The sequence below is a fragment of the Archocentrus centrarchus genome, chromosome 2 (assembly GCF_007364275.1).
Source record: "Archocentrus centrarchus isolate MPI-CPG fArcCen1 chromosome 2, fArcCen1, whole genome shotgun sequence".
NCBI classification, from domain to species: domain Eukaryota; kingdom Metazoa; phylum Chordata; class Actinopteri; order Cichliformes; family Cichlidae; genus Archocentrus; species Archocentrus centrarchus.
The window spans coordinates 24,761,579-24,833,667 of NC_044347.1; the positions used below are offsets into that span (position 1 = coordinate 24,761,579).

The 72,089-nt window shown below is 41.2% G+C and overlaps 1 protein-coding gene across 1 annotated transcript; it reads left to right on the top strand.

The window, feature by feature from the left end:
- Positions 1-48,199: 48,199 nt before the first annotated feature.
- Positions 48,200-54,350, top strand: spry2 (sprouty RTK signaling antagonist 2). Its single transcript, XM_030744859.1, is given in 3 exon segments — positions 48,200-48,674; positions 51,872-52,885; positions 52,887-54,350. Coding segments are annotated over 2 exon segments (1,017 nt in total). The 5' UTR covers positions 48,200-48,674; positions 51,872-51,919; the 3' UTR covers positions 52,938-54,350.
- Positions 54,351-72,089: the final 17,739 nt, after the last annotated feature.

Sequence of the window (72,089 nt, forward strand, 5' to 3'; positions counted from 1 at the left end):
ATCACGATGCAACCCTCGGAGTATGAATGTGTGTGAATGTTAGATAGAAAGCACTCTGAAATAGAAAACAGAGCTTGTATGGATGTGTGTGTGAATGGGTAAATGTAAAAAATGTGTTGTATAAAGCGCTTTGAGTGCTCACCTAGAGTAGAACAGCACTATATAAGAACTAGTCTATTTACCATGTTGTACCACATCCCTTCATGTGCTTCAGCACCGATCCTTCTGTTTTCACGTGTGTGTTTTAACGTGTGAAAACAGGTTGAAAAAATTACCAAGTAGTTAAAAAAGGAATCAGCAAGTCAAATTTTATGACTTAATAACCTATTCAGTTGATATCTGTTAGATAATGGAGCCTTTGAGCTTTCTCTTTACATTAACCATCTTTACACACACACACACACACACACATATATATATATATATATATATATATATATATATATATATATATATATATATACAAACATACATAAAAAAGCCCCAAAAAGGCAAATGTGAGAACTTAATACCAAATTAATATCCAGCATTAGCTAGCTGATATCACTTAGCTAACGTATTGTATTAGCCTGCTCTTCTCATTTTTCATTTTTACACATATAAAAACCATATAAAAACAATTTAAAGAAGTTGAAATAATGATTTAATTGTGACTTAATAAGGACTTAAAGATAGATGAGCATGCAGTTCAGCTTATAGTCATTAGTTAATGTGCTTTCACATATTACTGCCTGTACGTGCTGGTGTGAAATAAACCCCAGTGTCTCTCTGTGTGTCTCTGCTCTCTTCTTTTGTGTGCAGAGCATTGTTCTGTTACCGATCAGCATCACAGCGAGTGGAGGCATGTAGCTCGTCCTGTATGTGTGTATCCCAGCTTCAGGTAAAGCATTTGAGGCTCTGTGTGTATATGTTTATGCTAGTGATCCAGAGAGGCACACTCTACCGTCCTCATCTTCATCTGTCCCTGCGGTACAGCTGACAAACACACAGGTACAAATGCCCGCCCAAAGGTTAACAAGCGCGGCACGCCATGCGTGTTATGCTTCGACTGGCAGCACTGTGTGATGTATATATCGTTCCGATCGTATTTTTCTTTGTACTTGAAGTGGTAAACGAGTGAATTGCTGTTATCCGAGACACATGGGAATTTGTCATTCCTTGCACAGACTGGAATAACTTTATTTGCCCAGAAGAAATAAATGGCCCCGCGTTTGTCTCGAGGACACTGATGCAGCAACATTTTGACAAATAAGATTACAGTGACAGTTTGGGCTGTTACACATGGTGGCAAGCTAGCGCACACATGGTCCTGAGTACACTTCTTTTTTGACAGCATAGATGTATTTGTTTGGTCTCCAGCCCCTTTGGAACTTTTCCTCTCTCTCTAGAGCTTTTGTTGGTTTCTATCCGTGTGGTCCATATTTATTTGTGTCTTTTTGTTAATTATATGTAACAGCTCTTAAATCTGGGCATGGATTTGTGGAAATCGAAGTGAAATCTAAGCACACTAGTGCTTACTGCCCCTATGGGGAAGGCTAACTGTTCCCCCACTTAGTCTTTCTGCTACATTAGCTAACTGTATAACCAAAAGAATATCAAGTGGAAGTCATAATGGGGTTTTCCTATTCTGTCTAATTTATAAATATGGATATTACTGCTACAAGAACCTTCCTGGTCAGAGAAATCTTGTTTTTAAGGAAAAAAAAAGAAGAAACTCTTCAAACCAAAAGGCATGACAGCATTTATAAACTTGTCTGTAGAAATTGTGGCACATAAGGTCAGATACATTATACAGTACAAACCTCATTGACAGATGAGCATACAGTTCAATTAGAGAAAGGTTATAGCCTAGCCAAACATTCTGTAACAGTATAATTATTAGAGAAGAGGACAAATGTCAAAGACCTCATTAAGCTCCTTTGGTGCCGGTGTGTCCAGTGTATAAATCCAAATAGCCTCCATTCTGAGCAGCGAGGCAGTGATGTCACCCCCTCTGTAGCAGAACTTAACCTATTCATTGCCATAAAATCTGACTGAGGTCAACAAGTGTGAAGTACTTTTCCGAAGGCTCGGGGAAGGGAGATTGGGTATTACATAAAGTGCAAGAAAGCTGCAGTTGTACATCTTTCGTTGAAGTGAGCTCAGCAGTTTGCTTCCAAACCTTTGATCTTCAGCCCAAACATCAGTCATGGTTCTGATTCAGGGGCTAAATCTGCCCAAGTCTTCTTTCACCCAAAATTCTTTGAAAACTTGGCCATCCGACCCACAGACAGAAGCAATCAGTGATTGATTTTTCCAACTGGCAACTCAGACCCTTACTACATGCCAGGACACCTCCAACTCTTACACTGATAGGTGAGGATTTCTTGAGTCATTATGACATTTTCTTTATGGAAAAAACACAAATAAGCACAAATAATGTGCTCTCTTATGGCTCCTGGGTGTGGTGATTCACCACACCCAGGAGCCAAGGAAGGAACATCCCTTGTTCAAGACCAGGAGGAGACACAAACCCAGCCTCAGGGGGTCACAAGCTAGTGTACTCCTGGTGCCAGTCCCAATCCTTGATAAGCGGGAGGGTTGCTTCAGGAAAATCTATGTCAAATCAAACATGCAGATCCATCCACTGTGACAGACCCCTTGGGAAATAGGGGAGAAGCAGAAATTACCTGTACTACAGATGATATTCTCTGAAAAGAAATCTTCAGTTTTTATTTTTATTTATCTTCTAGTTTCTGCAAATATGCCTGTGGCTAAAACACTGCCTAATCATAAGTGGGTCACCGGCAACCTGATGAATGCTATTTACACCTCGTCCATCCACGGAGTTCCTGTCTCAGCCTTTTGAAGGTTACTTTGAGTAATGTTACATCCATCTATAAACAGGCCCTCAGACTTTCTCCCCAGAATCACCTGTGAGAGATTGTTGTGACAATCTCTCACACAGTGATTTGCTCCTAAGCAAATCACTGTTGGAGTCTCTTTATAAGGTTTTCAGTATGTTAGAAAACTTGTAAATGGTTAAGTAATGGTTGGAAATTGCCATTTGTCAAGTTGACTGGCCGTGCTATAGTTCAAACAGAATCTGTTCTCTGTAAGAATTGTGCCAAGTTAAGTAGTATGTGCTAAAAGGTAGTTGCTAACAGTAAGTGCCGATCAGGTGAAGAAACTGCATGCTCAGTGGACAAGCAGGTATAATCTCCGGGTGAGCTACTGAGTGACACCAGTTTGTCAACCAGCTTGCTGCAGAATTACATTTTAACTGGTTTTCTAAGCTAAAGGACATGTTTAAAGAGGAATTATATTGTTGCAGTTTGGTTCCTGACTCTGAATTACACAGTCTCCAGTGTAGCATACCTCGCTGGCTGTGCTGCATTGTAGGAAAAATACCAGAAATTTCTTGCTGCAGATACAATATTTGTATGTCCTCTGCTTCTACAGAGGTGTCCTTAAGCATGGCAGTGAACAAAAGGAGCCTTTCTTAGCTCGCTCGCAAAAATATAAGCTAAAAATATACTGCTGTGTTTGTCTTTTCTGCATCTCACCAGCAAAGATGACTGGAAGCTGAACTCTGCTCGATGCTTAATGCTGTTTTCCGACATAAATTTTCACCGAGTTGTCACAACTAAGCCCCTCTCCTCCAACACTTGGAAGACTTTTGATTGTTTTAGTGTGTGTGTTGTTTCAGGTGGATGAGTTATGAATGAGGCATGTGGATAGAGATTTAAAATTCATGACTTTTTTATCTGTCCCAGCAAACATCACTGAGAAAGTGACACTGTGTCCCTGGCAAAAAAGGGTCATGGTCAGAAGGAGGAAGACTGTAATTGTTATGAGGTGGACAGTTTGAGTGGAGGTTGTTTCCATGTGCAATCTAAAGGTAAATCAGAAACAATCCATTCAATACTATTATTAACAAACCACTTTTTAAACATGCAAACCGCGTTAGTGCCATTTATCTTTATGTAAATGTAAATTGTATTGCTGTCTCAGTGTGTGTTACAAGGTGAGCTTACTTCTACAGGCCTTTGAGTATTCAGTACTGTCCAGGATGTTGGCTCAACCATTGGAAACTTTGGCTCTTAAGTGGACAGACTGTTGTCATTCAACATCAAAATGTTCACTGAGGTATCTACTAAAATGATCACCCTTAAATTTAGTACATACACTATATTGCCAAAAGTACCTTCTCATCTGCCTTCACAAATATATGACCTTGAGTAACACCCTATTCCTAATCCATAGAGTTTAATATGATGTCGGCCCACCCTTTGCAGCTATAACAGCTTCAACTCTTCTGGGAAGGCTTTCCAGAAGGTTTAGGAGTGTTTATGGGAATTTTTGACCATTCTTACAGAAGCACATCTGTGAGGTCAGACTCTGATTTTGGATGAGAAGGTCTGACTCGCAGTCTCCGCACTAATGCATCCCAAAGTTGTTCTGTCAGGTTGAGGTCAGGACTCTGTGCAGGCCAGTCAAGTTCTTCCACACCAAACTCGCTCATCCATGTCTTTATGGACCTGCTTTGTGCACTGGTGTGCAATCATGTTGGAACAAGAAGGGGCCATCCCCAAACTGTTCCCACAAAGTTGGGAGCATGAAATGTCTTGGTATGCTGAAGCATTAAGAGTTCCTTTCACTGGAGCTAAGGGGCCAAGCCCAAAAGACACCACACCATAATCCACCATCCAACAATCTTTACACTTGGCGCAATGCAGTCAGACAAGTACCGTTCACCTGGCAACCGCCAAACCCAGACTCATCCATCGGATTGCCAGATGGAGCAGTGTGATTCGTCACTCCAGAGAGAGTCCAGTGGCAGTGTGCTTTACACCACTGCGTCCAAGGCAACCAAGTGCAAGTGCATTGTGCTTGGTGATGTAAGGCTTGGACGCAGATGCTCGGCCATGGAAACCCATTCCATGAAGCTCTCTACGCACTGTTCTTTAGCTAATCTGAAGCCACATGAGGTTCGGAGGTCTGCAGTGACTGACTCTGTTGTTGGCGCACTATGTGCCTCGGTATCCGCTGACCCCGCTCTTTTATTGTACCTATTATTTTACATGGCCCACCACTTGTGGCTGAGTTGCTGTCATTCCCAATCACTTCCACGCTGTTATAATCCCACTAACAGTTGACTGTGGAATATTTAGTAATGAGGAAATTTCACGACTGGACTTGTTGCACTGGTGCACTTTTGCCACTACTCATGTTATGGATGCAGCATGCTAACCAAGCTTGCCAGTGTTAGCCGATAACTTAGCAATCCACACTCCTTGCCCAAATATATATGGTGCCAACCAAAACAGTAATGTTGAGACTTCAAAATGTTGAGTCCAGAAACCATCCATCTTTTATATACAGCCTATGTTTCATGACATCAAGTTTGGAAGGACATCCAATCTCGAATCATTGTTAGATAAGAAAGATGCTCCAGCGCTAGGTTCTGCTGGTGGATTTGAGACTCTCACAGGAATGGATTTGTAGACACTAAAGTACATTGAATTTATGGCCAAAAATGCAGCTCGGGAAAATCTGCTATTTGCATGGCAGTCAATACAGATAGGCCTTGCATTTCCAGTCAGAAGCACAAGAAAGAGAGAGGGTGGTATTAAAAAAAACTACTGAGTGAAGATCACTATGCCATTTCATGTGTGAGGCCATGCTTCTAATTTCACAATGTTTTGCTTGGTGAATTAAATATTCTATTATAAAAGAAAAGTTTTGGATTTTTTAGCTGACCCAATTGAATGCTCATGGACAAAAAAGAGAGAAAATGGGGAGATAGCGAGCAAGCCACTAGGAGGGAGGGAGGGTTTTAGTGAGGAGAAATATTTCAGAAAGATGAGAAAATTAATTCCTGGGGTTTATTCAACTCATATCGTTCCATCCTATCTGGGATTATACTTGGGCTTCAGAAAGAAGGTGGAAAGAGTGAGAGGAGCCAGACAAAGGACAAGGATAAAGATGGGATCAGATGGGGGTGAGGAAGGGGGAAGTGCAGCGGGTGGCTGAAGTGGAGGGAAGGCTTATCGGCGTGACGCACACCTGGGCCGCCGTCCTCCACCTCTCTTCCGTGTCTTTGAGATGAAAGCTCTTATAGGCCAACGGCTGTGCAGAGGTCAGCGTCTCGCCCACACTCGTCTGTCGTATTAACCAAAACCCTTCTCAGACACAATGCTCTTCAGGTCTGGAGACACTTTTTTTTTCTATTTCCTCTCTCCTGTATCCATCCGAGCAGAAAATCAGCTGCCTGTAAAGCAGATGTTACAATTTCATCGCTGTCTGGTTTTGAAAATAAAGGAGCAATAGTTTAAAGAAATCACACACTGACAACACAAACATCTTTTTTTTTTCTCATTACGCGCATGTAAGGTAATCTGTACGAAGTCTGACAGGTAAAATTTTAAAGTGATACAGTGATTACACCTGGATGGCAGATTCCAGCACCTTAAAACCTTTTCTTGAGGAACTTAAGAAAATTATTTTATTGTTGTGTGATTTATTTTTATTTGTTAATTTTTTTAGGTTGTGGATTTTGTTACTTTGTTGAAAGAGCAGTGGAAGAGCCACATACATTTTATAAAGGTAGCCAGGCCAAACAATTGCTTAATACTGGGGCCAAGAAACTGATGTCTCATTATTTTTCTATCCTAGGGAAATTCAGTTCTTCTGTAATTTGGCATACCTCAGCCCCCCCCTTCCCTTCCTTAAGAATGGCTTCTTGCCAGCCACCCTTCCGCTCAGACCATTTCTGATAAGGCTTCAGTGAACAGTAGATGGATCAACTGAAGGGCCGGATGCATCTGTCTGGTCCTGCATCAGGTCTTAGCTGGATTTTTTTTCAGATACTCTTCGTCTGCTGTAGTTAGTGATTTAGACCAGCCACTTTTGCCACTTCTTTTTGACCTCTACTTGTCCAGTTTCCACTATTTCTTTAAAGATATACTGCACACCATGACAAGTGTTCAGCTAATTGCACTTTGGGAATTACCTTGTTGCTACAAAAATACTATTTTATGTCTGTCAAACTGTGTAATCTTAAGTATTTTGGTAGATTCAACTAAAGAAATCGGAACTAATTATGTGTTGTTGCAACAGGCTTCTAGTAACAAAGTTCTTAACGACACAGTTTAAAGTGGGTTCTTTGCTGAGGTGTCCGTTATGTTTTGTTACATAAAACTGGTTCATCCTATGAGTTAGGTGCCTTTTTTGTGCTTAAATGATTCATGGGTCAATATTAAAAAACAAAAACATTACTCTGAAATTGGTCAGGTATAAGGACTGGATTGGAAATGAGTAAAAAAGCAGCCAAAAAACAAAAACTTTGAAATGCCTTCAGAAAGCCTGGAGAACTATTACTCAAGACCACTTTAACAAAATTATAAGTTTGGCTACTTAGAAACCAAATATAAAGAAATGATGGTGACTCGAGACTTTTGCACAGTACAGTTTGCATTTAATCATTAATTATTAATCTCTGACTCTCTTCCACAGCATGTCTTTTGTCTTGTCTCTCTCCCCTCAGCCCAACCAGATGGCTGCCCCTCCCTGAGCCTGGTTCTGCTGGAGGTTTCTTCCTGTTAAAAGGGAGTTTTTCCTTCCCACTGTCACCAAATGCTGCTAATAGGGCGTCGTTTTGACTGTTGGGTTTTCTCTGTATTATTGTAGGGTCTTTATCTTATAATATAAAGCACCTTAAGGTGACTGTTTCACCATATGTGCTATATAAACAAAATTGAATTGAACTGAAATGATAAATATATCACTGCCTGGTTAATGGCTCACATCATTCTAATTCTATGCCCCCAGTTTTTAAGTGCAGCTCACTGTTAGAGCACTCTACTCTTCAGAACAGAGCTATCTTATTAAAATCACCCAAATAAATAAATAAATAAGGCACTTCTTACTTCAGCTGTTGCATTGTTTGAGTTCCTTCCTGTACTAAATGAAATAGTGTAATCCAATTTGTTCTTGACAAAACACTGTTTTATAAAGAAGTGTTTCAGAAGTTGTCATTCTGATTATTAACGGTAACAGTTTTAGTATTGATGTTACGACAAGTGTTGGGGAATTCATCTGCTGTTTATGGTTTTGAAGAGGGCTACATTTTAGTCAAACTCACAAACATGGAAGTGTTTATAGGCACAACATCAAATCTGAAAGCAGAACACATGCTTCCCATGCCCCTAGGCTCATACTTTCTGCAGATTCCCATGATCAAAGACCACAGTGTGGATGGCAGGATGGAAAGAGGGAGGATGGGATGGAGAGAACTGACAGATGGAGAGGAGGGCATGGGCTTGAATTAAGCACACAATGTAGACAGTTTCTTTTTGAATTGTGACTATGTCAGTGAATATTTTAGTAGGAACTGAAGCGAGAATATTTAGAAATATTAGAAATATTCAGACAAATGTTCTGGCAAAATAAATTCCCAGGAAAGAGAGAGGTGGAACATGTAGTCACAGAGTTTCCCAACTGTTCATGTGCCATGCTTTTCCAATGGGCATTATAAGCCCTACCTATGCTAGCAGCACAGTTAATGTTGATATCCAATAACTGGACATTAACCTTTCTTGATATCCCAACCTGTTTCCTCTGGACAGCTCTTTGATTTAATGCAAAGATGCCAAATTTTAACAGTTTGATTCATTAACGTTTCACTGAATGCAATCGTCATTTTAAATACTTTTTAAATTTTGTGAAATTGTCCAGTACCTTTGAAACTGTTGTACTTTGGGTTTGGTGCTAAATAATAATTGGCAACATGCCTATACACTAAATAAAGATGATAAATGTGATAAATATACTCTACCTGCCTACTAAATATTACTGTGCTACATGTAAGTGGCAACCTCCAGGGCTAAAAAAAAAAAAAATGAGCCAATGACAAAAACTGTAGTTCCTCCAATGGCTACTTGACTCACTACAAAAGTGAGTTTCCCTGTAGCCTGGTACAATAAAACTCTTGGTCTCTGTCCTGTTCATTTTCTTAAGTTTGACATGATTAGGCATTTCCAGGTTCAAATGCTCCAACAAGTCCCAAACCAAACAGGCACAAAGGAACCACTGATGGATATTTTTCCCAGTGTTGCAACATTTAACATCCAAGCATCCCTGAAAAAGAGGATTTATTAGGTCGAGCACAGTTTTACCTACTTACCAACTTTGTCCAGTGATGCTGGCAACTTTTGGAGAGTTTTGGAGATAGGCCGGAAACCTGAACTCCTCCGCTGTCGCCATGTTTTGTGTACTTGTGTACATCTCTTAGTAAGCTTTGGCACCGAGTGCCTCGCTTCAGCACTGAGTTTTGCTCTCCTTTGCATTAACCTGTGTGTTTCCCTGTTTGCAATCTCCATTCACTTGGCTCAGAGGATTATCACTCACCTGTGCAACTTACCTGCTGACTCTGGTCTGGTCCTCCTCTTCTTTTATCCTCTGCAGTCAGACTTAAATGCCTAGCTTCCTCGCCTGGCCTCCTGGAAAACCTCTCTTCACGAACTAACAAACCAGCGACTCGGATGTACTCACTCTCTTGGCCAAGAAAGCAAGCTCAGTTCTAGGGGTGTAGGAAAAAATCGATTTGAGCTCGAATCGCGTTTCTATCATTGAACGATTCAGAATCGATTCTCATTTTCAAAAAATCGATTTTTTTTCGGGTGCGGGTGTGCCTTCTCAGCCACCATAGTGCTAGGCAAAACAAGGAAGCAGCGTGGCCTAGTAGGCTACAGGGTCGTAGTAGTGTCGTGTTACGGTGTTTGTTGTTGCGCCGCTAAATTATGGAGGATGAAGAAAAAGAAATCCAACCGCCTCCACGGTCTTTGAAAGCAACCATTTGGAAACACTTTGGGTTTTACCGTCAACCCGGGTAAGAAAGGGCATGACACGACTCACGCGATTTGCAGAGACTGTAACGGTAAAGTATTTCGGGAATACTTCAAATCCCCGTTCTCACCTGAAAAGACATCACCCAGAGCACGCTTCACCACTTTGAAAAACTGCCACTCAATTGTGAACGGGCAAAGAAGATAACAAAATCCATCGCTTGTTTCATCGCAAAAGACCTGCGACCATACAGCGCAGTGGAGAGAGACGGCTTCAAATTCATGATTAAACAATTCATTCATTCATGATAAAATCTTTATAATTATAAAATCTTTATAAATGTACTCTGCTTTCATGCCAGCAGACCGGAGTAGATCCTGAGAATCGTTTTGAATCAAGAATCGTTTTTGAATCGGAAAATAATCGTTTTTTAATCGAATCGTTTGGATTTGAAAGAATCTGAAAAAAATTAAATTGTGACCCCAAGAATCGATTCTGAATCGAATCGTGGGATTCCCAAAGATTCACAGCCCTACTCAGTTCCTAATTCAGATCTTCCAACCTCTCTTCTATCAATTCTCTTTCTTTGGACTAGTTGGACTAATGTGCCTTCCTTCTGCTGTGGAAACCTCCCACCCTGAGCGACCCATTCCCTGTGTCAGTCTCTCCAGTGATCCTTGTCTGCGGAAACTGCCTGTTGTAAGTAATAAAGACTTTGAAATTAGTAACTCTGTCTCCATTTTGTATTGGCTTTACTGGCTGCGGACACTGTTTGCAAAAGTGCTTCACTATTTTCGGAGATGTCCGTTCCCGCTGGTCTAACATCCAGGTCGCCTCACCAGTTGTCAGCTGACCAGATGGCCGAGGCTCACTATATCCAACGATAACACCTGACTCCCAGCACATCGTTTTCAAAACCCCCACTGGCTTTCGCCACTGAGTGGAAGTTAAGCATGTGATATAATTCATTCACATGACATCTAATGGCTGATGTTTGGTTTATTTCAGTGTTTCCTCTGTTGCTGAGCAAATTGGTTTGGCTTAGTTTTATTTAACTTTAATATTTTGCTGTAGAGCCGTCAGTATATTTGGAAATGAATCATTGGATTATCTTTATTCCATGATGTAGAAATGTGCTATACTTGTTCTGACAGCTTATTTTGAATTAAAACTAACATTAAAAAATATTCACCTGGAGCAGAAACACCCGAGAAGACTGTTTTTAATATTTATTCATCTGTACAGCTGCTTTCTAAACACCAGCTGTCTATTGTAATTGTTGGGATTCTTCTAGAATAAACATGAAATCATTTTAACATCTGACCTGTTTGTTTTTGTTCAGTCAGCAGCATGAGCTGTGTATACAGGTATAATGTGTTTATTAAAAGAGATGCAGTTTGTGCTCCAGTCATGTCGTGATCATCAAGTATGCTGGTGTTCCAACTGTAGAATGATTGTGCTGAGTCCTCCCATCATCGGGGAGTCCAGACTTCAAATACAAATTTGCGTACTTGAGTATTAAGGAATGGTCCAGCTCTACCCTTTCATACTTTCTACTTTTACTTTCATACTACTGCTCACATTGGGTTAAAAAAAAAAAAGACAACGTGCCAAAATACCAAACTATAGGCTTCAAAGCTGTAGTCCACAGACCAGGGTGTGTCATCACGGCAGCTACTGCCATCCTTTGTTTACAGTCTATGATTAGCATGTTGGCATTTTGTTTAAAAAAAAAAAATGAAATTACAAGATGAGCTGCTAGAATCATGCTTTAGTTGGACTGGTCATCTCACAGGAAATTTGCAGGAAGGTGAATATTTCTCCACATTACCATGCCATCTGTTAAGTCTTTATTCCTGGGGGAAAGCATTTGGCAGTAATGGATTTAATTCATGAATTCAACAAAGTAACAAACTTTATAAATTTTAACAGTCTTGCTCTAATGACTCCAAATATTCACATGTTGAATAATACATTCACTGCCTTCAGATGTTAACCTGCCACCACAATGAGTAGCCTTTTCTTTTCTCTTTTTTGTCAAGCTTAGCAGAATAACAAAATGTGCCTTATCACCGCTGCACTAAAATACCCGAGGGATGCGGGGCAATAGGAATGCATTGTGCGACTGCTCATTTTCTGCAATATAAATAGAAGTTATCCTCATAGGAAGGGGTGGGGAGGTGCACCCCATTGTCTTTTGCTAAGAAAGAAAGCTTTTCTGTCTCAGTGGACAGCCTGCTGTTTGATTCCACCGCATAAAACCAACTTAACGTGCGAGACAATTGCTAAAGTGTCAAGACAGCACGTACAGTGGCAGGCAGATGTGCCACTGAGTGACCCACATTTTGCCTTTAAAAAGCAATTATAGGAGTTCGATGTACCTTGGTGACTAACTTCTTCTCCATATAGACACTGAAAGACCTGTGGGGGATGGGGCCACCATCCTGCCACAGTACAATGAGACAGAAAACGAGAGCGAACTCATTGGAGATGGGGAGCGAGGAGGAGAAATGAGGCGCCTGGACATACTGAGCATTAATATTTTATGTCCTCAGCCTCCATTTGTCTCTCTTAGCCCGTTTTTCCTCAAATCTAATAAACGTCAGGGGTGTGCGAGCAAGACAGAAATAAGGGGTGCTGCACATGTGCACCATCATTTCAAAGGCTCTGTAATGACCTTCTTACGTAGCTGAACTATTGAAATTACTTTCTGAATAGGATGCACCTTATCTTCAATGTTGTTTCCTCTTCATGTGGGGAAAATTTCACTTCTGCACTCTAAATGGCACAGGTTATTAGGCAAGAAGGGAACCTCAGTAAAGTGAATGCAGTGTCCTAGGAATAACACATAGAAAACATGAATGCAGTGGCGTGAAGGATAGATGGTAAATGTGAAGAAAACATTTCAGTCATGCAATTCTGTTTTAAAACATTTCAAGAAATGGAGATATATGTTTTTTGTGCCACAAATGTACCTGCAAACTAATCTGATGAGGAGGTGTACAAGTGTGAGGCAAAGTGTTTTAATGCTTATATTATAAAGCAAAATGTATTGTAAAAAGACCGTTAATGGGAAACAAGTTATGGAGGTCAATGATTAGGCCCTGTGTAGGAGTGGTGACGAGTGGGAGCTGTGAATGTCACCACAAATGTATTGAGTAACCTTCATCCCAATAAAATCACAAAACAACTTTGTGCCTGTAATATGATGAAAAAATTAATGTATTGCACAGACAGGAGGGGACAGATGTCCCTAATATGGTCATCTCAGGTGCTGAGTTCTGGCTGCAAGCATAGAAGTCCCACCCACCTGCTGTTCAAACTTTCTTTTCATGAGGGCCAGCCAATCAGAATAAAGCTAGCTTAAAAGGAGAGAAGCTAAAATCATTCCTCTATACGGGCACCTGAGTGGCTTAGTGGTGAAGCCGGCGACCACATACATATGTTGCAGTGTGGGAGATGTGGGTTCGAGTCCTGGCCCGTTGCCAATTTGCCTGCGTGTCTTCTCCCGTATCTTTCCCCCATTTCCTGTCTCTCTCCACTGCCCATAAAAAAAAGCCACTGTGACCGAAAATGCACAAAAAAAAAACATTCATCTATCCATCCATTTTCTGACATTTACCTCAGACCAGGTCGTGTATCTATGCTTCACATGACAGATGCGTCTTTCAGTATGTAGCAGTATTTCCAACGTGTCCCACATACAAAAATAGTCTTTATCCCGCATTTGTTGGGCTCTGGTCACCCTAGAAAGAAGTGAAGATTGCATTGGTGCGGCACAAATGGTGCATTGAATGCTTTGTGAAGTGTGTTCTGTAGTTTATGTTGTATGTGCCAAACTTTGTCCTTCAGAAGCCTCAAACTGGTGCAGTAGGATGTGCAGTAACAGTCTGACCCTGAAGGATGAATTGGAGGTCAGCAAATGTGCGTCATATTGCAGGAATGGAGGAAGTGAGACATGGCTGCACAAAAAGACATCATTGAAGTGCAAAAACCTTTAAATTTAAATCAGGTGTGACTTGTTCTAGAACCTTATGATCACAGCTCATATGTTTCTAAGACTTATGACTATTTAGTTAGAATAACACACATCAAAGTTTTTTTTCCTTCATTGTTACACTGCTACACGGGTTTTGATTATAGTAAAATACCTTTGTAAGCACCAGGGACATCACAGCACCATGAGCTGCTATACAGCAGTCATCTTCAGCCACCACAACCAGCTGCTTCTTATACACAGATGAAAGTTTCTGTTGTGTTTTAACTGTTCTTCAGCAGACAGGTGCAGGACAAGTAAATCCTTAACCGACCAGCCAAGAATTGTAGAAACCATGACCAAAGAGAGAGAGAAATGCAGAATGTAGGCCAATAATCTCTACAAACTTCAACAAAAAATGCAATCCGGGCCCTTTGGGGGTTCCTGGATTGCATCCAAACAATTGGAGTAGCAGGAAGCGGAATGACTCTCCTAGATCAGCTCTGCATATGCTGACTATTTGAAACTTAGAGCATATTTAATTTGAGCATCCACCGCTGCAGCATTATCTATGTGACAGAAAAAAAGGAAAAGACAGATAGGCCCGCTTTCAGTGAAAGGGGGTGCTTTTTGTAGTGAATAATGTTTAAAAAAAGCAATTCATGCTTTTATTCCATTCCATCCTCACACTAATACCAGCCTAACCCCCGGTCAATACCCAACATGAGTTTGTGAATGGTTCTCACAGAGCTATGGTACTGCACTGAGCTTGATTCCCACAGAAAGACAAAATTAGCTCCATTAGCTTAGAAGGGAAAAAAATCAAAAAGTTGCCTCATTTACATGAAGATCAGGCCAGGTGAACAAATAAATTGATCCCATTAGATAGTAAAGATGTTAAGCCTTTGGCCTAATGGAAATCTTAATTATCACTAATTGCCCTGAAGGAAAGGCTGCACCGCTCATGGCAAGCAGCATTAAGAAGTAGCCGTAGAATCCAGGAGGAACACACACACACATACACACACATTTAAACACCGATACAGAGGTAGAGAGTTTGATACAGAGGCTTTTTGTTCTGACCTCCATGGGGTTAATTTGCCTCAGGCTGCAGAAGACAAGGTCACAGGTGTCCGTTGGTATCTCAGGTTCAAAGTGCGGAGCGCTGTGGAATAATTTAAAATCCCGCTGCGCTTCTTCAGTACTTCCTCGCCGTGGCATTTAGTCAGTACAGCTCCACTCGAACCCTTAACGGCGTTCATTAGAGAAAGATTGGAAAAAGCTGGATGTGTCGATCATTCCGATGGTACTAACTGTGCATTTGGATGAATTGAATGAATGAATTCTGGATGAATTCCAGGCTTAATTAATTGGCAATAACATAAACAATGTTACGAAGAGGGAGAGGAAGAATTTTTAAATGTGTAGGTAAATGCGTACTTGTTGGGTAGAAAAGACATTTTTGTCAGCAATTAGCCTGAAAAAATAATTATGAAGCAAAGTAATAAACACGTGTAGACAGAATGTTTTAGAAGAACTGAGTTTACAACAGATGATGTTTCCCTCTGGCTTTAAAATAACTGTATAAATACAGCCTGGCATCTGTCAGTCTTCTGAGGAATATTAATCTCTAACCAGCTTTAAAGGGCTGTGGCTTCCTCCACTTAAGTCTACTATTTAAAAACAGCAGCAGTGTGAAAAATCAGACGTGTGAGGGGGGTGGAGGGGATGGTTGTGTGATGACGATGACGTGCTAAACCCTGTCGACTGGAGAAATGACACCATTCAGTCAAAGGGTCTTTTAGCTTTTAAGATATAAAAGCAAGCCAGGATTTGGACATAAAATATAACAAAAGTATCATAAAGTTTGCTGTTTGGAGTGATCTTTTTTTTTTTCTTTTTAACTTGTATATAAAGAAAAGGAAAACTGGGCCTTGAGCAGAAGTAAATCAGAGTCACAGCTACAAGCATTTTATTTTTCAAACCTGGATTGTAAATCAGTGAAAACGGCCTTTCCTCGTTCACATAATACAGCATGGACTGCATTTGCAGAAGCTTCAGTGTGCTTTGCTTGCTATCTACAGGTGACCTTTATAAGTTCTTGTGTAATAATCCAGAACATTTTCTAAAAGTAGTGCAGCTCTGCAACTGCAGTACAATTAAACCTCCTTAAAGCTCACTGTAGTATTCTCCTTAGAGCAGTAATAGTGATGAATAACACAAACTTTATTTTTGGTATATCTAACACATCCGCTGAAAGCAAGCCATGATTTTCAAGTCTCTAAAAGGGTTATTGATGTGCAGCTCAAAGCGAGCATCAGAATGTTGCAGAAAGGTGAAGCAGATGGGCTACGGCAGCAGAAGACCACACAGGTGCCACTCCTGTCAGCTAAGAACAGGAAACTGAGGCAACAATTCGCACAGGCTCACCATGATTGGACAATGTGAGACTGGAGAAACTTTGCCCGAGTGTCAATTTCTGCAGTGACATTTGGATGGTAGGGTCAGAACTGTGTTGTACACAGCATGAAAGCATGGATCCACCCTGCTGGCTGAGCCTGAGGGTGGTGGTGTGCCACCAATGTTATGCTAATCTTTGCAGTCTGAAATCAAAGTTAAGCTAGTATTTGGATAGAAAATCCTGACTTACTATCAAAGCCAGGATTTTCTGTCAACATGACCAAAGTATCAAATAATTAAGTCAGGTAACCCTGTGAGCCAGGTAACTTTTTTTTTTTCTTTACTCTGAATGATGTCACTGGGCAAGGATCTTCCTAATATGGTCACTGAAGGATAGCCAATCAGAAGGTCATCTTATATGAAGGAGGAGGGATGTTTAAATAGCTTGTTTCAGACAGTGGAAGACATAAGTGTAACATGCAACAGTGAATCATCCAAAGCTACTTTAATAGACTCTCCAAGAGTAAAAATATGTCACTGGAAACGAGCATCATAGGTCACCTTTACAAGAGGTTGAAATGTGGAGAAGCAGAGAGAGGATAATATTACCTTTCAGGTATAATGTGCTGTTATTAGGATTGGAGATAATTTCTGCTTCTGCTGACGTGGAGGTGAGACTGTTATCTGTGGAGCCTTCGAGAAAGGAAATGTAGCTTCCTCACTCTAGGAAGGCTTAAACTTCAGTTGATTTCTCTTTCCTTGGTCGAGCTCAATTGGTCAATAAAATAAAATCCCTTTTGTGTTTAAAAGGTCGAGCAAAGAGAGCTCCACTGATTCAATTCCCCAGCTTTGTTGCTGAAGAATGTCTAGATTAACTTTGACGTCACATTTGACTTTCTCTGTCTTTCTCACAGCATCTCAGCCGAGGACAATCACCTCCATTTTGGGGCCAAGACTGATGTTGGGTTGTTGCCCTGCTAATAAGGTTTCTGTTGCTTCTGGGAAGGGAAATTTAACTGAGGAATCATGTTCATTAGCTCAAACAGGGAGACGAGCTGTTTGTGAAATAAATGCAGCTGATTAGACGGTGGAGAAAAATGAGTGAGAGGAAATGGGAGAAGGTGGAGGTGGTGGGGGAGATGGGGGTGCATTGGCTGTGGATGGATGAGGGGGGAGAGGGAGGAATCTGGAAAGATAACCATATCAAAACCAAATGCAAAGAGACAGAAACAGAAATAGAGAAAGACAAATAAATGGCAAGAGAACTAATGCAGCATAAAAAGCCAATTTCCTAAACCTCTGAAACCCCCTCCTGGGTGGAAACAATTACAGCGGACAGGGAGACAGTTATGATTAAACAAGCGAACGCCTTGACAGTGGAGATAAACTTTAGAGAGGATGGGCTGACACAGACTCGTGTTTGCTGCGGAGTATGATAGCTAATTCTCTGCCACTGATCAGCGCCTGCAGTAAGAGGCAACAACGTTGTAAATGACAGTTGAGATTCGGATGCACCGAAACCCAACCCCCACTCATATATACACACACACACACACACACACACACACACACACACACACACACAGCTGCAGAAGTTGAGGCTGAACTTTGCACGACTTTCTCTCTTATCACACATCGCTCTGCCAGCTTCCCAAAAAAAAAAATAAAAACGGCGTTAATTGTATTTATTTGAGTGCCGTGATAGGACGCATGGAGTGTCTTACAGAAAACTCATTTCAAGAATCTTCAAATTCAATTACACTGGATGGATTTGCTGAATAAGACAGAAAACAAGGGGCTGGCTCTGAAATTTTCAGTTGAATTAATGTTTTGAAAGTAAATAAAACTGAGATAGAGAGGAAAATGGCTAACAACAAACTGTGGTGCCAGAATCAGCGGGGAGGCCACTCTGGCATCAGCTGAAAGCTGTAGATTGTCATGAAATGAATCATGTTAATCTGTATTGCTTACTTTTTGAAAGATGCTGCTGTGAAACTGGTGGAATCAGATCATAATTGCCACAATTTTGTGTTTCAGATGTTGCAAATCTACTTCCACCAGAATTAGTCGTGCACTGTTTTCAGTCCAGCCGGTTCCACGTAACCCAGAACGCTCTTTATTCACAGTAAGCTCGCACATCTTTTACAACTCTTCTTCTGTCTCACTGCTGTGAATAGGAATCCTCTTATTTTATATGCCTGCAGTGCTAGTGTACAGTTACTAAAGATGTATAAGATGATTTTAAAATGATATACTCTCAGGGGTGGCAACAAGAAGTGGGCAGGTATGGGCCACATCTTACTAATGGTTGCCACCATTAGTAACCATTAGTTGACTACCATACATAACCAGCAGTGAAGTATGTTATGAGTTATGCATAGACAGGTTGTACCACACTGCAGATCATGTTACAGTCCCATGACTGCATGCAGTCCTGTGACCACCTCTATAAAAGCATAAGTTTTGGTAGCTTGCAGGTCTGGGGCAGTCAGGTATGTGTTAACACAATGCCACAATCTCCCCAGGAATGGACATCCCAGAAGATTCACCCCAAGATCAAACCATGCAATGCTCAGAGACGCTGCAAAAATGCAAGAGCTACATCTCAGTTTTTCCAGACCTCGGTTAGCAGGTTAAATGCTAAAGATCAGTACAGTGAATAAAAGACGGAACAAGTACCGCTTGCATGGAAGGGTGTCCTTGAAGGAAACCTTGTCTCTCTAACTGGAACATGGCAGCATGGTTTAAGTTTACAAAGTTGCACTTCAGGAAAAATGTCCTTTAGACAGACAAGATCAAAGTGGAGGTGTCGGGCCATAATGCACAGTGCCATGTTTGGTGAAAACCAAACAGCATATCAGGACAAACACCTCATACCAACTGTCACCTGTGGTGATGTTTTGGGGTTGTGTTGCAGCCACAGGACCGGGGCACCTCAAAGTTGTTGAGTCAATCATTAACTCTACTGTATACCAAAGTATTCTAGAGTCAAACATTAGACCATGTGTCCAACAGCTAAATCTTGGCCGTGCTTGGGACCACAACATGACAGTGATCCCAAGCACACCAACAAATCTATGACAGAATGGCTGAAAAAGAAAAGAATCACAGTGCTGCAATGGTGCAGTCAGTCCAGACCTCAACATGGCTGAAATGCTTTGGCGGGACCTTAATAGAGCTGTGCATAAATAAATGCCTGCAAACCTCAATGAACTGAAGCAACATTGGAAAGAAGAGTGGACCAAAATTCCCTCACAATGATGTGAGAGACTGATAAATTCATACAGAAAATGATTATTTGACATTATTGCTGCTAAAGGTGGTATTTAAGCTACTGAATCGTGGGTTGTACTTAGTTTTTTTACAGGAGTGTGAGGTGCTTAATGATGAGACCCTAAAATTCAGCCCAACCCTTAGCAGAACTGTAGAGTTTGATCATGTTTACCCATTCATCTGTTTACCCAGAGCAGATATATTGATTAAGGGTCCAGTGAGTTTTAACATATTTTAAAAGATAGCTGTATTTTCAAGAATCATAATTCATCTTTTTTGGGGTGGGGCAAATGCTAACATCAGGCTACATCAAACACGCATAAACAGAAGACTGTGTGAACAAGGTCGTTCATATTTTCCTAAGTGCATGCAGTCTAAGCCAACCCTATTAGTTACACCGCATGCTGTAGAATTTATCATGTAAGAAAGATTGCAGTGCAACTAGTACAATATGAGATCTATGGTGCTGTATTTTAAGGCAAATCATTTTCAACACCGTATGTAGCCTAAGGCCAGGTAGTGACACCAGTTGCTATGATACAGTTCTTCTGTTTTCTTCAAAGCAGGTCTTGCTCTCTCTGATCTTTGGTCCCTTGCACTCTATAGATAGATTCCAGCGTCTCGCTTGGTCCTGTTCCAAATACTCATCCCGTTCCCCGTGTGGCCTATTCGCCCTCCTCGTTTACAGATGTAAAATGACAAGATAAGTGTGGAGGATGGCAAAGCTGATGAGAGCAGATGCTGGCATTTAAATGGTAGTTTATGAGGAACAACTGAAGAGAGAGAGGGAAGGGGAGGGCCCAACCATTTCTGGAGCAGGATGGCAGCCTTTGGCTCTAAACTCATTACCGCTCAAATCAAAAGATTGTGTGGAAGGAGCACGGCGCTGCCACTGAACTCCGCGACCACGTCCCCTTTGTAGAACAGAACTTTTCTTTCCACCTCGTCATTTGCTCCCCCCCAACAGCCGCCGCCGTCCTCCCCTTCCTTCCCTCATGTGAAGATGACAGGCAGCAAGACTTCACACGGCCGATGCAAACTGGGTCAATAACAAACTGAGACTGAGAAGAGCAAGAGGAGGAGGGGAGTGGGTTCATTCCCACTCTTTTGAGACGTGAAAAATCAAACGTAACAAAAGGATGATCTATCATATGTCATTTTGTTTTAATTGCTGCTCCCTGTCTCTTGTAATGTGTGGGTGGACACACATTAGTGCAGTGCTGAAAATATGCTCCTTAGCTCCTGCAGATGAAACCGTCATGCCACGGCTCCCTCTGCTGTCGGCTCAGGCAGCGTCACTTCACACTGTCAGGCAATGAACAGAATTGCCATTTGTGTTTGGATAAATAAGGATAAGCTTAGCCGCTGAACAGCAGTCTACAGCAGAGTAGGTGGGCTCCTACAACATTTCAGCACCATTAAAGAGAAGCATGCAAAAAAAAAATAAGGTACAGGTTTGGTTTTAAAGGTGAGAAGGGGGAATCCAATATCATATTTAATTTATTTAGCATGTATTGCATACATTAGTGTTTTCCAATCAGGGTTTCACAGAGACAGCTTTGTCTGGTATGTAGGGTTAGGCCAGTCTTCATTTTCTAGTTAAATGCAATTTAAACTTTTTATTCAAAGCCAAAAAAAGTAGCCATCTTACTCCCAGGCTAGCTGAGGACTAATGTGTTCAAACCGAACACACTGCAAAGTATTTGCACATGATCGCATACAAAGTGCATGCAAAGACGCAAACTGATGCAAATTTACTCTGAAGCTGTGTCTGCATGAACTCTCCCAGAGTGTGTAGATTTTCCTGACTGCACTGACAGTCTAGCTCTGACTTGCTCACTCTTGCCATCTGTGGGGAGCTCCAGCTTTTTTAGGTAAACCAAAATTACTGGTGAAACAACTGTAACACAAGGATTTATTTTACCACTGGTACCTGCTTTGACTAGTAGCGATCAACAAGAAAGAAGAGAGAAAAAAACATGGCTTATAATTTCTGTCTTATCTTTTTTATGAAGCCCGTGTTGCAGGGTTAATTGAAACTTGTCTGTAGCTTCCATAAAAGTTGCAGCATCAGCCAGTCAGGTACTGACATATTAGCATACCAAAGCCACTATCCTAAAGGTTTTTCTCTCATCTTTAAAAAAATCATTATTTAGCCATAATTCCTGCTTAAGCTAGTAAGAGGTTGGTTAAGTTGTTGTCTAATGAATGACATTAGACAACACCTGACAACACCTAATAAATGATTAGTCCTCTCTTGCTAGTTAGCATGCTAACTAGCAAGAGAGGACTAATCGTTTAGCTCAAACTATTAGCTAAACATTTAAAACATTTGGCTAAAAAATGATCCTTTCAGTTCTGAGTTAAAACAGATAAAAACTTGAAATTAGTGGCACTGTAGTATAAAAGCTTTGTCTATAACTATGATAATTTAAAAAGAGAAATATTGGGATCATGTTTAGAAATAACACATTTGATAATGTGCCAGTAACTGTAGACTTCACACTCCAACATAGCTGGTTATATTACACCACAACACTGGTTACCACTTGCCATAAAAAAAAAAAAAATTATATTAATATAATAATAACTAGCTAGCATGGACTATATGTGAAAGATATACGTAGCTTCCAGGTCTAAAACGTGACATCATTGTGGATCTGTGGTTGAATCTCCTGGTTGCAAAAGAAGCCAGGTTATATAAAAGTCAATGAATAATCCTCGAGTCTTTTCTTCAGCTCCCTCTCTGTGAACATAACGATCGCTTTGCAAATGCTGAGCCTTATTAGGGTCAAAAAGGACGATAAAGCCAGGTGTGCATTAGGACTGGCCTAAAGTCTGATTGACAAGTTGCTAGCCTATGAGCATGAGTGCACCTTCAGGTCTACCTCATCAGGTCAGGTTCCTAAATACAACAACTGTCAGAATACTCACTGGACAGGAGCCGACAGGTGTTTACGTCCACCTTTTCTATGAAGTCTGTGCTAGCTACCTTAGTGTGCAGCTACTATTCCTGTGCAAACTGATGTCAGAGGAGAATATCTTTCTATATGCTTTTATGCAGTTGTGGTTATAAACTCTGCTCATCTCCCTACACTTGTCTTTAAAGAAAAAAGACAAAATTCAGAACTGCCTTAAATTGCATATTTATGTGTGGAAGATTTACGATTGCGGCAGCCAAAGTTACAATGCTTTTAATGGTTAAATCACAGCATCCAGTAGTAGTATTAACATAAATTAATAATAGCCATCTGAATATAACTGTAACATACTCTAATTTTGACATGACAGAAGAAATACTCTAGGGCTGATTAGCACTCAAAGAACTAGCTGTCAAAAAAAAAAAGGGGCAGAAATGACTGCTTTAAAGACCTGGACTCTACTTTTCTATCTTTGATGTTATATTCAAATGTCATGTAGGAGGAGAACAAGAGGAGGTGGAAGTGCTTTCATCAGCACTGTGCAGTGTCTGAAGTCTGTCCTTCAGGCCGTATGCCAACCCAACAACCAATCCCGAACACTGCCAAACTGGGATTTAGAACATTTCGAGGAAATGAAGTCCTTCCTGAAAACACCACCACAGACAACCTGCTTCTCTGTCTGTTGCTCGGTCCATTAACCTTCAGGTTTCTGTGTGAAAGCCGGTCTCGAAGTTTTCTGACACTTGTGCTAATCTTAAATAATTCCACTTCAGGAACCTTTTAATTTGTCTTCCCTGCATTTCAAAGACCGGATGTTTCTCCTTTCACTTCAAAGCCAGAATCCAACTCTTAAGTGTAATACATGTATCCCCCCCTTTCCACTTGCAGGTTGCTAGGTGTTCTGAGAGCATTATAAAACGGGGAAGCACCTGCACGTCCCTATTGCCGTGCATTTACACAAAAACACATTTTTTTTGTTGTTGTTGTTTGAAAATGAAAACAAAGGTCACATGGGCAAGAGAAAGCATGGTCACGCTGTCCTTGTAAAATGCAGAAGGCACCCACACGGGTTAATGAAGGTTCTGAGCCAAATTGCTGCCTAACAAATGTGTAAATTTAAATGTGCAAGTTAAGAGGTTGTGTGGGAGTTTTTATGTTTACTGTTCAGCTATTTAAAAAATAAATAAATAAATAAATTTCAGGTGAACAGAGGATTTCATCCTCTGCTTCAGTGCAGCTCAGTGACTCTGTGGTGGCTCTAGCTGCTGCTTTCAAAGTCCAAATTTACATTATGGGGAAGAGGACAAAAAAAGAAACATAAAGGTTGTTGGGAGTCACAGAGATAAAGGTAATTTTCTGTCTTCTTTAATGACGAGCTTGCAGCTAGGTCAAGCATCAGCAACAGCCTTCATTCACCCAGGGACCAATCCCCCTTGGCCTTTTGCCTCCCATTAGCCTCTTGCATTTGTGCCACATGGATAGCAGGTGTTCATCACCAGACGTAGGTCCGCGATGACGTCTCTTGGCAGCTGTTACAGTCTCTCTGACTTCACGATTTCTCTGTAGGGAAAGTCACTCAATCTTGTTTCTGAAAGATTTAACTGCAAATGGTTTTCAGGTCAGTTCTTCCATCTCGATCTTTCCTCAGAGATGAATGCAAACTGACAAAGTAGCATGTACCACATGGGATGCCACCTCAGTGTGATGAGCTATCACAACATGGGGCATCTATGATAGCAGCAACTAAAACTGAAACAGAAAATCAGATATAAGTGTTGCACTTTATTAGGAACATTTTAACATACATTGTATAAACCACTTATGAATATCCACAAGGGGAGTTAAAATTCTAGATGAGTGTGCTTCAGTATTATTGTAGGGTCTTTACCCACAATACAAAGCGCCTTGAGGCGACAGTTTGTTGTGATTTGGCGCTATATAAATAAAATTGAATTGAATTCAGTATTTTGTGTGTTGGAATGTACGTTGTTTGTTTGCACCAAATTATTTTACTTTATTGAATTTGAAGTATTCAATCAATGCTATCATCTGCCTCCTTAGCCCAAAGTGGAGCATGTTTTCAGGGGGTGCTGGACTCCAGGGTTGCCCTGGTCTCCAAAGGATGGTTGAGCTCAACCTTAGAGATGCTCAGAGGTGCTCAGACATATGCAGAGGAAGCTAGGAGTGGAGTCGCTGCTCCTTGGTGAGAAAAAGGGTCCAGCTTAAGTAAGTGCCCCTCCTTGGAAATTTTCCCTGCATCCAACAGGGAGGAAAACCTAATGCCTAGGAGAAATCATATATCTCTCTGGTCTGGATGCACCTTTAGATCCCCTGGGAGGAACTGGAAATGATTCTGGGGAAGTGGGTAGCGTGCTGCCACCCTGAGACAACTTTAGGTAAGCATAAGAAAGTGATTGGATGAATGAATAATGCATTTCTTTGTCTCATGTAATGCCCTTTCAGTAGATTGTTCTTGACAGGTTGCTTCATCCTTCTGTCATTTCCTAAAGTTAACCAAGAGATGGCAGCTGTGTTTCCTCCTGCTTTATTTTGAAGGACAGCTTTGCAGGTGGCTTGCTGTGGTTTGACTTCTTCCTTTCTTCTTTGCTCGCCTTTCTTAATGTCTTGAGTGACTTTACCTTTGTAGGGGTGGCTGTGGCTCAGGAGGTAGAGCAGGTCATCTATTAATCGGAAGGTTTGTGGTTCGATTCTTGGTTCCAATCTGCATGCCAAAGTATCCTTGGGCAAGATACTGAACCCCAAGCTCTCCAATGCAGCCCTAATGTTAGATAGTAAGCACTTAGCTGTAGAAGGAAGTGTTTGTATGAATGGGTGTAAATCTGCTGTATAAAGCACTCTGAGTGCTCAACTAGAGTAGAAAAGAGTTATGTATCCTGCTACACTGTGCAGCAGACAACCAGACATTAGGGTGTGTGTCTGTATTGTTAGGTCCTTTGTTTGTTTTTTTGACTACTACTGTTAAAATATCTAATAAAAGGCACCTAAAATCCAGTAATTTGCCATTTTTAAGTTTGTTTGAGTCTGTAAAACATTCATTTGTGGACACAAATAAGACCCAGAATGCTCCAGTCAACATAGTTCTTATCTTCTCAGAACACATTTTAACAAATTCCTCTATACATGCATTTAAAACCTATTCAAAAAGTATGCACATTTATGTAAATCCTGCAAATAGTAATAGACTATACAAGTTAATCAACTAAAATCTTTTGGGACTTTTCCACCGTAGTTACAGAGCATCATTCTGTACTACTCACGTGTCAGATAATACAATTTCTCTACACTCTAACTACTCAAGGATATTCCATTAACAGTCTGAAGTTCAAATGATTCAAGCCAGGCAAAAAACTTTAACTTTGCACTGCCAAAATAACAACCGAGTATATTTCTGAGTATTCCGCTATGCTGTTATCCAGCAGGACAGACTATTCCAATATTAATCCATAACCAGAGGGAATTGTCTCACAGTCCCCACTGACTCTGGACTCTGCAGCCAAGCTTGGCTGTTAAACAGTGTTCGAGACCGCTGCTCACGAGTCTGCTCACGTTGGGCCCAACAGCAGATTGCCCTGCCTGCTCTAACGCAGTGCCACTATTGGCTCATGCCACATTGGATATGGCTCAGGCATCATTGGCTTCCTGAAAACATTAAGGTCTTTTCTGCTGCTCAGATGGTCCACTATAGACCCTTTTGTGCCACGAAGGAAAATGAATGGGGAAGGATTTAAAAAGGAGGCAGAGGAGGGAAAGAGATTGACGCATCAGTGGAGGAAGAACTGGTGCTCACTGATATATATACTCTGAGCCAAAAGTTGTTTTTTTTCTCTCTCTTAGGAACACTGGGATTCATATGCACCGTAGCTTTATTCACATCGAAAAAAAGAAAATCACATCTTTAACCTGATATGACCCAGAACTAATAGTTTTTTAAAACAGACAAGAGATGCAATCTGGGGAGCATTAGGCTAAAAATCAACTTGTCTCTTCCTGTATAGAAATACAGCGCCTCGAAATAAGATCTTGTTCCTGCTGTGACCTAAAATCCTATTCCATTGCTGCACGGCTTTGGCAACAACTTAATCTTTTCTAAACTCTGACATATTGGGACTCCATTCAACAGAGACAGCACTCCAGAACTGATGATTTGTGATTTAAGTGTCGAGTCGTGACCAGTTTCAGAATAAAGCTGAAAAAACTCCTTGTGCCCAAGGACTACTGAAAAATCCATTACTAATATTTATGGTGTTAAACTTTTGCATTTAAAAACCATGGAGTTCTCTTTCGCTTTTGTTTTGTTTTTGTTTTATCTTGATGATTGTGAAGTACCTGGAAGAGTTGTCAGATTGCTTGGCTGAGTTGAGACGATGTACCTCACCTGCTGGTACCTCCATCCTGCCAAAAAAAGAAAAAACAGGCAAACTGGCCCAGAGCTGCGCCTCATCCATCACCAGAGCAGTTGAAACACTGTTAACCAAATTTAACAGGCAGAGGTTATTAAATGTGCCTGTTTTTTCTTTTGCTATGAGCCCATTAACTGCACGCTGAGCTCACTGTGGGACTATCTATTTTCTACATTTCTGAACGAGGATAATCAAAATGCTTATTACCACAGGTACCGAGGCCATTTCTCTGCCTAAAAGAAAGCACTCTGGAACATCTGCCCCCTTTTAATGTAAAAGTCACCTTCCCTTTCTGTCCAATCACAGGCGTCTAAAAGCTTTTCAGTCCTTGTTCATAATTATCTGTTGGAACCAGTGTTGAACGTGTTGCTCAAAAATAATTATGTAATTCTTAATCACAGGAGATAGAGACATTATTGATAATTTGCATGAATAAAGCATAAAGCAGGTCTGGGATTTTGGAAGGGGAACTTTTTTCACATTGCTGCATGCTCACTCGCACGTATTGTCGGGTTTCCATTGCTTAATTGAATTTGGCCCTTGTTTCACCCCATTTAGAATATGAACAGTGTTAATAAAACTAATTGTGACTGTGACTCGGCAATGGAGAAGCCACTATTATAAAGCGCCTGTGATGCTGTTAGCTATAAATTATACTGTTTTCAATATATATGCTTACTTTATACAGAGTTTTTGCCCATTTCCTTTAGCCTATATTCACTGTGTGAGACATGCTTAATATTAAAGTCCTCATGAAATGGAAAAACCACACACTGTACATAAAAGACAGACACAGTCACAACAACGCCGCTCACTGGTTTGAGGACTACTATTTTGAAGCCTAGAGTTTGGTGTTTCGGACAATGCCATCTTGATTTTGTTTATTTTATGTATTGATTTATTTAACATTATTATTTTTAAAACCAGATGTAACAATTTTTGAACAGGAGGACAGGGATGGGAAGTAGCTTGTAAACAGGTTTATTTCTGCTGTTTTAAATGCAATTTTAATGCGGGACACACACTTTTGGAATTAGCCTCAAGTGGCCACTACAGGAACTGCAGTTTTGACACTGTATAATTTTATTTTCCAAGTTGTAACCCTGTGCCGCAGTCTTATCCTACAGTCACACTAGGGAAAGCAGTGGTTGGAGACTGACTCAGATTGATTGCAAAGTGTTGGCAATCTGTCGACATTTACAAATTACACAGCAATCTGAGCGTGATTGCAGTCATTCTGAGTCAGAACACAGTTTTGTGTTTGCTTGCTAACTTGTGATCCAAAGTGGTCACTCAGAGGCTGAAGGTGTTGCATGCTCAACCTCTGGGTGACCAGCTGGTCGCCACAACTTGTAATCAATCTCCATCAGCAAAAAAGCATCAGTGCAATCAACAGACAGCCACCAATTTTTGCTTTAATGTGACTGAGCGATTAAATGTTCAATTCAGTTTTATTTATATTGCACCATATCACAACAAACAGTCGCCTCAAGGTGCATAAGTTTGTCATAAGTTGCACCCTAAGTTTAAAAAATGACTTGATATCATATAGAATATATATTGAATATAGAATAATTTTATATCATATGCCCCTTCCTCTTCCTTTATAACAGAAAAAAAGTATTTTTAATGACTTATCCTGCATTTAGGGATTGAGGAATACGCCAGTGATTGGGTCAGCGCTCAAGTATTGCAATTCCAAGTTCCGGTTTTTACATAAAAATGATTCATGAAATCTGGCTAATACTAATCACCCCAATAAACCCCTTTTACGCAACTGTTTGCGTCACTCTTATTTACCTAAACCTCCACAATGTTGAAGAGCGCAGTTATGCACGACTCATGTATCAGCACCACGTTAATGGGAAATTTGCCAGGGTTGTAATAAACCACAATTCCCCCTGTAATGGCTCACATCCTCAGACTAGCATAGAAAATTATGATGGGAGAAAGCAGCCCACAGACACGCTGACCAGCACACACCGTGAGAAAGTGGCATGAGAAAAAGCACTTAACCCCCAGCTACTCCAGTAGAGCAGGATGTAGAGTTTGCACAGGTGAATACCTATAAAGCCATGACTCACCAGCACTTGCCTCCACAGGCGACTCCCCAAAATCAAATTCTGCTCAAACTTGCCTGGCAACAATGACTGTTGAGGCACTCTGCACATGTTTTTTTTGGGTTTTTTTTCCTCTTTACTGATTGCACACCAACAGCGACCGACAGCCTGTTTTGTTTTGTTTTTTCAGCTTTTGAAATTCTCGTCATCCATTTGAAGATCACAAAATTGTGTTTTCATTTTAAGGTAAATACAACTGTTTTATAGTTAAACTTGATTCTCAGCTCTGTCAGTGGTGGATGGAGTATGTACTGAGGTAAATGTGCATATAAAACAAGCTAAAAACATCTAATTATCAGTGACAGCCTTATTCAACATCCAACATAAATTTGCATTATGCAGCTGTTTGTCATGTATTTAGACCTTCCATAACTTTCTAGACTGAATTTATGGAAAGTGTGCAGTTTGAATTTTGTATAAACATCTAAAGGATGCTTGCACGTGACAGCCTTGCTTCAGTAAGCATCATCAATGAGCAAAATTAGCTAATTGTAGCTTAGAAACAGAGTCACTAACACCAACTGCGATCAGAAGCACACCAACAAATCTGCAATAGTGTGGCTGAAAAAAAAAATAGTAAATGGACTGGTTCTTATATGGCACATGAGCAATCAAAGCACTTTATACAGCATATCTTATTCACCCATTCACACACACATTCATGCAAGTACTTCCCTAGATCCCTTTCTATATAACATTCACACACACAATCACACTGCAATGAACGCATCAGGAGCAACTCAGAGTCAGTATCTTGTCCAAGGACACCGCCCCAAAGAAACACTCATCCATCCATCCATCCATTCTCTTCCGCTTATCCGGGGCCGGGTCGCGGGGGCAGGAGCCTAAGCAGAGAAGCCCAGGCTTCCCTCTCCCCAGCCACCTCCTCCAGCTCATCAGGAGGGACACCAAGGCGTTCCCAGGCCAGCCGAGAGATATAATCTCCCCAGCGTGTCCTGGGTCTACCACGGGGCCTGCTCCTGGTGGGACATGCCCGGAACACCTCACCCAAGAGGCGGCCAGGAGGCATCCTAATCAGATGCCCAAACCACCTCAACTGGCTCCTTTCAATGTGGAGGAACAGCGGCTCTACTCTGAGCCCCTCCTGGATGGCCGCACTCCTCACCTTATCTCTAAGGGAGAGGCCAGCCACCCTTCAAAGGAAACTCATTTCTGCCGCTTGTATTCGGGATCTTATTCTTTCGGTCACTACCCAAAGCTTGTGACCATAGGTGAGGGTAGGCACGTAGATCGACCGGTAAATCGAGAGCTTCGCTAATTGATTAAAAAGAATGAAGGTGTGGAAGTCCAGACCTCAGCCTGACTGAAACGCTGTGACGGGACCTTAAGAGAGATGTGCCTAAGCAGATGCCTGCAAAGTTCAATGAACTGAAGCAAAGCTGTAAAAAAGAGTGGGCCAAAATTCCTTCACAATAATGTTAGTATGGCTGAGAAAGTCATGCAGAAAATGATTACTTCAAGATATTGCTGCTAAAAGTGGTTCTACAACCTACTGAGTCATGGGGTCTTGGCTGGCGACCTGTACGGGGTGTACCCCGTCTCTCGCCCTGTGACAGCTGGGATACACCCCACCCCCACCCCCCACTATTCCATTCATTGTGATACATCAGTGCTTTGGGGCTGCTGGTTTAATATTAAACAGTTCAAGCTAAGCTTATCATACAGCTATGGCTGCTAAATAAATATAATAAATAGAAAGTGTAATACATCTCTCTGAAATACAGTCAGCAGAAAAAGAAGAAAGTCTGTACTGGTAAAGGCTAAATGTACTTGCATTGCATCATCATAACAAATGCATAGTTTTTAGCCATATATGAAAGAGTAACTCCTCAGATGGAGACAAAAATATAATATAGCAAACAAGGTCTTTGGCCGGGGTGTATTGAGAGACGCACTCACACCATCACAGTGAGCCCCAAGAGGTCCGGCTCTCTGATACTTTCGCTAAGGCTGAGTAAACAAAGCTTTATTGAAAGACCATATTTTGCAGCCCACGCATTATGCACAAACTCTTATACACTGACAGACTGGGCAAATGTTGTGATCCCATCAGTAGTGGCAAATGAAAAAAAGGTTCTGTGAGAGGCACCTGGCAGAAGGATTATTCTGTTTCTTCATTGCATCTGTCCATTTCAAGAACCTTTCTTTACCACCTGGCATTGATCCAAATACCTCAGTGACGATGCTGAGGTGTCCATGGCTTTGCCCGAGGGAAAATATCTATTATCCCCCCCCACCCCACCCCACCCCTCTTCCTTGTTTTTTTTTTTTTTTTTTTTGCCTGGCAAAGGAATAACCGTTCAATGATCCGGGGCTTTCACCTCTACTCTGATAAAGGTTATCTTGGCAATTTAGTGCTGGCGATATCACATTATGGAGAGAGTTATGAGGCGGAAATCAAATTTTGCTCCCAGTGACTCTGAGGAGAGGGAGGATGAAAGGTGTATGGGACTGCACAGTAATGATATGGTAGAAATTGTTGTGTGTTCGTGCAAGCGAGGATGTGTGTGTGTGTGTGTGTGTGTGCGCGGGTGTCTGTTTGTATGTATTCTATTCGGCCTAGCCTGAAATTTCACTGGAGTGAAAAGTGTTTTGTTTTTTTAAACTGGTTCTTCCATATTGCAGGCTCATATTGTACATGGAGGTTTTTTCTCGATGGGTAGTTTCAGACAAGCTGCTTGACAGATATGTTGACTCCTGCTAATAAGTCTCAGAAGTGCTGGCTGGGATTTGCAGGTTGTGTTGTAGCAACCACACAGCTTGTTAGGTTGTTTGTTTTTCTTGAATTCTTAACCTCTTACCAGCCACCAGGTCATTGGTGTCCTATCTAGGGTTGGGATTAGAGGTAGGGTTTCGATCACCAATTTTTATAGGACTTTCACCTGCACAGAAAAGCCAAATGGAAAATCTTTTAACGGAACATCTGTAGAGCCGGAATAAATGAGACTTCATTTGCAATCTAACTTCATCTAGTTTCTGAAAATTAGCTTATTCAGCACGTGGCTGAAACAAAATCCAATCCTAACTCTGGATGGGTCACTGGTAACCTTGTGGCGATTAAGAGGTTAAAGATACAGTGTATAAAATCTCACCACTAGAGGTCAGCAGAGTGCAGATTGTAGTCAACTGAATTCTGTTTTCTTACACCTCCCAATTCAACCGCATAATCTAGCTCCTAGCTATGGTGCAGTGACATGTGGTGAGGTTTGTAAAGAGATGATGAAAATATGCACGTACAAATATTAAATGGTCATGTGTAGTTTGAAAGAACTATTTGTGATCTTTAAATTAAAAATAACTCATCAGGTATATTAACTAAGTGGCTTGTCTCTACCCACATACATAAAACCCAGTTAGACTGCATGACGATGTCCATCTCTGCGGCTGTATTCAAGATGATATTTTTTCATGGGTAAACTCTAAGTTTATGAGAAAGCATCAGTTTGTCGGAAGTCATAATTATATACTAGTATAAAAAGTATAACATTCTTTTTTCTATTAAATAACCTCAAAATATTACTTACTGTAGCTTTAGGTTTAGCTCCATTAATCCTCATGAAGAGGTTAGATGTCTTGAATTGAACATTCTGCTCACAATGAAATACACAGAGCTTGATGCTAGGCTAGGTGGGCCACCAAGTTGAGCTCAACCTCAATCCCAGCAGATCAGTTTGTTTCATCACCAGACCAAATAAGCTGATGACTCAGGTGATAACCCTCTACAAATCCAATTGGTAAATCTCATATGGGACGCTCTATTTAAGCTTCTTTAGCCTGCCCACATTTTCTGTCCACTGTGTGGTCCAATTGATCTGTGGTCGAGCAGTATTTCCCCCAGGTGCCAGGGACAGCACTTTACAAACTTTTTACTTTTACTCAGTGTCAGATTAATCCTGTACATGCATATATATATATATATATATACCAACAGTCTCTCACACCAGGTCCTTCAAATACTGTTGTTATTCAGATGCCACTGGTCTTGCAGAGATGCCCACAAGATGTGCTTTTTGCTACCCACCAGCTGTAGCAAAACTGTACACCTAGTGATTCCGGTCCTCTTTTAAATATACTTTTTGTAATTACCTTTCTTAGAGTTTAGCTAAACCTTTAACCACTAGGGGTCAGTGTTTTACCGGTGGGATTGGCTGTGAGCTACTGGTCTTTTGCCTTTTGATATTTCTTTAGAACCAAGCTCCATTTGCTCAGAGGCTTATGTTTTTGCCACACCAGTGTGGTCAATGACAACGTAATTCTTTAATTACTTGCCTCATTAAAGAAATATCACACTGGTTGTTTACACTGATTTGGGGCACTATCTTGTTGTACAAGTTGGTATTACAAGAAAGTACAGCTTACATCCTACTGCCTTATTTCAATGCTATGTATGGATGGTTAGGACGTAAAGTTGTTGTGGTTGTTTCTTTATATTCTGCTGAGAGTTTAGTTCATTTTGGAAATTTTGTAAACACAATAATTTACAGTAAAGAGCCTTAAATTTATTGACTGAATTTAAAAGTTGTAAGGTTGACGGTGGAAATTTGTTTTGCTTTGCTGATTGCTGATTAGGTTTAGGCACAAAAAAAACTGCCTGTTTAGATTTTGGAAAAGACTGTTGTTTTGGTTCACAACATTAACCCTGCATGTTGGAAAATGAACCGGCGTGTTTAAATGTCTCACCAAGTGGCTCTTTACAAACATCCATATGGGATGCATTGGTAGTCAGAACCACCTCACTATTCCTACGAACTGTATGGGTCAACTCACCCTGTGCTTATCTGTGAGACTCCAGCATTTTTGACAAAGCAGCAGTATTTGGCAGCACGGGAATGAGAATGGGCTGGATATTCAGCATACACTGCCAGACTTTGGAAATCTGTGTCTGAATGAATCAATGAAGCAATGTTCATGTAGCTTACTTAAGCACTATTTGGATCATTTTGCAAAATTAGAGAAGGAAAGGCAAAATAAAGTGCATTTTGGTATACCTTCCAACATTACGCAGATAGAGACCACACTCTCACAAAATAAAGCTGATAACTTGGTGTGTGGAGTGACACCTTCCTTTGAACAGGAAATTAGGGAAACACATTACTATCATGGCAACTGAGAGAACCTACAAAACACACCATCACATCACACCTCCTGCATTTGTCAGATGCATTATCACATTATTATATTCACAGTTTACCCGGCTCCCTGGAGAGCAAGGAAATATGCTGTTGCAAGGCTCATTCTGCCAAAAAGGTTGCCATGACAATGTAATTTCACTCCTTTTTTTTTTCACTTCAGTTTCAGTATATTCATTTCTACTTCTTCATGTCCAATTAATAAAATATTACCGTTCTAACATGTTTGCCTGAGGATGTCATTTCATCCACTGCAATTTATTACAAGGACACTGTTTTCCAGTTTATAAAACAGAGTTAGAGAGTGCAGCATTTTGCATCTCTGAGGTCATCCATAAAAGCTTGGTTTCCTGCAGCCAGTTGAATATATACTGGTGTTTCTCTCATTGCTGAGGATACAGTTTTGGTTTGGGCCAAGCTGACGCACATTTTACACCACGCTGAGCGCACACACACACATAGACCGAAAGAACTGTGAGGATACTATGTAGTGAGGAGGCGAGAACAGCCACGGGTCACCTCATCTATGGATGAAAAGAGGAAATAACTACCTCGTCTTACCAAAAGGAGTCCGTAATCATGTGTAAAGTAGTTAAATGAGAGGCTATAGACTGTATATAAAAGATGCAACCACGGTGTAGTAACTCGTCACACATGAGTTTGGATGCTGCATTTTTAAGTCTTGTTGTCAGGTTTTTGGCCACTACCATGTTAGTTTTTTTGGGGGGTAGCCAGAAGTGACCATATTTGGAGTTGATAGTGGAGTGTTAAGTTAATAACTAATGCTAACAAGCTTGATTAGCAAGCCGCATCCATAAACCACAGTGTGCAATGCACAGACGCACATATATGCTAAATACCACTAAGGGAAGCCGTAATTTTTAGGCAGATGATCCATTAAATTACTCCAAAATGCATCAACTGCACAAAAAGGAGAGACATCAGTCAACTAAATATGGTCATGTTGGTAGACCTGTCAGTCAAAGCAGCCACTCCTCTGACTCCAGGGCCCCAATTGCCATGTTATATTAGTAAATTCAGTTTACTTATAGACCAATATCAGTCAACAAGGCTAATGTCAGCCATTGCTGATGTTTGAATGAGTACAATATGTCTAAATCCATGGTAGTGTCTGACCTCCCAGACACTTCAAGCCTGAGTGCTTCTATGCTACATATGTGTCACTAAAAGCTGCAAACAAGTTAGCATCCTCTCAGATGAGCACACTCCCTCACCCTGCACTCCTCTTCTCCAGTACCTCTGACTGTGATAGATGGCCAGATCTTGTGAGACACATACGCACAGATTTATTTAACATATCACAACAGTGACCCCAGCTGGACAGCCAAAAACCCTGAGCTACAATACCATGTCTGAGTTTGTTTGGTTCCCTGCGTCTCTATAGCTTCCGCAGAGGTCACACCTCTAACACTTTCACCAAGAGAAGAAGGAAAAAAACAAAAGCTTAAATTCAGCCCCATCTTGAGGCTTTTGCTGTGGCACAGCCCAGGAGAATCCCAGAGCGAAGCACTGAAAAGAGTGTCAGAGAGAGCTGGTTTTATATTTACTCTGGCACTTACTTTCTTCTGTTCTCCAGGACAGCTGGTCCTGTTGAGTTTGCTCCCACTTGAGTCATTTCGTAGGTCCAGAGTCCTGAAATGTGTTAGATGAGCACAATATGTCTCTCCCTCTCTATGAAGCCTCTTTTTTTTTTTTTGCCCTGCTGTTGAACACAAATAAACTTCTATACACTCACCGACGCAGGGCTGTTTACAGACAGTGAATGCAGATGTGTCAGCCGAACGCCCTTGAGGTTTTCGCTTCCTCGCCTTTTCTGCTAATCTGGGATATTTCATAGAGTGCAGAAGCTTCTTTTCAAAAGCAGAATGCATTTTTACACATTTTTTTTAGACTTTATATTTCTTTACGAGGAGGTGGCTTGTTTAGCAGACCTGTCATCGGCAGTGGCTAATGAGCTCAAAACATATGAATGTCCACAGTATAGGAAGCGAGCGCTGAGCAGCGCAGAGGTCAGAGCGACCAGACCATCAACTGCAGAGAAATGAGGCATGTATGCTAATTTGTACTTCTGCTGAGAGTGGCTTTTAATTTTGCTGAAGGGAAGCCAGCGTACGATGATTAACATTACAGGGGGAAGCGACATTCCCAGAGGTACCCGCTAATTTAGCTCATCATACTGGATGGGTGTATAAAAGTAACAAAATTAGAGGATGAAGACGTTACTTTCAGCTGCACGTCACAGCGGGTTGCTTGGCATGTTTATACTTGGCAGATTTTTTTTTTTTTATTTATTTTAACACCAGATGCCTGCCCTGACACACCCCCAAAGGGATTTGTGTCTCCTTCCAGGATTAAAGTAGGGATCTTTTTACTGTTGGTAAATTCGTAAACTGTTACACTACTTTCATTCACCTCTTTTCATTCTGTTTATACCCCACTCTGCATTTAATCATTAGTTATTATTCATCTCTGGCTCTCTTCCACAACGTGTCTTTTGTCCTGTCTCCCTCCCCTCAGAAGATGGCTGCCCCTCTCTGCCAGAGGTTTCTTCCTGTTAAAAGGGAGTTTTTCCTTCCCTCTGTCGCCAAGTTATTGCTCTTAGGGGGTCGTTTTTGCCTGTTGGGTTTGTACTTCCTATTTCTCCACCCACGTGTCTTTCCCTGACTGCATCTACTGGTGGTTTGCCATGTCCTAGAGTTAAATGTTGTACCTGAACGATCCTAAAAAAAACCCAGCTTATCCCCCAGGTTCCGGCATGTTTGTTTATCAAACAGGAATGAGACAATACAACGGAATAAGGAGTCCAATTATTAAATTTAGTAAAACCATTTCAAACAGTTTACAGATATCTGGGTCAGACTGCATGCCATGCTGTTGTGAGATGGCATGAAGTACTGGCACTTTCTAATTCAGCTTACAGTTCCATATAGTCACAGCATATCAGTATTGGTTACATCATTATACAAAATAAGAAATGTGCAAGACAAAGGATTCCAGCAGCTGCGTCTTGACATGACCTCGAAGTTTCTCTTTATCGTTTGTTTGGTCTCCGTCAGGCTGACCATCGCCACCCGACAGAGTCCTGGCATCTGTTATTAGTATTCTGTTAGTGATAAAGACATACCCAGAAGGAACTGCTCTTATCTGAAGCCAAACATTATGTAATTGTGTATGTTAATCAGTTATGTTATTTTCCAGACAAATTTCTCAGGGAAGTAAATGTACATTTAGTAAAGACAAACATATACCATGAACCTCATGAAACTTCCTAAAAACTCATTCCCTTCATACCCAATCTATAATTCTGAATCTGCTGTAATGCTAACTGTGAGGCACAGACAGAATGAGGAGCTGTGTTGGCTTACGTGCATCTGCACACAGACAGGGAAAAAAACGTAAGACACACCAGGAAGCTAAGTTCCAGAGCAGACCCGTATTCCAGACTCACTTGCTCCTCTTTTAGCCGCTCTCAAAGGTGTCAAGTAGATCTGCCAAACCCATATCAATAAACATTTTTCATTTACATTTGTGTTAGGGTACTTGCTAGTGAACTGTAGCTTCTGTATTTATAAATGAATGACACAGGGGTCAACTTAAGCCATGTTTAGGTTTGCAGTACACTGGTTCATTTTTATTGGAATTTTAACTGTGTAAGCAATATTCAGCTAAAAAGTGTGTGTGAGTATAACAGACTCACTGAAAACTGGCTAATTTGTGACTGCTAATTTTTCTGTCGCTAACATTAGCTGTCAAAAATTTTTTAGAAAGCGAATGAGCAGACATTAATCCGGCGACCAAAAACGGGGCTTAACAAACGTGGATGCAAATCAGAAAGCCCAAATGATGACATTAGTCATTATTTAATTCATTTTTATTGTATAAATGCGTCCAGTATGGCTATGGAACCGCTGTGCAGCTCTTATCCTAAATAGCTCCCATTTTGGCTTTGTAATGGAAAGGAACGGGCTGCCAAATAATTTCCAGGAGAAGCAGGATACATCATTAGAATAGATGACGACGATGATGATGATGATGATAGTAATGCTAACTGTCTAGCTAACATGAGCAGACTTTTTTCAGGTGTCTCAGCTAAAACCAGGCGTAATGATGTTTAGGGTTTACGTGTGATTTTTCTTTTAGAGAAGAATTTGGTAATATATGTAGCCAAAAGCATAACAAGCAGAACTAATTGTTAAAATAAATATATTCAGAACCAGAAATGAGTAGAAATTAATTCCTAAACATACCTGCTAAGATTATTGTCATAGAGGCATTACAATCGCTGAAACGAGAGAAACTGCTGAAGAACAAAAGAAAAAATAGAAGTGGAATCCATTATTAGAGATTTTTCTTATGTAAGTATTTTATAAAGGCTAAGAATAGTGCTCAAAATAGAAAGACTATACCCAGGTGTAGCTGATGTTTCAGCACTTTATGGGCATAGCTCAACCCATAACTATAATTTCCCTGTTAACCTAAAGCCCTTTATGATGGCATTAAAATCTTTTCATCATGTCACACACATCCAGAATGTTACACTAAGCTGATATTTTGCAGGAGAAGGAGTTAAATAGTCTGAGATTCATTGGGCTCTGGACAGTATTTTAATTACAGAGAGGACTGGTAAATTTACTGAAAAATTACAGCAGAGGGGTGAAAAATGATTCACATACACTGCAGACCGGATTAAATCTCTGACCAGGGCATGTAATATTAAAATCGACCTACTTCCACAGCAGAAATGAATCCTCTCCTAATGGGACAAGGCAATGTGTGATTTGATGTAGTTACTATATATCACATATTTAATAGTTTGCATCAAAGTCAGTTGAAAATGAAATATAAATGTGTTTGAAGAGCTTGCTTTTTTTTACAAATGTAATTTAGGATTGATCCCCTCCCCACACTTTTTGTGCTGTCCCTAATTAAAGGGAATAATTTTATATTTTTGCTATTTGTGGCTATTTAATATTGCTTACAGTCAAATTTAAACCTGTTTCATGTAAGACCTCTAAATATTGTTGGATTTCTGTCCAGTGAATAGCCAGGTTCTCACCACCCACACAAAAAAGCACGGCTACCCGAGACTCACTCAGTACTCATATCACGACTTGTAGCACCAATGGCAACTATTCTGTGATTCCCTTTTCTCCTCTCCAATCCTGCCCTGGCCAAGCATGCTATAAGCATCCACTGAGACACTTCAGCATGGCCTCTGTGTGCTGCATGTATTCTCTGTATTGTAATGAAAAAGGGAGGCAACAGAGAAGTCAAACAAGACTTGGAACAGATTAAGTATTCAAAGAACTCCACAGCGTTGTGCTCTTCATTCTAGCACACACAGTAAAATACAGAATACGGAGTGATAGAAGGCTGGCATGTCAATGCAAAGTGGGACTAGCTGTAGAAAGAAACTGTCTTAACATTTTATTGATTATGTGCTCAAGGTTACAGTGTGGAATTTATCCATTAAATGAAATGGATGGATGTGACAATCCCATTTCTGTAGATTTTGCTTCTGACATATGAAGTAATAACAATGAAAAATCCAGTTCATTTTTATTTAGGTCATTCCTCCAGAGTCTACTTCAATATCACACTCTCCTGATCTCAGCCTGTCAGATTTTATTCTGTGGCTGTAGGCAATAGTCTCTCTAATATCAGCTAGTCAGCTCTAACTTTAAACTCAAGCACTACCAGCCAATCAATAGCCAAAGCAATGTTCTGTTAAGACCCCATCAAGCCAGAAAGTTAAAAGCAAAACACCCAAGTTACCCAAGTAATAATAAAAGCTACCCTATACACTGGATCCTATATGATGGCCATGCTGTAGGGTCAACATCTGAGCAGCAGCGGTGATTTCAGTTTAACATACAGGTGTTGTACTGTCTGTGCCAGTGACTGGCAGATTACATGTTTCATTAATGCAATAATGTAACACACTATTGTACTAAATTCATCAACCACATTACATTTACAGTTGTTGCTACTTGCCTTACAAAGGTTCTGCAGTTATCTGCATGATGGGCAAACACAAAATCCAGAATCATCAACTGTGTATTCTTCTTCCTGCACACTTGCTCTGCAATCAACTGATTTCAGTTTGTCTGCAGGAAGGAGGAAAATGGTGACGAGGTTCACAACTTTGGAAGAGTGGAGATATGAAGATTACGTTAACTTTTGCTTTATTTATTCATTTATTTATTCATTATTCATATTCATATTATATTTTATTTATTCATTACTTTTGCTTTATTTTTAGAGCGCAAAAGGACAAGAGTGTGGTGGTAAAGTACAAACTGCTACCAGGACAGAAACAGCTGCATTACACTGCTAACACAATATTGGCTCAGCTTTGGCCTCCAAGCATGCAGGGCCCACACAAACTACTGAGTACCAGTTTGAGCTGCTGCGGTGAACTTTCAGCTAAACGTTCTAACCTGCTGAATCGCTTTTTAACGATGCAGCTTCCATTCATTCCTAACACATTACACAGTCCATATCAGTATAGATATCCAGCATGAGCTTTTCCCATTGAGATCTGATGTGTTTTCATGGGGTTCAGTTAATTTTATTGAGCAGTATCTCATTAGGATTGGGATTTGTGCCAGCATGTGGGACTGTAGGCCAAGGTTTATACTATTAACTGATAATTATCAAACAATGCATTTCAGGGCATGTTATGGAGCAATGCAAAAGTAATATAATGTGTAGTGTCAGATTACTTTCTCCAGAGAGTAATTAAGCAATTTAATGTATTAATTAAAAAAATAAATAAATAATGAGTAATAACCCAACACTGGTGTCTGGTAGCATCTTATTCACTGATTTGCTTTGAAAGTTCATACAAGAATTACTGAAAAGCAGCAAATCTGTCTTCAGACTCCAAAATAGATTAATAGGTTCTACAGTAGAAATCCCAAAAGGTGTATGCTCAAGTGCCAACTGTATGCCTTGCCTAACACATTAGTAACGTACAACCTAATGCAGTAACCAAGCAGTACTTCCAAGACCAGGAAGAAAACAGTTAACCTGGATGTAAAAATAATGTCTGATATATCAACTCTGCGGGAGGTGGCTGTTGGTGCTAGGATTGGAAACCAAAGCCGAGCTTGATGTCCAAGATTCTTTTTATAAAGCGCACATTCTAAACTTTTTTCTTATAATATATATGTTAAAAGCACAGTACATGTACATGTCAGCTAAAAAGCCAAGCGCCAACATTATACTTGGGGCATATACATTTTAATATAACAGTCACTGACATTACTTAGCTATAGCCTGCTAATGTCAGTGATGAACTATATTCAGTTAGAAATGTGAAACCACAGTTGTGTTTACTCCATGGGACGTCACAGACTCATTGTTTAGGCAATAAATTTTCCCAAGAGGAAAGAAGCTGAGACTGTTGTACAGGGCTACAACTATAAGCAGAAAATCTCATAAACCCATATTTTATTCATAGCAGAACATAAAAAATATATCAAATGTTCAAAATGACCACAAAACAGTTTTCCACTTTGCCTCAGTCCATTTTAAATGAGCTTTGGCCCAAAGAAGATGGAGGAATTTCTGGACCATATTCACATATTGCTTCTTGCATAATAGAGCTTTAACCTGCATTAGTGGATGGCACAGCAAACTTTATTTACAGACATTTATTAATTATTATTTGTCAGATATTACCTGCCTAATGCTCGAAAAGGCACCACAAACCGTTGAAAAGTCCAGTTTCCTGACTGGAATCAGCGGAGGAGACGAAAAATGGAGAGCACTTGATATGGCAGCCTATGTCAGGCCACTTTTGGCTGGGAAACTACAGCATTTTACCGCTCTGTCCCACTGTCCTCCCGTATTAGTATTTTCCCATAAAGTTGCCGTATTATAATATAATAATTTTAAAAAAAAGCATTTCTGTGCCTCTCCAAACTGAACTCTGCCACTAGCCTCATGAGAACTGTCACCTGCTGTAGCCTGGGTGGCAGTTCTCGTGAGGTTAGTGCCGACAGCAGGAACAAACCCAGAACAACAACTGGACCTCGGTTGGGCCGTTGGGACGGCTCGCAGCGAGCGGCAGAAAATTTCCCTTATTTTTAAATACAAAACTTGACAGGTATGCCAGGGTCCAAACAGACGAGTTTTACATAAAATCACCCCCTGTACAGTTATAATGAAGGAAGAAAGAGAGACCAAAACCTTTTTTTGTTCCATAGTTGTTTTTCAGCCATGAAGGTTACCACTTAGCTGACCACCTTCAATGTGTCTGTGTTGGTTTTCAGACATCTAGGTCAATGTAGTATCAAGAGCTTGGAAAAACAAAAGGCGACTGGACTTGTTTAAGTTTCTGAAGATGTTTCACCTCTCATCTAAGAGGCTTCTTCAACTCTAAGACCAGAAAGTTGAGAATCCCAGGTATTCTAGTGGGGACTGTCCCCTTTGTCGGTGGTTGTTGACCCACTATTTGTCAGAGAAACTCATGGGAATTTTCTCCAAGCATGATATCCCAGTGTACTTCAGACCCAGCAACACTCTCAGACAAAAAAAAATCATATCCCAAGGACAAAGCACCCAAATACAAGCTAAACAACATAGCGTACGCTGTGCAGCGCAGCGAGGAGTGCTCGGACATCTACATTGGAGAAACCAAACAGCCATTCCAGCCACTGAGCCATCACTGTAAATGCATGTGGCAGACAGGAAAGGATCTGAACACCAGATCTATGTGTATCTTAAAAGATAGGAAAAGTGAATGACTTCTGGATTCACCATGTTTCTTAATAAATGTAGTTGCATACCTGGCAGCGGTAGTGGCCCACTCATCTGGCTGCAGGATCATGGCCCAGCAATACAGCAGCTCCATCTTAGTGCGTGCCAGCAAGAAAGTAGAGGTGATGGACTCGGAGTCTCTGCCCTTTTACAAAGCTATTTCCAACAGTTTGCAGTGTCTGCTTGACAATACAGACACAGTTCATCTCCCACAGCAGCAGGGGTTTAAGGTTTCATTTCAATTTTCTCGACTTTTATTTTATGTGCAGAGCATTCCGACCGGCTCAGCGGGAGTGAGAATCACCGTTCAAGTATTCCGGGAAAAAAAGAAAAAGAAATTCTATTGCTTGTAGCACAGGACAAAAACTTTCGGAACTGCAAAATCAGCCGTCATTAAATACTCAATTTCCAGACTTTGCTGGCTCCAGGGTAGATGGTCATTTTTCACAGATTATTCAGCAGCCTGAGTTTGTGGGACAGATGTTAGGGCCTCCAGCGCTGGAATGACTAAATTCAATTAAGAGATCTTTTACTGTTAGGGTGGATCAAAAGGAAAAAAAAAGTTCTGGGGAAACAATGGTAACAATCTATTAAATTGAGGGGTTCTAGATAGTGCTTCAAAGATTAATCTTCACTTTCCAGCACTTACCTAGTGAATAGAAATGCTAAAAGCTTCCTTAATTTAGCCGTCTTTGGGTAATTCTAACTGTTGAGAGTAGCCAGTAAAGAGCCTCAGTGTTACACATCCGCTCTTGATTGCAGCAACCCCCCTAAAGAAACACACTTCTGATTGAAGATGCATGGTGTGCCCTAAGTAGAAAGGGAAATGAGGGGTGTCTGTCCAGTTGAGTGCAAGTTTCCCACCAAAAAAAAAAAAAAAAACGAGCCTGTGTTTACGCAATCAGCAAGATGTTAGTGTGCCATAAAGTGAGAGGAAAATTAGTCATCAGCCTAAATCTTTACTCTTTTGCTCATACTGAGGCTCATCAGCAGAAGGGCGTCTGCTAAAGATACTTTCCGAATTTGCTACCATTGCATCACTGTACTGCAGATGTGAAAACTCATTTGTTGACACAGAATTTCACTAGACTCTGAGGAGGAAATCGTGGAGACGACAGGGAACAGAACATCGACAAGACAGAAACTAGAGGAAAGATTTTGTGCTTTACCTTATTTTTACATGTGGTGAAAGTGAGACTTTTTTGTGCCACAGCTGAATGCATTGAATTTAACAAGCCCAGCAAATGTTCAGACTTTTCACTAAGGAGGCATCATTTGGAAGTCTATGACAGGTAAGTGTTGCTAAATATACTTACCATTTTCAGGTGGCTTATAGTCCCAAATGAAGGCAGGAGATAAGGTCATAATGGATGGATGATGGTAACTTTGGTCTTAATTAAAACTATGTAGCAGTTCATTAAATGATTTCCTTCATTTGGAAAAAGAAAAACAATGGAAAAAAGAGATCAGAAATGATGGTTTTACAGGTGAAGGCCTGTCCTTAAAAAATATGTAGCTCTCAATGCATGCAATGTTGGTTTGGCCAAAATTTAGACTAATGAATTGACAAGCCTCTTAACTTCCACCAGGTCAACGGCAACACATCTAAAGAAACAGCTGAGAAACAAAGTCACTGACATCTATCAGTCTGGAAAGGCTTACAAAGCAATTTCTAAGTCTTTGGGACTCCAGCAAACCACATTATCCACAAATGGAACAGTGAAGAACCTTCCCAGGAGTGGTCGGCCTACCAAAATTACTCCAAGAGCACATTGATGACTCATCCAGGAAGTCACAGAAGAACCCATAATAATGTCTAAAGAACTGCAGGCCTCACTTGCTTCAGTTAAGGTCAGAGTTCATGATTCATTGATAAGAAAGAGACAGGGCAAAAATGGCTTCCAAGGAGAAAACCACTGCTGACCAAAAAGAACTCAAAGGCTCATCTCACATTTGCCAGAAAAGCATCCTAATGATCCCCAAGACTTTTGGGAAAATATTCTGAGGACTGACGAGACAAAAGTTGAATTTTTGAAAGGTTTGAGTCCCGTTACATCTGGTGTAAAACTAAGACAGCATTTCATAAATAGATCATCATATCAACAGTCAAGCACGGTGGTGGTAGTGTGATGGTCTGGGGCTGCTTTGCTGCTTCGAGACCTGGGCAACTTGCTGTAATTGATGGAACCATGAATTCTGCTCTCTACAAGGAAATCCTGAAGGAGGATGTCGGCCATCAGTTGTGCCCTGAAGCTCAAGCACACTTATGCAGCAGAACAATCATTCAAAACACACCAGGAAGTCCACCTTTGAGCACTGTACAGGCAAGAGATGTGCTGTTGGGCTTTTGAAAGCCTGCACATCAGTAGCAAATACCCATGCAAACAGACACAACTCCAATAGCATAAATCAAGCATAAGTCAACACTGATGCAGAGAAGTAACCCTAACCTTCACTCTATCTTTTGGAGACAAGGAAAAGGTACTTTTTGGAAAAAAATGTGTGTCCGTTACAATATTGACAAGTCTTGAGAGAACTGAAAGAATTCTGACAGCACAGGATTAGGGGCACCTAGACCTTGTTCGTGGCCTTGAACAGACAAGGAATTACTTTAAACTTGTCAGATGAAAACAAGAAAACCACACAGTTATTTTCCTTTTATCCCCTAGTCTGAAGCAAATTTATGTCTTCTGGTTGTCCATTTGCTCGGCTTGGAGGGAATGCCTTCTAATTTCCACAAACATTGACTCAAGAATCAACTGATTAGATTGTGGCAGTCAAAGGTCACTGTGGCCTAAGAAACTCAAGAAACTTATTTTGGCTGCTTCCTTATTCACAAGAATTCACACACAAATTATGACAGAAATATTCACATAGATGTCTGACACACTAGGATAAAATGATGAAGTGATGGCTGTTTATATCCAAAAGGACAGAAATCAAGTTATAGGTAACTTTATCCAGAAAATATGATGATTTGATAGTTAAAAAAATGAATAATAACAGAATGTGTCTAAATCAAGCGTAAGAGAAATAAACATGCTGACATATGTAGCACCTAAAAAAACAGAAGTCTTTAATTAGTCTTGAGTGTGCCATAATGTGTGTGTGTGTGTGTGTGTGCGTGTGTGTGTGTGTGTGTGTGTGTGTGTGTGTGTGTGTGTGTGTGTGCGCGCTGCTCTAAACATGCAACATGTTATCAAGGAAAACAAAGCTTTAAGGGTAAATGAACAGCAGCCAGGGAGGAACAAAGGAAGACAAATTGTACAAAGAAAATGGGAAGTCCTGAGAGCCTGCTGACCCCAATCCGAGTTAATTTGCCAAGTCATACACTGAGCTGATTAAAGTGACCTCTCCCAGCAGTGTGCTTCTCACAACTTCATAATTATTCTGTCTGAAATTGATCAGACACTCTATTACTAAATTAGAGGAATGGAGATGTCTAAGTCCATTGTTTTCGCTGAGTCTCCGCCGCTTGTGTTCAGCCTCACTGAATACAAACTAATTGCTCTTTTTATTATTTTGTAGAGACACAAAGTGGATAACAGTGTGTTCAGGCCTGGCGTGTAAGATGATATGAGTGTACGACTTGAATACTTAAAAATGCACACTCAGTCCTTCTGCCTTGAATCTAAATCAAGACTCGCTGATCTGCATTTTGTTTCCATGTGGGCTTTGAATCTGCTATTAATCCCCTCTCCACGGATTGCAGCCTGCAGTGTGTGGAGATGGCCACACAGTGGCGCTCCTTCATAATTATTCACAGCAGCTCAGGGTAAATACAGTATTGGCTTGCTAATTAGTTGTATCAATTCTCATTGATCGCTTTTGGGTTTAGATCCATAGCGGCCTGGAGGGGAGCTTTATAGGGCCTGAAATAAGCAAAGTGTCCTGGGGTGTTCAGTAAGATTAACTCAGCGCCCTGTAAGTCAAAGGAAAGTCAATATGAGTGTGGGAAACTACTCCATCTGGCACTGCATCTCTCACTTTGTCTTCAGCTTACCTTCATTTCAGAGAAAAACAGTAGTTTTTCATAAAGGAGTGTGAGAAAAATGGTGTTTTATTTCAAAGTAGAACTACAAAAGCATCACAACTTACTAGTAAGGACTATGGCGGCTCAGTAGGTAGAGCAGGTCACCTACTGATCGGAAGGTCAGCGGTTCGATTCCTGGCTACTCCAGGCTACATGCCAATGTATCCTTGGGCAAGATACTTAACCCCAAGTTGCTCTCCGACCATCCTGTCGGAGTATGAATGTGTGTGAATGTTAGTTAATTAAAAAAAAAAAAGCACTTAGCTTAGTAGAAACATGGAAGTGCTTGTATGAATGTGAGTGCATGTAAGTAAATGTAAAACATGTTGTGTAAGCGCTTTGAGTGCTCTGACTGAGTAGAAAAGTGCTATATAAGAGCTAGTCCATTTACCATTACTATAACCTCCTTTGTGCCATAATCACTTTTTGCAGGCTATATAAAAGTTTGGCGTGTAACCTTAGCTGCGACCTTTTTGCATTCGAATTAAGAGTTAATTAAGAGCATCTCCCTGACAAATCAAGTGGAATTGAAGTGAACAAATTGTACTGTACCTGAGTGAATGTACTTTATAAATGTTTTTATATTTACATCACATTTTGTATATTAAAACATGTAAAATAACTTTAGATGTTACATAAATATCCTTAGAAACACCATGAAATAGAACTAACAGAGGACAGGAGATTTAAATGGAAGGCTGCCGTGCAGTTGTGCTGCACTTCACTAAATATGCTCAGACATATTTTGCTGTCTCAAAGATATGATGACGATAGTTTGTATATAAAATGCAACTTCAGGTGTTTCAGTTGCACAGAGTACAGAACCTCCATAGATGGGTGGATGGAGATCTTTCCTCCTGTTAATCTACAATATGTTGCTTTATACCATTTAGTATAATGCATTCCGTGAAGTTAGATACATTAAAAAAAAAAAAATCAGAAAAAAGACTATTCAAATGTATTGCTGCAAACTATAAACCAGCCCACAAGCATATGCCACATTATTTTCAGGGAGTTGCTCTATAAAGTATTTATTTCACAAAAAAAATAAATAAATAAAAGAAAAAGGAAAGGGGGGGTAAGCAACGGTAAGAAACTGAAGACTTGAGGGGGCCAAGCGCACATATTTCCACAGCGGTTGATCAGCTTGATCAGACTGGGTGTGAATGGCTACTTTCTGGCAGCCAATGGCTGAGCACCGGATGCGATATATCCGCTGCTACAACAAGCGCTCTGTCGTCCCCCCCCCCCCCACCCCCCCCACCCCCAGCTTGACGCCATTTACAGCCCGAATCCCGACCTCCTCTCCGGAAAGAGAGCGAGAGAGAGAAGTACATCACACTCACACGCGAGAAAAAGTACTTGCTAAGATATTCGGAGCCTCGCGGATAAAAAAAAAAAAAAAAAAAAAAAAAAAAACAAACACCGAGTGAAAACTACCTGTAACCTGGAAGTTTGCGTTTCTGCTTCACTTCCATCTATTATCTCCTACTTCTTTTTTTTTTTTGTTTGTTTTTTGCAAATAAAGTTGACTGCGCGGCTGTGATTGACTGAAGTGTTCGCGTGCTTCAATGCCTCGTGCTCTTGCGCAAAACATGGGATTTCCGTCTTAGCGCCGCTTCTCCCGCAGCACCGCTCCGGCTGGAAGCTTTCTCAATGGATTTTACCGACGGTTTTCCCGACTGAGCTATCGCCGCGGGGAATAAACTCGCCCTCAACTCGGAATAATTTTGCCTAAACGGGGGTCTAAAGCGTCGAGAGCACGGTAAGTGTGGTCTTTGTCGTTCTGAAACAATGTGCATGCTCTTGGTTGAAGTGGTGAAATATACTTTGTAATTCCCTACTTTTCTCAGTGTTTGTGTAACTCCTCTCTCTCCCTTTAGCTTGCACACCTAAGTGGCTGGTTTGCTTTTGAGCGAAATTTTGAACTATTATGTCTCTTTATTTTATTTTTTTTCCTCCTGAGGTTGATATCGGTGTTCCCACCCAGTGTAAAACGAGCCCGTGTCTTTGCTGTCGCTAATGACTCATTTGGCTTAATTGCTCACCTCGCTCCTGGTGTCTGCTTTATTAGGAAGTAGCCGTGTCCAAGTTGGCACGTGTTTGCCCGTACGTGCGTTCACGCACCCTGCACCGTTTCCTCCACTCATGCAAACTGCCCACTGAACTTGTCTGAAACGCGGCTTCCTTTCTGCATGTTTGTATATTTGCATTATAAATCTCGTGCACACAGTGGAAAGCGCTTATCGGCGATTCATCAGAAACAGCGTGACTCATTGGCTTTCTGGTTTTAGCTCAGCGCTGACTCTTTGTGCTGCTGCCCGGTTCGTTTATGAAATCTCTAAAGCTGTCACTTTTAAGAGCTGATGCCATTGGTCTCCTCCCCACTGTGGCTTGCACACAAGCCCTGTCAAGCAGATGAGGGAGCCTATGCCCCCACCCCAAAAAGACAGTGTGTCTGCAAGCCCATTAACTGGGGTTATAAATAAAATGAAATAAAAAAAAATAAATAAATAAAAAACAACCAATGGATGTTCCCAAAGATGCGCCACCCTTGAATGCACCCACACCCAACGCTCTCTTTGCTCCAAACTTGTCTCTTGTCACTCATCATCTTTTCAGCTGCCTAACAATGTAAAATGTACTGGAATACGGCAGGTTGCTGCAGGCCATTTGTCATGCAACAATCAGAAAGCCCTTCCTGTATTGCAATTTAAAGGAGGGGGGTGTCCTTCATACCCACCCCCCCCCCCCAAAAAAAAAAAGATTGCATTTGAAAGCTAATTAGTACAAGCACGAGAATTGAGACCATTTTTGTTTACTTTGGTGTGAGACGGTGGTGAAAGCGAGCCTGTGCACGTACAGTGTCAGGGCCGGTTTGCTGACACTCACAGGAACTATAACTAATCTGGGGTGAGCAAACCAGAACTGTTGGGTCTGTTTAATTCATTTTAAACTCTTACTAAGCCCTAAAATAAAGCACTTGTTTGCTTTGTTTTAGTTTAAATACATTAAGTTAAAATGCCCTTTACTTGTCTCCCTTTACGCTCCCATGTTTGTTGTGTTTGAACCACAAAAGTCTTCAGTGAAGTACCCCTAACCCTCAATATAGCCATGTTTACAAAAAGAAATGAACTTTGATCATCAGCGTATGCAACCTCTGACTATGGAAATATTGACCCTGTAAAAGATAGCGGAAGAAGACATAAACATGCTGTTTGACACATTGCATTTGACGTTTAAGTGTGTCAGACGATATTTCCACTATTGACCGAGTCTGATTTAAGTCCACAACTTTTACCTATTCCTCACAAGATTATTTCTTTATATTTGTTTTCTGAAGGTTTGGAAAAGTGAAAAATGGCATCATTTTTCTCAGCCAATGGCGATGTCTTTGAATATCTTTGAGCAGTTTTCCTTATCAGCGGTAGAAGACTTAAGTCTTAATTTATGATGATAGAATGCCAGTTTCTCATCTGATGGTCTACAGCCAACCAACTGATTAGCTTTGCTGAATATGAAATGACCAAAACAAGTTTGAGAATAACTTGCAGGGGATTCAGTGTAATCTGTTGTAATCTGGTTATTTTAATGACAAATGACAAAAGTTAAAAAAAAAAAAAAAATTACCCATCACCACGCCCTGAAGCTCAAAGCTGACTTTCAGATTAAAGATGCACCGTTGATCGGCCCGACTTTTTTGATGGACCTCGGCAACAAAGCTGACAGGTATCGTGATGAAGCCCTAAAGATGTGACTTTTTATAATTTATTTATCTAACTCGGGAGTGGGAAAGGTGTAGTTTTAATATAATTGTATTCTAAAGAGAGCTGCTTTTCACAGTAGGTGCATTACTATTCAGAAAGCTTGCATCTGAACAAGGATCCAAAACAATATTGATGATAACCAAGATATTACAAAACTTCATATTGTCATAAATAAAAGTGAAATTGTTAATTTTGTATGGTGATGGTTGGACTTTCTCTGGTATAACTTAACAAATGTACAGTTTTTTTTTTTTTTTGTTTGTTTGTTTTTCAGGCTTTCTATAGAAGTGTTGTAGATTTTGACCACATATTTAATCTGAAAAATATAATAGCCGACCCAAAGAGCCGTTAGTCGAGAAGCTGAAGTTTCAGCCATTTTAAGCCGTGACTATGTACCAGTTAGATGACAGACGGTGCGAGCGCTGCAGAAAGGGTCTGTGGTCGGACATGATTTTTCATGTTCAGCGGTATGACCTCGAAGCACCAATTTATTACCAGCACTGCGTAGCTGGCATTAATGTCACCTCGTGGTTCTCAGTCGCCATGAAGTCGAGGCATTTTTCACACGCATCTAAAAGGCCTGTTTGAGGACTTGGCCTCAGGATTAATTTTAGATGAGTTCCACGCAAGAAAACTGAGTGCTTATAAGTCAGAATATCAGTATGTTGAAGGGCACTGATTTCAAAATTCTCAGTGTTCATGGCTGCTTTTTTTTTTTTTTATTTAAGGTGTAGTCCAAGAAAATGTGCAAAAATGATTTATTTCCATTTGGGTAACATTAGTTATTATAATTTCACGGACATGAGAAAAGAGGAAGTTTTCACAAGCAAGCAGCCGGAAAGCACCTGAATTCAAATAAGATATCAGAGGCATAAACGTGAGGTGTGAGAGTGGATTTAGATTCAGCTTTGAGCAAACAAACTTTGGTTATCCTGCCTTTTGACAGTAGACAAAGACTCGCTTGTGATTCAAAGGAAGCCTTCATGAAATTGATTCTGTAGGCCCCAGAAGACAGCGGCTAGTGGCTCGAAACATTACATCAGCTATGGAATCTAACAGATCTTTCTGTCACACTGATGTGTTTGTTAGACCTCATTTCCATAGTGGTGCTTGTACTGACATCGGTTACGATTTGCATGGCATCATTTGCATGACGTGCCACATATGGTTATTAAACTGTGTGTTTCTTTGACAGGACTTCAGATGTGTCCCCTGCCAGCCACAGTGGCCCTTCAGTCCCAAGATGTTTTCCAGAAGTCAGAACGACAGCAATGGGGGAGAAGGGCAGCAGGATTCGTCTGCGTCATTAAACTGCCCGTCGGGCACGCCGAATGACGAAGGGAGCCCGCAGCCACAGACTTCACAGACCGACGATGGTCCGCCGAATCCTGGGTTAAACAAAGGGCAGCTGCCTCATGCTGAACCAGTGCTATCTCTGGATCAGATTAGGGTAACTGGAAGTAGTAATGAGTACACAGAAGGGCCTAGTGTTGCCCAAAAACCTCCAGGTGCTCAGGATACATCACAAGGTTCAAGAAGCAGCGGGCAGCAGGAGACTCAAAAAGAGAGGCCTTATAATCTCCACAACCTCCACGGAAATGCTTCCATCTCTTCCAGGGTGGGCGCTGTGCGGTCTTCCAGTGTAGAGGACTCCCAGAGCAGCATCAGAACCAGTGTGGGAAGCGCTTCTTCAGACCAGAGGCTCCTTGGCAGCCCAGAAAGCAGCGACCAGATAATCAGAATACAGCCCAAACACTCCGAACTGAACTCAGAGGAGCTGAAACCCTTGAACGCTGAGGCCGGGCCTTTGGCGGTAGCGCCGGGCAACAGTAGCCATAAAAAACAAGGTAAACACTCGTGTAGGTGTGAGGACTGCGGCCGATGTCAGTGTTCAGAGTGCCGTCGCCCACGGGCGCTCCCTTCCTGCTGGATGTGCGGCCGGCGGTGCATGTGCTCAGCAGGGAACGCAGTGGAGTACGGGACATGCGTGTGCTGCATCAAGGGCCTTTTCTACCACTGCTCCAGCGACGACGAGGACACGTGCACAGACAAGCCATTCTCGTGCACGCAGTCTCACTGCTGCGTCCGCTGGGTCACCGTGTCGCTCCTCTCCTTGTTGTTCCCCTGTATCCTGTGCTACCTCCCAATTAAAGGATGCGTGGCGGTGTGTCAGTGCTGCTATGACCGAGTTACAAGACCCGGCTGTCGGTTGCAAGAATTCAAATTCAGTCCACTGTGAGGGTGTCAGCAAACGAACATAGATGACTGTGTGTGTGTGTGTGTGTGTGTGTGTGTGTGTGTGTGTGGTGTGTGTGTGTGTGTGTGGTGTTGAAATGTACATGGAGGCTCCACACTTGCTGACCTGATGTGTAGTTCTGTAGCTGAAAGGTTTTAATAGAGATCTAATGATGCTGGTGTGCTTGAGTTTTTGTATTTTCCATCTAGATTGTTTCCATATCTGCCACAAAACGGCCTTAGTTTGCCACCTTTTTAAGGTGAGTCGAGAAAAGTCTTTCTACTAAAGGCACTGGAGGTGCATTTGCTCACCCTAGCATTATGAGTCTCACTTGAAAGGTAAACCAAAATAAGCGCTCTACATTTAAAGGTATGAAGACATATTCACATATTCAACTACTGTTTAATTTTTTGTTTTTTATTTTGTCCTGAATAATCAGGATACTCCAGTACCCTCATGTTGTTTTATTGCTGAGAGTCCAGCAGATAGTGTCTTTGTTTTTTTTGTTGTTTTTTTAACATTTAATACAACTTATATTCTAAGAACAGGCTCCTGTTACTGACTGTATGTAATGTTTTAAATGCAAATATAATACATCAGAAAATGAGTTGGACAGATGTTTTATTTTTGTACATATTTCAACTGTGAAAAGTTTTGTCATAACGGAGGCACCTTGATGAATCCATATTTACGCTAATCAGCCATAACATTAAAACCACTGGCAAGCGAAGAGATTGCATTGTCGCAGTATAAAGTTTGAGGGGGAAACCTTGGCTTATTTTGGCACGTACCACCCATTTAAACAACTGTTTACACAAACCCCCCACCACCATGGGAAAGCCAAGCCCCAACAGGACAGTGTGCCCTGCCACACTTCTCAAACTGCTCAGGAATGGCTAAAGGAACGCGATAAAGGATCCCAAACTGATCGGAAAAGAGCCAAACCGGAGTCCCCGACCCGTGTCGATGTCCCCACCCACTGCCAGACACCCCGGAGGCAAATCAGTTTTCAAACGAGGGCGATTGATGGTTTTAATGTTTGGCTAACGGGTGTATAGAAATCAGTAAATTCACTGTTTTGTTTTTTTTTTTCTTTTACATTCACTGGAATGTTTCTCAATCATGTTAATGTAATTTACAAAGGAAAGATCCCTTTTACTTGTAAATTGTACAGTGACCTTATATGAAAAATCTATTTTCTAATTCCAACATTTCCTAGTGTAAAGTTAAAACTATATATTTATTTGAAGGTTTATTATTTTATAATGAGAAAATATTTATTTTGACAAAACATCAATGCGTCACCTCTTTGTGGGGGAGTCACTCTGCAGTCACTGCAGATGGGACCCTGTATGAGTGTCAAAGCTGGATGACTAGTTCACTATGGATTAGGAGACAAATATATTAACGTTTGAAATTAAACAACCCTGAAGTCTGAGCATTTGTTCCTGTTTTTTTTGCGTATTGTTACTGTTTGTTCCTCACTGTCTGAATGTGGCTCACTGTACTGTGGTGTAAGAACAGCTATGTTTTGTCTGGGTTTACACTTCATATAATTTAAGGTGCACATTCTCAACATTTTTAATTGAACCTCGGCACGAAATCTGAGGCAGAGCAGTCATTAACCGGCGCTCTGGAATTTTCCCTGCAACACAATCGCTTAAGCTTGTTTAGAGAGATCAAAACCGGAAACAGGGACACATTAATGTTCACCTCATTAGGCAAAGCCTCTGGTAAAGCCGTGTGTGCAGGAATGCCATCATCGCTTCTTTTTCATCTTCTAAAAATCAAGCGCTCCACCTGTGTTTCTGCAAATATGCGTTCATGTAAGCCTGCTATTAGGTTCTGGCCGGGATTCAGGTTTTGTTTCATGCTAGATCCACAGGAGCCTGCAGATACTCAGCCCCCTATTTTTTTCTCTTTTTTTTTAATCAAAGGTTTGTTCAGGAATTCCTTGGTTTTGAGTGTCCCTGCAGGGGAAACATAAGCCTGAAACATAAAGCCTCTGACACTTGTTGACAGCACACGGACGTGTTTGCAGTGCGGTATGCATTCAGGGAAGTGATTGACATGCCGAGGCCCAACCTGCACTCACTTGTTTGTTATTCATCCACAGCCTTTGACTGACGGGGGGGGGTGGCGGCATGTTTTACATAATTATCAACTTTCACCTATTTTTCAGACGTGGAGGAGATGGAAACATAACGGGCAGAATCCCATTAGAGACAGAAAAGGGAGAGTTGATCTTGTGTTTAGGTTTTTATCTTTGCAGCAGCAGGCCTCCTCTACCCCTCCATTATCTCAGCTGTGAATGAAGGAGGGAAGGGTGGGTGAGGTAGGAGGTGGTGGTTTGAAGGAGGATTTTTTTTGGGGGGGGGGGGGGTTAGGAAGAGACTGCAAAGGGTTAAAAGCATCACTTTGAATGACAAAGACCTAACAGTTTACCCCTGTATTCAGCCCGGCATGCATTCATCCTGTTTTCAATAGTTAAGGGGGGGTTATTTTGGCTCCCCAGTGCTCCTCTCTGCTACCTGCTCCTACTTGGTATTCCCATAGGGAGATGGTTGTCTTGTTGGGGGTGAGGGGAGAGCAGTTGGTTGGGTTCAATGGGGTTTTGTGGGGCGGGGGTTTAAAAGTAGAAAGGACTATGTTTGTCAGCGCTAATGAGAAGTTGCGTTTTCAGTTCAGCTTCACCAGGTCTTCACCCCCCCCCCCCCCCCTTTTTTTTTATTAAGTTTGATTTGCACCTTTTTTCCAAAGACGTATCTCACCTACTTGGATCACCGTCATTCCTTCGGGTCTGAAAGGTTTTCTCAACACACTGTTTGAGAGGAAAGTAAGCTGCTGGTGTGCTTTACTGACTTATGTGACAAGTAAGGGGGGGAGGGGGGGTAAAAACAAAACAAAAAAATGACAAAAGTAAGAGTTGGTGCACAAAAGAACAAACAGGAGAAAGAGAGAGCTTGTTTATCCACCCGGCAGTTGCAGTGATTTGGCAAGTAGAGAGGAAGGGGGGTGGTGGGGGGGGGGGTGGATGTGAAGAAGAAGGGGGGGGGGGGGTGGGGGGGGGGGGGGGGGGGGGGGGGGGGGGGGGAGAGAAAAAAAAAAGGCCCCAGAACGGCTCTCTTTGTTGGTTTTAGCCACAGTGGCCCCTGCGGTTCATGGCGGCTGTGGGGCAGAGCAGCCTATTCACCCTGCTCACCAAGGCAGAACGCAGCACAGGAAGACAGGAAGGAAGCGGGGCTATTCTTCATGGACGCATTGTCTGTCTGTCCGACGGCCAGGCTTAAGCAATCAAACAGCACTGTGAGAGAGCGAGAAAGAGGGCAAGGGAAAATGAGGGAGACAGGCACCACCCTGCGAAAACTCTTAAACCTATTAAGATTTAAAAAAAAAAAAAAAAAAGACGAGGTATTTTAATATTTGGCACAAAAGTTTATTTTAAACATGAATTGTTGCAGGGCCACGTAAAAAAAAAAAATGGTTACTTGCACTATTCTACCTGTTGCCTGTTCTCAAGTAAAGGAGAATGTCACTTCAACTACCTCATGTCTTGGGTACTTCATTCACTGACAATGCATCATATTGATATGTCAAACCATGTTTTCCAAAGGAATTCTCACAGATATTACATAAATGGAACATCAGTCCTTACAATCCAAGAAAAAAAATGTCCAGTTTGATACATTATTTACATTTACTTTAAAAGCAAATTATTATTTAAGTATAATTTAGTTTCAAGAGCTTGTGAATTCTTCACTGTAAATCCAGCACCTTGAGACTGTATGGCCAAGGACTAGTGAGTGTCAGAACCACAATCCTGAATGAAACAGCAAAGATCCATGAGTACATCAGAAAGATGGCCACAACTGATCGTGTGCTTGGCGAATATCTCAGGCAGCAGAAACCCAAGAAAGAAGACGAGCAAGAACAAGAACCATCATGGAAGGACAGACCTCTGCATGGCATGTACCACCAGGAGATAGAAGAAGTGGCTGATATTGGGAAATCCTACCAATAGCTGGACAAAGCTGGACTGACAGACAGCACAGAGATGCCCCTGAGACAATCCAGCACATAACAGCAGGGTGCAAGATGCTAGCAGGCAGGGCAGACATGGAACGCCATAACCAAGTGGCCGGCATAGTATACAGGAACATCTGTGCTGAGTGTGACTTGGAAGTCCCGAGGTCAAAATGGGATACACCTCCAAGGGTGGTTGAGAATGACCGAGCTGAGTTTCTGTGGGACTACCAGATACAGACAGACAAACTGGTGATGGCTAACCAACCGGACATCGTAGTGGTGAACAAACAGAGGAAGAAGGTCGCAGTGATAGATGTGGCAATACCAAGTGATGGCAACATCAAGAAGAAGGAACACGAGAAGCTTGAGGGATACCAAGGGCTGAGAGAAAAGCTAGAGAAGATGTGGAAGGTGACGGTAACAGTATTCCCCTTGGTAACTGGAACACTCGGGGCAGTGACCCCCAAACTGGGATTATGGCTCCAGCAGATTCCAGGAACGACATCCGAGATCTCTGTCCAGAAGAGCGCAGTCCTGGAAACAGCTAAGATACTACGCAGGACCCTCAAGCTCGCAGGCCTCTGGTAGAGTACCCGAGCTGGGAGGACATAGACTGCCCTCAGGGCGAGATGGGACTTTTTTATATATGCAATTGTTACAGATGCACAAGGAAAAAAAAATCACCTTATAAGACTTTGGTGGCTCTGCAGATTTCCAATTTTTCCTTGACTTAACAATCACTGCATGCTAACATATACTTAAGTGGGTCTGTTGGATTTACATATAGTTGCACTTTGCTCATATTTTGCTGGTCCCAAAAGAAAAATACAATGAGTTTCTATAAAGACATTCAAAATTCAAAATCCAGTAGTTTAAAATAAAAGTTATCTGTTTCCTAATGAGCTATAACTCACATTACTTTTTGCAGAAAAGTGAGTTCAATAAATTCAGCGTGGTTTTAAAGAGAGGCTGTGAGGCTTTAACCCCACAGAACGTAGGTGTAAAAGAAAAACTAAAATCACCACACCTTTCTTTTCTCTAGCAGTGAAAACATTTTCTCAGAAGCTGAACTTTTCTTGTTTTCCGATGTGGGCGGCAGACACACATCTAGAATACAAAGCTGAAGCGCATCCCCCCGCCTGACTGTGGTTTTACTTTCCACTGAGTTTGTCCTCCTGCTACTGTCATTCATCACTGCATGCAGTTCAAGGTACAGAAAGTAACTAGTGTTGTTTTAGGAATGAATATGGATTAAGTGATGCCTGATGAGGCCGCCTCATTACTGATCGCTGGTGCTAATATTTCCAAAACGAAATATTGTACGGCAGCTTTGGCCCATTTTTCGTGTTAAAGTTTCACATTCATGGACTCGGATACATTCACAGCTTTGCAAGGTGAATTACGGCGCTTACCTGTGGTTAAAAACTGAAATCTTATGTAACTCATTTCCATCCCGGTGACAGCTGAACTACTGTTATGCCTTAAAGGAGAGAGATTACAGCAGCCAGGAAGGCAAATAGAGGGAGCAAAAGAGACACTGGAGAATGCATCTGTCATAAAAGTTCAGTGGGTGTGAAGGAGATGGAGGGCGTGTGTGTGTGCAGAGAAAGCTGCAGGCAAGTCTTTGCACATGTTGGAAATGGTAAAAAGCTGGACCTGCAGGTGTGCGTGTGTGCTAAAGTTCATGTATGCATGTGTATTCTTGCACACGTGTGTGTATCTGTCAGCATAATCAAGTCTTTCACCCAGATAATGAAGCCCCAACTGGAGGCCTAAGTCTAATAGCAGCACTTAACTTCAATCCACCACAGGAAGTTGGCTCATCTGCACGCGTATGCACACACACACACACGCACGCACACACATTCAGAGTTGGTCCGTTGCTGACAGCCAGTGGATATTTGTTGGCGACACCATGGCTGCAAGGTTCTTTGCAGCTTAGTGGCCAATTGTTGTTCACCCAGATACACACACGCACACACACACGAAGAGCTTAGAGCTTCAGTTGTTATCCTGAAAGGCAATCCTGATCCCTCTGCTACACAGTAGGACAGACACACATAAAAAGAGGAATTAGTGCGGTCTGACAGCTCACTATACCACATCACATTTAGTGTGTGGATGTGCGCAATGGTGGCAATTATGTGTGTGTTTTGGGAAGGTGCGTGTGCTTGTGGGTGCATGCGTGTAACCGCTTACAGACTTAGAATTATTCAGTAACATTTTACATTCTGTGAGGAGAATAGCAGACATGTAGCACTCGTATAGCTTTAGCCAAACAGTTTGCACACATGGAGGGAAATACGTAGGTCAGTATGTTAACTCTGTGATAGGAACTTTCTGTAAGAGTTGAAGAAAATCTTGAGGAAATTTCGACTTGTTTGTCTTCAGATGCAGGAATTTAACCTGTAAAAAAAAAAGTTTCCTCTGTATATCACATATCTGTAATGATATGTCGTGTACAGATATTTCTGCATGTCTTTGTGCTGAAGATATGGTGATATGGTGATAAATATCTTCAGCACCACGAGCACTCACGGCCCCTGCTTCAGTACAAGCAAATCTGTGGAAACTGACACAAACAGTTGTTGAGTTGTTAAAAAGAATTTCTAAAGCTCTTGTAGCATTATTTTGGTAATGCTATAAAATACAAACTGATATGGGACAGTTTTTTTTGTTTGTTTTTTTTTTTTTAAGTAACATTTTAAAGAAATGCAGAAATAAACATTAATAACCACTTAGTGGGTTAATTTTTATATACACTGCAAAATTACCCTTCATTTGTTTACATTTTACTTCCAAGGAGCCAGACTTTGTTAAAATTTTTTAAAAGTGGTCTTGAAATTGTACCAGACTAATTTCAGATGAATGTTTTCACTAAGTCACCCATCACTGACCTGTGAATCATTTAAGCATTAAAAAAGATACCTAATTCAAGGGATGAACCTGTGGGCCCGGTTTCCCGTACAGGGATTATGTCTAATCCTGGACTAAATACTTTTTCCTGTTGTGGTCTTCATTGACTTTTTCCTTTTAGTCTAGGACCATGCTTAATCCATGACTGGGAAACCGGCTGGTGATGTCTACACACAACAGACAACTTAGCAAAGAAACAATTTTAAATGGTACTTTTAGGCATTTTATCAGCAGCCTGTTGCAAAACATATTTCTTTACATTTCTTTAGTTGAATCTATGAAAAATGCAAATGATAAGCTAAATAGTATTTTTGCACCAACAAGATCCCAAAAGAGCTATTAAGCAAATTCTTGGCACATCTTGGCATGGTGTGCAGCATGTCCTTGAAAATCCTGAGGAAATTGGATAAGTAGAGGACAAAAGAAGTTGCAGGCCTGAAAAAAAAATTATCTACAGCAGAAGAACAGAATCTGGAAGTCATATCCATAAAAAATGGGAAAGTAAATCCAGTAAAGATTTTTTAGTGCTCAAGTAGAGTAGAAAAGCACTATATAAGAACCAGTCCATTTACCATTTGACAACAGGACCTGAGAGATGCATCTGGCCCTTCAGTTGAGCCACCTACTGTTCATTGAAGCTTCCTCAGAAATGATCTCAGTGGAAGGGTGGCTGTCAAGAATCCATTTGTAAGGAAGGGCAACACAGAGGAAAGGCTGAGGTATGCCAAATTACACAAGAACTAGACCAAAAATCATTGGCAACATGTTCAGTGGAGTGATGAATCTGAGTTTGAAGTTTTTTGTTCAAATTGTCGTCAGTATGTAGGAAGGCAGTCAGGAGTGAGGTACAATAGTGTCTACAGCCATCTGTAAAATATGGTGGAGGCTTTGTCATGGTTTGGTGTTGGAGATCTTGTCAGAAATGGTGGGCAGAGCCGACCTAAGCCTTGAAGGGGCCCTAAGCAAAATTTGATTTGATTTCAGGGGACCACTTCATTGTCCCCTGAACCTAACAGTTATTGATGCTGGAGGTTTAAAATTGATTATTAATTTTTTGAGATGCATTGCTGTTTCAGCCTCATGTACATAAGCCCACTGAAAAACAATGTGTTTTCAATTCAATTCAACTTTGTTTATACAGCACCAAATCACAACAAACAGCTGTATCAAGGTGCTTTATATTGTAAGGTAAAGACCCTACAATAATTACTAATCTTAAAAATAGAGAGGGTGTCTGTCTCCCAAATCCAAACTGGGAGCTGGTTCCACAGAAGAGGGGCCTGAAAGCTGAAGGCTCTGCCTCCCATTCTACTCTTAAGTATCCTAGGAACCACAAGTAAGCCAGCAGTCTGAGAGCGAAGTGCTCTGTTAGGGTGATATGGGACTATGAGGTCTTTGAGATAAGATGGGGCCTGAATATTCAAGACCTTGTATGTGAGGAGAAGGATTTTAAATTCTATTCTAGATTTAACAGGAAGCCAATGAAGAGAAGCCAATATGGGAGAAATCTGCTCTCTCTTTCTAGTCCCTGTCAGTACTCTAGCTGCAGCATTTTGGATCAGCTGAAGGCTTTTCAGGGAGCTTTCAGGAAAGGCTGATAATAGTGAATTACAATAGTCCATCCTAGAAGTAATAAATGCATGAATTAGCTTTTCAGCATCACTCTGAGACAGGATGTTTCTAGTTTTAGAAATGTTGCCCAAATTCAAAAAAGCAGTCCTACATATTTGTTAAATATGTACATTGAAGGACATATCCTGGTCAAAAATGACTCCAAGATTTCTCACAGTGTTACTGGAGGCCGAGGTAATGCCATCCAGAGTAAATATCTGGTTAGACACCATGTTTCTGAGATTTGCAGGTCCGAGTACACGAATTTCAGGTTTATCTTAATTTAGAAGCAGGAAATCAGAGGTCATCCAGGCCTTTTTATCTTTAAGACATTCCTGCAGTTTAACTAATTGATTGTGTCATCTGGCTTCATGGATATATAAAGCTGTACTTCAGTATGATACACATTGTAAAACTATGTCATGTCCATGACATTGAGGAGGGTGGGTCAAGTATCATTGTATGCCATATCCAATCTAGAGGGCATAGGCTTTTTAGGAAATATGTGAAATAAGAAACACACTGAGGATGGTGACACAGGCTGACAGGTTATATTTTTTTCATAGAGATATAGCGAAAAATACCATAGATACCATACCTAGCCAGCCAGCGATAGTGAACTACATTTGGAGTTGGTTACCAGTGTTTATAAAACAAACAAACAAACAAAAAAGTTTCAAAAGAAAACTGTAGCACCCAAAGGGAACAAAAAAAAAGTTACCCAAATGTGGGTAAGCTCGGGGGCCCCCTGGTGGTCAGGGGGCCCTGTGCAGCTGCATATGTCACCTATGCCTCGAGCCGGCTCTGCTGATGGGATTTAGAACACAGAAAAGTACCGTGAGATTTTGATCCACCATGAAATCTGATTGACAGCAGCTCATTTTTCAGTGATCCCAAACACACTGCCAATGCAGTAAAAACATACTTGCATAGGAAAACACTCAGTCAGTAACTATCAGTCATGGATTGGCCTCCCCAGAGCCAGGACCTCAACATTACTGAAGCAGTGTTGGATCATCTTAGCAGAGAACAGAACAAAACACAGCCAACATCCAAAGAAGAGCTTTGAATGTCCTTCAAGAAGCCTGGAGATCATAACAAAAAATGCCTTTCAAATTTGTTGGAATTGCAAAAACTCTGATTTTGCTTTGTACACTGTATTTCCATGTGTGTCTGCACATATTTTCAATAAATTGCAGCACCTGTTTCACCCATTTTCTTAGTGGACTTTAAAGCCTGAGGAGTGTTTTCTGATTTTTGCACAGTACCGAACAAAGTGATCTAATCCAGATTTGAAAGAATGACTTAAAAACACTGGCTTGAGTTTTACCTCTAAAAACTAAAACAGTATGAGAAAGAACATTGTTCAATGCTGGTCTCACAAAGGTGTCATGCAAGTCCATGCGCAGCAGGTTCTAGGCAAATATATTAACATATTGTAGTATTTGTTCTGCTTTCTGTGGTTACAATTTGCAAGCTAACTTCTCCTTTTCAGGTGACATCATGTAACCTGAGTATTCCCATTGAGATTTAGATCAAATTATTCAAATTACAGTACAAGGAAGGAAGGTGAGGACATCTGCAAGTCAAATATATAACTGTCATGGAAAAATCCATCCACCTATCCATTCTCTTCCGCTTATCTAATTCAGGGTTGCAGAGGGCTGGAGCCTATTCAACTGGCATAGGGCGAGATCCATGGTACACCCTGAACAGATTGCTAGCCTGTCGCAGGGCTAACTCAGAAAGACAGACGATTCACACTCACATTCACACCAATGGGCAATTTAGAATCACCAATTAACCTAACCCCACTAAGAACTCACACAGACACAGGGAGAACATGCAATCTCCACATAGAAAGTCCTCAGCCAGATGGCAGATTCAAACCCAGTGTTATCCACCACACCACCGTGCTGCCCCGTCATGGAGAAATATATTTATATAAAGCATGTTACAGGGGCACATGCACTCTATCGCTCCAAAATCTACTCAACTGTGAATATGAGAAAGATGTAAGAGCTAAAGTCCTTCTTCCAAACTGGAACTGACCATCGTGTCAGTGAAGAGTTCGAAGTAATTCTACATTGATATTACTATATATATATCTCCACTGTCATCCCACTGATTTAAGAGGGAGATTGGGAAAGGAGAGGGTGAAACCATGTGGAACAAAGCTGTGAAAGGAAAAGATATTATCAACCTGTGTGCCATTCAGCACCATTAAAAACAGATTTTCCTTTGCTATGCCTCAAACTCAGTGATGCGCTCAGGATGTCTTAGAGGTTAAAACACTGTAACTAAAACAGGTTGCACTGAACTACAATGTGCCATTATGTGTGAAATACACTTGAGACTCATGAGCATGTGTTTGCACTTAATTATATTTCACCTTCTAAATTGGAGACTTGGTGAATGCTAACTTTTAAATTGCTTGTTTTTTTGGCATTTTTCAAACCAAATTTTTGTTACCCACACTGTTATAGTTAAACACAAAGGGGTGATTAAGTATTTACAAAATGAAATGGTGAAGTCTTGTTTCGCTAAACCCAACAGCAGGTTGGCTGGTGTGGTGTGGCCTGGCTACATTTGAATAACATTAGGCCATTAGCGATAACAATGCAGTGAATCCGAAAAATGTCCATCTGAAAAAATGAGTTGCTCTACCACTTTAGTCCAAACTGTCATCTGTCATCAAGCTTCTTTGAAATGTATTATTCTTTTGTCATTTGTTTTTGGATTATTATTTTCAATGTGTAAATCGTAGGCTGGATCGACATGAAGTTTTGTAGAGTCTACGGCTTTGACATATAAATACACTATATGGACCAGAGTAGTGGGCCACCGACACATTACACTTACAAGAGCCGCTCGGCCATGGAAACCCATGCCACGAAGCTCCCGGCACACAGTTTTGTGCTTAACTTTAATGGCAAATGTGGTTTGGAACTCTGAAGTTGAGTCAGAGTACCAACAACCCTTTACACCTCAGTTGGCCCCCACTCTCAAACTTTCTGTGGTCTGCCACTTCGTTGCTGCTGTTCCTAAAACGCTTCCACTTTGCAGAAATACGTCTTACAGCTGATCATGAAATATCTAGAAGAAATTTCGCAAACTGACTCGCTGCAATGGTGGTATCCTGTTATTGTACCGCACTAAAATTCAGTGATCTCTTTAGAATGACCCATTCTTTCACAAATGTTTGTAATGGCAGACTGCATGACTAGCTGCTTGTTTTTATACACCTGTGGTAACGAGACTGAAAACACCTGAATCCAAAGATTAAGAGTTGGGGCCCAGTATTTTTGTTCACAGTGCATTTGGCAGACTGAAAGTAATGGGCAGCCACACCTTGACGATCTCTTGACTTGGGGTAGTGGGCCTAAGTTTACATTTATTGTATGAATTATCCCAACTTATCAACAGGATGGCTGTGGCTCAGGTAATAGAGCGGGTCAACTACAGTTCAGAAGGCCAGTGGATTGATCCGGTCCATGTGTCGAAGTATCCTTGGGTAAGATACTGAACCCATGTGAGTGCATGTGAATGTTGGATAAAAGTGCTTAGGTATACATAAAAGCACTGCATGAATGTGTGTGTGATTGGGTGAATGAGGCTTGCAGTAGAAAGCATTTTGAGTGCTCAAATTGAGTAGAAAGGCATTATATAAGTACCAGTCCATTTACCATTCTACAGTTTGAACATTATGACTATTATCCTTCTCCAAGGCTTAATTTAATTTTAGGATTAAGTATTTGTAGAAATACTAGTTTAATTAAGGATAGATGGTCAGGATGATGCTCAACCAGGAGTTTCTAATTATATACATAAACAGTGTGCTTAAATCTGAGTGCCTCTGATGTTAACTGAGAGCTGCAATCCAATTTCACTGCCTTAAAGTGTCCTGTGGCTTTACACTCTTGCTTTAGACAACTCTGACTCATTATTTTGAAGTGTTAACCACAGAATGCATGCATGTACATGCTGCAAAGGAAATGGGCCGGTGCTTAACATAAAGGGAACCTCTGTCCTATTTTAGGCACACTGGTGAACAGTACAGTAGTTGTTTATCACATTGTACGCTGATGTATTTACACTTTTTTTTTTTTTTAAATAACACCTAAGCTGATTGCTAAAATCTTTGGTAAAGTCTGAAGCAAACGTCCTCCTCCTCTAGCACTCTCTCTGCTGGAGGAAATTGATCTCTTGTGTCTGTCAGGCAGCTATGAGAGCGCTGCAAGCCACAGGGTCTTGTTACCATTCACAGGTGCGGCACGCTGACAGGCCGATGATGACAGCCAATCCGGGCCAAACTTTGCGTTTCTATTGTGTGCACATGAGAGCGCTTATATGTATGCGTGTTTCCCCGGCCTGAAGACAGAGGTTTGTCAATGACTGTAGAGATTGTAGACATACCTGAGATTCCTCTGGAGTCCCAACAACAAAACAGGAGGTATATAAGACAAAGAGGGGGGCTTTGTGCCAAAAGCATCCACTCTGCAGCGAGCGCAGGTGCAATATTTCACAAGATAAAGGCTCCTCTGTTTAGAGGAACATGTTGCTTTTACAGACATGATATATGGAGTCCTTTAGAAAGAGCTGGAAAGTACAGCTTTGGAATGCTGATGTGGAAAGGAACAAAATATAAAACACTGTCTAATAAAATGGCCTTGAATCACTAAGAAACCCGTCTGGTCCATTTGTCACAGGGCAAATTATGTGGTTTATTTAAGAAGCGCTATCACAAGTAATCTGGAGAATGTGTGTAATAAGGCTAAGATAAGGTTCAGTGTAGTTCTCAGGCTCTAACATGGCATCAAATAAAAGATAAACTGAACATTTGGTACTGGGATTAGTTCATGTGTTAATGGTGGCAATGGTTGGTGCAATATTTGTGTAGGTTGAAAACCAAAAATGATCCAGCTTGAACTTTGTTTACATCATTCCACTTTGGGCAGCTACAAAAGCTGTTAATTAGCTGAGAGGCTGACATTGTTACTTGACTTTTTAACTCTGGTAGTCAACACCATTACCATTGAAATTCCAATAGAGCTCTTTCTAAAACACATTTAACACTGTAGAAAAGTGTATTTTAACCGAAACCACAATCTTTTCCTAATCCTAACCGAATAGTTTTAGTGTCTAAGCCCAACCAAAGTGAGGGAACATTTAAATGACATGGTCCTAAATGAGACTCCAAACTTCACTGAAAGTTGAGTATGCCCCAGCATTCAACCTAGAGCTAATTTTGCCACCCTTTTGATGTGAAAATGCGTCATGTCATTACATCTACCGTTTACCAACTTTCATGAGTTCAACTACATGGTACGTGGATGCTTTTGGCACAACTACAACTACATGGTAGGAACAAACAGTAGATACAATTGTTTAGATAGAAGCCTTGTTTGTGCCATGTCTGCACTTGCTCCAGCATCTCCACATGTTGCCATTGGTGTCCAGAATCCCCAATTCAATTAAAGTTTATTTATATAGCACCAATTGACAACAATCACCCCAGTATGCCATTTACTATACCCCTAGTACCACAGAAAAACAAGTTTCACCACATTTTCAGAACCTTAGAAGCCAGTCATAAATAGAATAGTCATAATATTAGGTTACCTGGCTTGTAGGTTTTACATGAGCAGCTTAAGGCAGCTTAGGTTGTTTTCTTCTATATAGAATACAAATTTCCCTGAATATTCCCAGATATTTGAGGTAAAAAGGAGTGGATGTGCTAAATCCCAAATTGTGCACCCAATACTGTTTGGGCTTGTTGGTAATGAGAAAAACACATGAACCACTCAGTTGCCCAGGTCACCGGGAGGCATTTTCAGACATGTGACATGTCAATTTTGGGAGAATCAGGTCCAGATAATTTCCATAGTTGTCTTTTCTCATCTGTAGCACCCAAAGGGAAAAATTACTTGTTAAGTCTGATATCGTCCAGTTTTTATGTTTCATGTTAAGAACTCTTTCAACCCACTTTCAGGAGGGTTGAAATTGTGTGTGTGTGTGTATAAATTCAACTGAAAAGGCTCTTATTTCCCCTTCTACACATTATAATGAAAAAGCTTCAGAGGTCCAGCTTACGCATTGCTTCTTACCTATGATGGACGGTGGTGCTGTCATTTTGTCCCAGCTCAGGCTCCTCAAAAGCTCCTCTGAGGTTTCACCTTCCTGCTCCAGTGTCTGGCCCTCCTCCACCTCATCCCCTGACAGCTATAAATCTGATCCCCTTCTACAATTCTGAGTAAAATTTGTTCTGCCTCATTCAGCCCTCTGCTTCCTAAAGACATAAATTGAAAACAGGAGTTAGTAAGTACTGCTGTCCAAAACAAAGGACAGTGAATGAAAGTTTTGTTTTGAAAGGTTAAAAATTACTGTGCATTTATGAAATCCTACTAAATTGAAGTAAAACAAAAATCTAATATTGAAGACACTATTTTTAGCAATAGAAAAACAATATTTGCAAAAAAATTATCACCGAGGCTCCCTTGTGACCATGAAATGTGGAAGCTCCAATGCCCATCATTTTAAAAAGAATTTCCATGTGCTCTGTTAGCCCCACCCCCATAAATGTGGCATCAATAGAAAGCCCAGGATTTCATCTTGACAGTATAGCAGGACTTAGATTTTGCTTTACATAGAGGTCTCAGACTCATGTCCCACACAGAAGACAAAAATTAATTGCTGTGCATTAGAAGGTTAACTGGTGGCTATCTAAGAAGCTATGGTTAAGCTACTATAAACACTAGCAGAGGGAAGGGTTAAATTGTTCTCAATAAAAGTTTATATTGCGGGTCCATGATGGGCAGAGACAAACACCATCATATGGCAGGAAGAAGATACAGAAAGTGGACCAAATTTCAGCCAAAACAATGTCCATTCATCCACAATGTCAGATTAGTCATTAATATGTTGCTGTATGGTTTGGATTGCTCACTATGAAAGTAATATCAACAACGAAACCTTCATCAGCATGACCATGATTCTTTTTCTGAAGAATCAAATACACTATATTGCCAGAAATATTCACTCATCTGCCTTCGCACTCATATGAACTTGAGTAACATCCCATTCTTAATCCATAGGGTTTAATATGATCTTGGCGAACCCCTTTGCAGCTATAACAGCTTCAACTTTTCTGGGAAGGCTTTTCACAAGGTTTAGGAGTGTTTATGGGAATTTTTGACCATTCTTCAGAAGCACATCTGTGAGGTCAGTCACTGATGTTGGATGAGAAGGCCTGGCTCATAGTCTCCACTTGAATTCACCCCAAAGGTCTTCTATCAGGTTGAGATGTTCTGTGCGGGCCAGTCAAGTTCTTCCACACCAAACTCACTCATTCATGTCTTTGTGGACCTGCTTTGTGCACTGGTGCACAGTCATGTTGGAACAGGAAGAGGCCATCCCCAAACTTTTCCTTCAAATTTGGGAGCATGAAATTGTCCAAAATGTCTTGGTATGCTGAAGCATTAAGAGTTCCTTTCACTGGAACTAAGGGGCTGAGCCCAACTCCTGAAAAACAACCCCACACCAAACTTTATACTTAGCGCAACGCAGTCAGACAAGTACTGTTCTCCTGGCAACCACCAAACCCAGACTCATCCATCAGATTGCCAGAAAGAGCATGATCCATCGCTCCAGGGAACGCATCTCAGGTGCCGTTTACACGAAGCCGTTTTCACTGGAAACGGTGTCGTTTTGATGCGTTTCAGCCTTTCGTTTACACGATGGCGTTTCAGAAACGATCCGCGTTTACACGAGGACATGTGAAACGATGAAAACGATGTAGTTCCCATGCCAGGCCACAAGTTGGCGTTGGTTTTCTCTTTGCAAAGTTTGTTTACGCAAGACGCGCATGCGTGGAGTGACACAGTAGGTAGTGCGGCAAATTGTTCATTACTTACAAAACGGCCAATGTGAGAGGCTTTGTGTGGACCGATGATGAGGTTGGATCGCTGCTGCACACAACGCTGAATTACAAAACGGTAAAAACACAAGAAAAGCATAAGAAGCACTCGTGAATCCGCGAGTACTGTTTATCAGTTTGCGCGTGCGCGAAAAACTGGCCGTCGCAACCATAGTGCGCATGTGCGAGTCGAGCGTTTTCAAATCACCCCGGTTTCAAGTGTTTACACGAAAACGCAAGCCGGTGCGTTTCTGAAACGCTCCACTCTGGACCCCGTTTCTGAAACACATCGTTTTCACTCTGTTGTCGTGTAAACAGAAGGGCGAAACGCATCAAAACGACACCGTTGTCGTGTAAACGCAAGGCCGAAACGCATCAAAACGACACCGTTTCAAAATGAAAACGGTCTCGTGTAAACGGCACCTCAACTGCTCTAGAATCCAGTGGTGGCGTGCTTTACACCACTGGATCCGATGCTTTGCATTGTGTTTGGTGATGATGAAGGCTTGGATGCAGCTGCTCTGCCATGAAGCTCTCTATGTATTATTCTTGATCTAATCTGAAGGCCACATGAAGTTTGGAGGTTTGTAGTGATTGACTCTACAGAAAGTTGGTGACCTCTGTGCACTATGCTCCTCAGCATTCGCTGACCCTGCTCATTTTATGGCCACCTAGGCCATAAAATGAGCTATTGTTCCCAGTCACTTCTACTTTGTTATAATACTGTAGTCTGCATGCCTAGGTGCTTCGTTTGATACATGTCTGGCCATGGAAGTGATATAGCAATATAGTGTATTTGGCATCGAGGACATTGTGAGCCCATGAGTTTTTAAAAATTGAGCTTAAAGACATGCTGCACATGATTAATGCTAACAAAAAGCCAAATAGGCTGAAAATTAACAATCATTATTTTTGAGGGGGCCTCGTTAACAAAAATAAGAGATGAACCATTACGACACTTCCTTGGACTCAGAAAGAGGGTTGATATGTCCTCACTTAATGAGCTGATAGCTGCAGCAAACATGTTTGCGCCACTGAGATACGGACCATGTGGTATAGGCGAGAGAGCTGCCTGGGTAGAGCCTGCAGGTGGCAGCACATGTCCACTCATTAACGACAAAAGCACTGGACAATTAGCGCTGCTATTTGCACATCTGTGAAATCTAACACCACACAGACGGTTTTCTAAGGAGCTCAGAGGTTAAAAGCCAATCTGAGCCAACTGCATCCAACACAAACTTGATATATCAGGCATAACCCAGTGATGTCTACAAAAGTTTGCGGTCAGGTTGTCTCCAATGAAACAGCAACCCCAATTTTCTGCTGCTACTGGAAAGTCCCATCAATTTGCTTGAAGCTTAGATGATATTTCCAGCAATATATCTCGTAAAATGACACTAAATATGAAAATAAAATGCTCCGTGGTGATGTTCTGCACATACATTTGTCTCTGTTAGCCCCACATATTTCACAATTTTAAAAGTCGCATTCCATTGAAACCTATAGGACTTTCTGTACACATTCCATGTCTGTAGGGCCGCTGTAGAGCACTAGACAGAAATTGCCTCATTGCGGGGACCATGGAGTTAGAGAAAATAAGACACACACTTAACATGTCATTTCACAGCAAGGCGTCTAAAGAAGCAGCACTGCAGCTGGACTGTTGCCAAAAGCAACATAATTCCTTCAGCTTGGAATGCCTGCTTGATTAATATAGAAAACAAAGTCTCGCTTGAGCTCATTTGGTGCAGAAGTGTGCCGCTTTTCTTGCTAGTTAAGTTGCCTATCAAAGTAACGAGGCACGTCTGACATGTCGAGGGGAGGACTGACCATCTGAGGCCGAAGCACTCAAATTAATGAATCACTACAATCAGCTTTTAAGGGGGGTTTTTTGGTTTATTTTAGTATCTAAGAAGACTTATTTGCACGAGACTCAAAAAAGCAGACAAGCTTTTAGCAGCTTTGTGTCATTTATTAATCAAAGCAAAAATCTAAAGTCAGTGCTCATTAACATCAGTTTCCCTCTGCGCAAGCTGACACCACCACTGGACACACGGGCGTGCTTGTACTTTAGGAATTTAGTGTGTATACAGGTGATGCATGTATGTGGGAATCTGTGTGTGTGTGTGTGTGTGTGTGTGTGTGTGTGTGTGTGTGTGTGTGTGTGTGTGTGTGTTTACCCAAAGAGGAAGTTCCTGTGGTGAGACAGTCCTAAGCTGAACACACACACACACCAGTGGAAAAGCCCTGGAAAACAACTTCCTGTGGTCATCCGTGCTCAATAACCCTGAAGAAAGAGACCCTTACAGACCAAAACTTGCTGTCTCTCTCTCACATGCACAAACTGTACTACCCAGGCTGTCGGCATGTTTCTATGCAAGCTTTGGCTGTGGCATACAGTATAGGGGAAGGTGGATGAATGGAACCCTCAAAACCTTGAATGTAATCTAAAAAAAAACAAAAAACGGATGGTGTCTCTGTAGGCTGATCATTTTCATCAATTGATGTAGCATCCTTTGATTCCTAACACAGTCCATATCACTACAGATATCCAGCATGATTATGGGGGTGGCTGCAGCTCAGGCGATAGAGCAGTTCCTCCAATTGGAAGGTTGGTGATTTGATCCCTGGCTGCTCTGGTCTGCATGCCAAAGTATCCTTGGGCAAGACACAGAACACTGAGTTGCTCCTGATGCATCAGACAGAGTA